This window comes from Xyrauchen texanus, chromosome 40, assembly GCF_025860055.1.
Source record: "Xyrauchen texanus isolate HMW12.3.18 chromosome 40, RBS_HiC_50CHRs, whole genome shotgun sequence".
Classification (NCBI taxonomy): Eukaryota; Metazoa; Chordata; class Actinopteri; order Cypriniformes; family Catostomidae; genus Xyrauchen; species Xyrauchen texanus.
Window position 1 is genome coordinate 21,024,271 of NC_068315.1, and position 65,878 is coordinate 21,090,148.

General features: G+C 40.4%; 2 protein-coding genes across 4 annotated transcripts; both read right to left on the reverse strand.

Moving 5' to 3' along the window:
• Positions 1–5,854: 5,854 nt before the first annotated feature.
• Positions 5,855–28,700, reverse strand: LOC127633527 (monocarboxylate transporter 12-B). Of its 2 annotated transcripts, none has more exons than XM_052112698.1 (7): positions 28,385–28,700; positions 24,837–25,091; positions 21,913–22,016; positions 20,028–20,171; positions 14,609–15,203; positions 10,629–10,888; positions 5,855–6,826 (listed from the first exon to the last, which is right to left on the reverse strand). In XM_052112698.1, exons 2-7 carry the CDS (start codon positions 24,944–24,946, stop codon positions 6,702–6,704), a joined length of 1,338 nt encoding a protein of 445 aa, XP_051968658.1. In that variant the 5' UTR covers positions 24,947–25,091; positions 28,385–28,700; the 3' UTR covers positions 5,855–6,701. The 2 variants fall into 2 exon arrangements, with proteins under 2 accessions (XP_051968658.1, XP_051968657.1); XM_052112697.1 differs by having other exon boundaries at positions 24,837–25,094.
• Positions 28,701–29,345: 645 nt separating this feature from the next.
• On the reverse strand, positions 29,346–43,495 carry LOC127633662 (pantothenate kinase 3-like). 2 transcript variants are annotated; one of them, XM_052112900.1, is made up of 8 exons: positions 43,025–43,495; positions 40,261–40,613; positions 38,822–39,075; positions 36,196–36,372; positions 35,974–36,097; positions 35,340–35,465; positions 34,195–34,293; positions 29,346–30,350 (listed from the first exon to the last, which is right to left on the reverse strand). In XM_052112900.1, the coding sequence occupies exons 1-7, from the start codon at positions 43,293–43,295 to the stop codon at positions 34,234–34,236; spliced, it is 1,365 nt and encodes a 454-aa protein (XP_051968860.1). In that variant the 5' UTR covers positions 43,296–43,495; the 3' UTR covers positions 29,346–30,350; positions 34,195–34,233. The 2 variants fall into 2 exon arrangements, with proteins under 2 accessions (XP_051968860.1, XP_051968859.1); XM_052112899.1 differs by having other exon boundaries at positions 29,346–34,293.
• Between the last annotated feature and the right edge of the window lie 22,383 nt (positions 43,496–65,878).

A 65,878-nucleotide genomic window follows, 5' to 3' on the forward strand; every position in this document is an offset into this window, starting at 1 on the left:
ATTGGTTTGTCGATAGTGAGCGCAAATGCAGGTGATAAGCAAGCGGTTTCTGTAAGCGAGTCATTGAGTCGTTCATTCAAATGATTCGTTCAAACGGCCGATTCATCAAGAATGAGACAGATGTTTGTGAATGGGTCATTGAATCTTTGACTCAACCGATTCGTTCACAACAGTGAATCATTCAAACACGATTGAGTATTGCTGTGAGATGTGCTATGCTAAATAAATAACAATAATATCTCCAAGTTTTGTTTTTCACTGTAAAAATGTCATGATTTGCCAATGCAAAGAGAGTGCCGAGAGTTCAAGCACTGATTATAACACAAACAAATCATCCTCCTGGCGGTTTTTTTTTTTTTTTGTCAAAAGCGACAAATCCAGCGACTTTTACTGGTGTTTTTGGAGACTTTTGTGGTGTTTGGAGACTCGAAAGCACGAATCACTCTGCAGTTAGGCCTACTGTGCTCAACGAACAGCGGGTGCTGCCGTGAGCCCCTCTCCCGTCCAAAAGCACTCACAGGCGGTCAGTCTCTCAGTAGCCTCACGCAGCAGTCAGAGCAGAGAGGAGACACACACCCATCCGCGTCCAGGCTGCAAATGAATCGCGCATGCGCATGCGCATGGCCGCAGCCGTTCCCGCCCTGGCTTACAGAGCGGGGTATAAATGTAAATGTTCACTCACTCTCACACAAAAATAAATCACTGCATTTAAATTGACTCACGATATAGCTTTCCATTCACTCTAGTCTAGTCTCTTGCCAAGTTCGCTTGTGCCAGCTTTCGCTAGTCTTATCAATCTCGATTTACATAGGCCTTTACTACAAAACCCCAACAGTCTTTTTAAAGTCTTTTAAAACCACCATTCTGTTTTAAGATTAGATCAAATCTCAGCCCTAGCCAGTATTTTTTTTAACTGCTAGGCAGTAGCTACACTTAGCTAAAACTACCCACACAACTAAGACACACACACACACACACTGATGAGGACTACAATCGTTAAGTATGCAAAATAATAATTTTGTTTGTTTAATTAAAGATTGTGCCTAAGTCCCGACTGATTAGCCCCTGATACGTCTCTCAACATACACCACACACACAGTTACATATTGCCTAAACTTTATTGAAAACACATCAAAATGGAGAAATGAAGCATACCTGCAATTTGGGTTTACAGTCACGGCTGATCTGACACCTCAGTGTGTCGTGTGTGCCGAGGTGCTGGCAAACGACAGTATGAAGCCCTGCAAATTAAAAAGGCACCTCGAAACAAAGCATGCTGGCATTAAAAATAAACCAGCTGAATATTTTAAAAGAAAGCTTGATGGCCTCCATCAGCAACAGGCAACCATTTCAGTGCACAGCACTGTGTCTAAACAGTGTTTGGAGGCATCGTATGTAGTGGCCAAAAGGATCGGTAAACTGGGTAAACCGCATACAATCGCAGAGACTCTCATTTTGCCGGCAGCGCAAGACATGTGCAGAATAATGATAGTTTGGCTGCTGCGATAGTGCAGCAGCCAAACTCGGTGCAGTACCACTGTCCAATGACACAGTCGCTAGGAGAATAGTAGACATGTCCAATGATATCAGAGAGCAACTGATAGAGTTCGTAAAAAAGAGTCCTTACTACGCGCTGCAGCTGGACGAATCCACTGATATTGCTGGGCAGGCACAGCTCCTCACCTATGTCAGGTATCTGCGGGACAAGGCGATTGAGGAGGATGTCCTGTTTTGCCGGCCTCTTCAGTCGCACACTACAGGAGAAGCCACTTGCAATGTCCTTGATATTTTTATCCGTGAAAATGGTTTGGCTTGGGACCGATGCGTTGGCCTATGCACGGATGGTGCGCAGGCAATGACGGGGCATGAGTGTGGCCTAGCTGCTCGCGTTCAGCAAGTAGCTCCACTTGTGAAATGGACACATTGCATCGTCCATCGCGAAGCACTAGCTGCGAAAAAAATGCCGGTTGTCTTTGACTCCGTGCTGAACCAATCCGTGAAAATAATAAATCTCATCAAATCACGGCCGCTAAACTCTCGCTTGTTTGGGGTCCTCTGCCAGGAGATGGGGTCAGGGCACGAACAGCTGCTTCTGCACACTGAAGTTCGCTGGCTCTCCAGGGGGCAGGTGTTACAGCGGTGGTATGAGCTGCGAGAGGAGGTGAAGTGGTTTTTGACAGAAATCAAATCAGATCTGGCGAAGCATCTGGATGACACTATGTGGCTTATGTCTCTGTCCTATTTGGTCGATATATTTGACCGCTTGAATGGCCTCAACCTGTCTTTGCAAGGCCGCAAAACTCATATTTTGCTCCTTGCAGACAAAGTGCAGGCCTTCACACAAAAACTAGACCTCTGGCATGGCCGCATCAGTCGAGGGAACTGCGACATGTTCCCCAGCCTTGCAGACTTTATCACTGATGCAGGCACGTCACACGATTTCTCCTCCCTATTTCAATCAGCATCTGAGCACCTGTCAGCAATGAGAAAACAATTTGCGACGTACTTTAAAGAGGATTATCGCTCTTTTGCGTGGGTTCGAGATCCGTTTGTGTGCACAGCAAACAAGCTATCAATTGATATGCAGGAACAGCTTATTGAGCTGAAGAGTGACAGTAGACTGAAGGAACTCTTTAGCTCCTGCCCTCTTTCGTCATTCTGGGCAGCATTGATGCAGGAATACCCTGAACTCTGTGACGTCACCTTGAAGATTCTCCTTCCTTTCGCGTCGACATATTTGTGTGAGGCAGGATTCTCAAGAAATACCGCAATCGTGCACAAATCGAGGATGATTTGAGGCTATGTTTATCAAACACTGAGCCAAGAATTGAGGATCTTAGCAAGGCAAAGTAGGCTCAGGTCTCACATTAACATCGCCTACCAGCAAGCTTCTGTAAAAAATGCAGATGATGCCTACTATTAGGCCTAGTAATAATAACAATAATAAAGCATAAATTAATATCAGAGGTCTGGTGTCAATTCCCAATTATAGCAATAGCCTAGTAATGATAATAGGCCTACTGATGATGATAATAATAATTATAATAATAACAACAATAAAGCATGTAACCTCATATAATTATATAGCAATAGCCTAGTAATGATGATAGGCCTACTACTACTCATAATAATAATAATAATAATGCCTGCAAGCTCACATTAGAAGTCTGGTGCTACTGCCAATTATAATAATAATAATAATAATAATAATAATAATAATAACAACAATAAAGCATGGGGCCCAGCTTGCAAAAGGTTGAAAACCCCTGCTTTAGAGGAGGCGACCCCTCTGGTAGAGTGTGCCCTGATACCTACTGGTGAAGTTTGACCACATGGCGAGAGCCAGGGCAATAGCATCCCTCACCTAATGTGACATAGCTTGCTTGGTGGTGGCCGCCCCTTTGTTACGACCCCCATGACAAACAAATAGATGCCCTGATTTATGCCACTGGCTAGTGCGGTGGATATAAGTCTGAAGGGTGTGGACTGGAAACAGTCCGTGAAGTCTTTCCTGCTCCGGCGTTGAGTGACCGGATGTATGGTCCAGAAAGGAACCTTAGGAGGTTGCAATATTGCTTTAGCCATTCCTGGGGCAAAATCTAAGCAGGATGGCAAGACTGACAGAGCCTGTAGATCCCCAATTCTTTTTTGAGAAGTAATTGCCATTAGAAAAACCATCTTGAGAGTCAGAAGTTTATCAGACGCTGACTCTAGAGGTTCAAACGGGGTCTGAACCATACCCTCAAGGACTAATGCTAAGTCCCATGAAGGGATCCTGGTCCTAGCAGGAGGTTTCAAACGCATGGCTCCACGAACGAAGCGAGTGAGCAGGGGATGTTTCCTCAAATGCATCCCGTCAATCAAGGCGTGGCAAGCCGATAGAGGGGCCACATAAACCCTGAGAGTGGCAGGGCATGAGCCTGCTGACAATTTATTCTGCAGAAAATCCAGGACTCAAACAATCTGGCAGTTAACTGGATCTGCATCATGTGCACTGCACCATCTTTTAAAGACGCCCCATTTATTGGTATAACTTCTTCTTGTAGAGGGAGCTCTAGCACTTAGAATGGTCTCGATAACTTCTGGTGAAAGCCCAGTGTCCCTCAGTTGGTACCCTTCAGGGGCCTAACATGAAGGTTCCACAGCTCGGGCCAGGGATGAAATATTTCCCCTGTGCCTGAGACAGAAGGTCCCTCCTGTCCGGAATCGCCCAAGGCAAGCCGTCGTGGAGAGACATTATCTCCAAGAACCATACCCTGTTCAGCCAGCGTGGCCTTATCAGTAAGAGACAGGACCCTTGCTGGCGAACTCTGGCCAAGACTCGCGGGAGCAGAGAAACCGGAGGAAACGCATACAGGCACATTCTGGGCCATGTATGTGCCATCGCGTCCAGACCCAGGTGAGTGGGTGACTCAGAGAGAAGTAGAGGGGACATTGCGCTGTCTGTTGGGAGGCAAAGAGGTCCACTTCTGCTCTGTAAAATCTCAACCAGATTTGTTCCACTACCTCGGGGTGGAGTTTCCACTCCCCCGTCGGTATTTTCTGTCTGGACAGTAAATCTGCTCCCACATTCAGGCATCCAGTGATATAAACTGCTCTGATTGACAGGAGCTTGCCGTGGGCCAGAAGGAGAATCTGCCGTGCCAGTCTGTTTGGCTAGCGTGAACGTAGACCTCATTGATGGTTTATGTAAGAGACTACTGCTGTGTTATCCACCCGCACCAGGACATGGCAGCCTCACAAATACTGGAGGAAGTATTTCAGAGCCAGAAATACCGCCATCAGCTCGAGGAAGTTGATGTGCCAATCGATCTGATGACCCTCCCAATCCCCTTGAGCTGGACGACCACATAAGACCTCTCCCCAGCCCGTCAGGGAGGCGTCTGTCGTTAGCAGCTTGCAATGGCAAAATGCACCTAGAGTGGGACCCAAAGTGAGGAACAGGGATCTGAACCACATAGAAAGGGTACGAAGCGTGCAGCGCGTAACCCTTATCTGCCTTAGGGGACTGGCCCTTGGATGAAATACCCTGGCTTTGAGCCACAACTGAAACAGTCTCATGTGCAGAAGGCCCAAAGGGATCACCGAGGATGCAGATGCCATGAGACCTATTATTCGTTGATACTGACAAACAGTGCAACCTTGGCCTAGCCTGACTTTGCTCAGGGTGTTCTGAATGGACACAATTCGAGCGGGAGACAATTGTACCTGCATCATGATCGAATTCCATACAACCCCCAGTTAGGTAATTTCCTGAGTAGAAGAGCGAACGCTCTTTTTGAAGTTGAGTCTCAGACCCAGAGAAACCAGATGAGATAAGATGATATCCCTGTGCTGAAAAGCCAGTTCTTGTGAGTGTGCTAGTATCAGCCAGTCGTCTATATAAATCAGAATGCGGATGCCCCGGAGTCGCAAAGGAGCCAGTGCTGTATCCATGCATTTCATATGGAAGAACCCGATATTGGAAAGCTTCGCCCCCCGAAAGCGAACCTCAGGAACTTCCTGTGTTGTGGCAGAATTTCATAGAAACACCTGGCAGTAGCTTCCACACTGCCAGGTTCTCTGAGATGGGAATCAATTTTGACACTTCCTGTTGAGGGGATGTTGAGTATTCCACGTCCTGGACTAAGGCAGGAAGCAACAGAACACCCAACATTTTGCTGGAAACCTCTAACTCCCGAAACACTAGAGACGGCAGGAATGGAAAGGTTTCGTGGGGGTATCGGGAAGGTACAGGTGAATGCTTCACATGCGCACTGCCTAAGAATTCTAACTCCTAACAGAGGAAAGTAGAAAGTTCAGACAGTCAAGAAGCACAACACGGAATGATCTGAAGACAAAAGATCTGACGATGCAACTGTGGCGCATCTATTTATTTTACCGGCGCATCCTGATGATGTCACTGGCAGAGGCTATACATTTAGTCAATTTCATTGACGTGTTGCACACATATTCACAGCTGGTCACTCCTAATGACATTACCAAAGCGCTAAATCAGCACAGCAGCAAAGTGTAGCTTTTTGATAGGGAACATAGAGGTTCCTCCTTTTATATTTACAAATAAACTTTTCGACCTGTCAAGATCGTTTTGGAGATACAAAGAACTCTTTTTTTAATTGGTAATGGTACCATTCATGGATATAAGATGCTTATACATACATATGTACATATTATTTTTGAGCAATAATTTCACACAACAAACCATTTACAGAGTAGGGGTGGATTTGCTTTCCTTCCATCCAACCCAGGCTGCTCAGAAGTCTAGGGATCAACACTGCCCTCTCCTGACTTAAAACAGCACCTACTCCAACTGGAGTACAATTCCATAATTCTGTGGTCCACATGAAAACAGACATATTTACAAAAGGAAAACACACTCCTTGTTGACACATGAGGTATGAGAAACATGGAGAAAATAATTAAAACATAAATCTTGATGCAGTGTGCATCAGCTTAGCCTCTCCTTTGTAAAACTTGCCATTGTAGATGAGAATGAAATGCTTTTAACAGAGAAACAGTAAAAAGGCACAAGCATTTTTACACACAAACAGCTTTTGCTGTTAATTAAACAGCAAAACCGCCCCTGCGCAATGCTACAATGTGGCTGGGATAATTATCATCAAGTCTTTATTTTTTGGAGTATAATAATCCACTTGTTTGCCTTTACATGGCTCACTTTTTGGGTCTTTACTCAGCCTGTTCTATTGGTTTCTCTGGCAATAGCGAATGATGGTGACTGAGAACATCAGGAGAGAACTGGCAATCTGGGCAAAGCCACTCAAAAAGAATGTCGCTGTGTATGTCCCTGTGGTGTCTACCAACCAACCTAAGAAACAAAATCAGAGTTGATTACATTTTGTCATTTGAATGCAGTCTTTGTAGTATAGAATATCAGTTCCCCGTCTGTCACTCACTTCGACATTGTGTCGAAGAAGCGACACTAGGGGTCTCTCTTGAGAACCTCGCACATCTCTGAACTTGAGAAAAGGCCAATGAGAAATTGGCAGACAGAATTTGCATGTCCCGCCCCCAGACATACGGGTATAAATGGAGGGAAATGCATCTGTTCATTCAGAAATTTTCTTCGGAGCCGACCGGTTGTGTGAGCAGTGAGCTGCGATTCACAAAACTGTTCACCTCATCTCTAAGAGCGTATGCTGTTGGATCTACGGTGCATATCAGCGGCTGTCTCCTTCTCTGCACGGCAGTGCAGCTTTGCCCCTGGGTGCTTCGACAGCGCTATCTAAAAGAGAATAATGTAAAAGAGTTTGATTCTCTAAAAGAGCAATACACAGCGGCGTTGAACGTCATTTTCAGGACATTCAATGCTCCTGTGTAGTTCCTGGATATGGTCGAGTTCTCTCCGCTCCTGGCAGTCGCAGGCGCTGCCTTGTGTGTCTGGGCCATGATTACACCGAGGCAGTGTTTGTGGATGGTTCATGTTCTCACTGCGAGAACCTTACCATGGCAACGTTGCAGTCCCTTCCTAAAAACTCCTGACGTGTTGCAGGAACTGCGCTCAGAGACTGACCTCGCCCTCAGGGCCACGAAGGTCACAGCGTGGACACTCGGCAGGCGATGACCATGCCCCTGGTTCAGGAATGACATATGTGGCTGAACCTGGACGAGATGCGGGACGTGGACAAAGCACGCTTCCTCAACGCCCCTGTCTCCCAGTTCGGTCTCTTCGGCGACACCGTCGAGGACTTCGCCCAGCAGTTCTCAGCGGTGAAGAAGCAGACGGAGGCCATCTCTCATATCATGCCCCGTCGCGCCACCAGCACGGGCCGTGCTCCGTCTGCACGCTGAGGACATCCTCCTGCGGCTTCCATAAAACATGGAGCTCCGCCTCAACCTGGGCCCAGCTATCAGCCCCAGCATCGAGCACCCCACAGGAAGCATACCCTCCAGGACCCGGAAGGCTCCCAAGCGTTCCTGAGACGGATGACCCAGAGATCAAGACATTTTCTCCGGAGCTGGTAAGCAGACCACTCCGTACCCCGGTGGAGTACTGGGAGGAGAATCCTCAGTTCAGTTTGTTTTCTTTGCCGCAGCCCGAAGTACCCACAAAGGAGCAATTTCCTCTTTCTCTGGGTCATCTGGCCCGCAAATGCTGTTCTCACGGCACCCTCAACAGTACCGGCACATCGGACGCGGACCTCCCGCCTCCAGACCCACGACTGTTTCCCCCCGGCCGGCACCTCCATGGGACTTCCTCCTAAGTCACTATCCTGCCCCCTGCCGGGTGTGCGGATTAAGGTAAGTGCTTCGAGTCTTCCCTCAGCACCAGAGCCTCGGGACGCGCTTTTGCCTCCCGACTCCATATTACCTGCTCCGCCCCACTGTGAAGCCCCGCCGGGTATGTCAAAAATGATTGTCCCCTTAGTGCCCCTAGCACGGAGCTTGGATGTGTGGCTTTCACTTCCCAATCCGTCATGCTGGCTGGCCAGGACCATCCGACTCAGTTATGCAATTCAGTTTGCCAAGCCTCCGCCCCCAAAAGTGCAAGTGGCGAAGACGCCAAGTCCCTGCGTGCGGAAATCGTGACTCTCTTCCTCAAAGACGTGATAGAGCCTGTCCCTCCAGCCGAGATGAAGAAGGGTTTCTAAAGCCCTTCATTGTACCCAAGAAAGGCGGCAGCTTACGACCGATCTTGGACTTGCGAGTTTTCAACCGGGACTTGCACAAAGTCCCATTCAAAATCTCGTGCTCCTCGCGACAGCCCATCCCTGGCGAATTCCCCTGAGGAAGGACCTTCTCTCTCAGGGAAGGTGCACCCTCTGGCATCCATGCCCAGACCCCTGGAACCTCCATGTCTGGCCCCTGGACGGGATGTGGAAGATCTAGCTGGCCTACCACCTGCTGTCATAGACGCGATCAACCAATGGGGCTACGTGCCCAAGGTTCCTCCGACTCCCTTCAGAGACCAGGTAGTGAACCTGCAAGCGCTGCCCCGGGAGGAAGCAGACCCAGCCCATTTGTTGCTGTGTCCGGTATCCGGCTTTGCATATCTATTTGGACCGCACGCAGAGCTTTAGACGTTCTGAGCAGCTCTTTTTCTGCTTTGGTGGACAGCAGAAAGGGAACGCTGTCTCCAAACAGAGGCTTTCCCACTGGGTGGTTGACGCCATAGCATTGGCCTATCACACCCAGGCCGTGCTCATCCCCTTGCAGGTTCGAGCACACTTGATGAAAAGTGTGGCATCCTCGTGGACACTGGCCATAGCAGACATATGCAGTGCAGCGGGTTATATCATGCACTCTTATCCCAGGAGATCCCACTAACTTGGCTCCCTAGATGACTCCTCTCTAGCCCTCTGGTCTGCAAATTCAGCGGAGGAATTCCTTGACCAGACCCACTAGGAGTACTCAAATTACTCTGTACTGGAATAGGTCCTCCACAGGTCGGGCCCAAGTGTGGACTTGTCCCCCTGTGTGTATTTTCCGCGGTACGGTCCCCTTGCGAGCTGACCCGCATCTCCCTTGGGCAGTCCTCCCTCCCAATGAGGTAGGATCTACCACCGTGCCATTCTCCACATGTGACCTAAAATCCCATGTGATGTATTCCACCACTCTTAATCTCACCCAGCCTGGGCAGGTGTGGTCTCTGCAGGGTCTTTCTCCCCTGAAAGAAAAGGAATTGGGAAAGAACGCCTTCCCCGATGCGTGTGATAGCGTTAAGATGGCCCCAGCCGCTTGAACTCTATGCGAGAAACATAGAGAGAGAAAAGGTGCGGCTGGCGCGGCTTGCTCCCATGCTTGGCACGTCGCCTTGTTCCCCCCATAACGGGGTGTAGGGAACCAGAAGGTTATGATGATATTATGTGCGGTTGGGGAACGGTACGTACAGTCTGACACGGCCTGTCGTTTTGGCACGCAACTGCCTGCCCGCACCTGTGTCTTAAAATGCAATCGCGTGATTAAAATTGGACCCCTAGTGTCGCTTCTTCGACACAACGTCGAAGTGAGCGACAGACGGGGAACGTCTAGGTTACTGTTGTAACCTCTGTTCCCTGATGGAGGAAACAAGACATTGTGTCCTCCCAACCACGTCGCTGAATCGAGCCACTGTTCCGGCCGAACCTCATTGTTGGCTCCTCAGGCTTTGCATGTCCCGAGGGCGGGACATGCAAATTCTCTCTGCCAATTTCTCATTGGCCTTTTCTCAAGTTCAGAGATACTCAAGGCTCACAAGAGAGACCCCTAGTGTCGCTTCTTTGACACAACGTCTCGTTCCCTCCATCAGGGAACGGAGATTACAACAGTAACCTAGACATTTTTCAGTGTGGTGAAAAGGTTTGATTGGTTAATGTGTCTCTATATATTAATTGTTAACAACTCTTTCCTGTAAAACCATTTAATGGCCTACTTTTATAATGCACATGTCCTGTAAAAGTGACAACTGTGGCTAATAGTTCTTTATTAAAAGTATAGTCTGGGTTATTCTTAACACAATGTCTATGTACTGCATTTTTAGCATGCCTCGAATTACCATACAGACAATATTTTTGACTCTTATTGTGTATAAATAAACAGCTTTGCACTTGTTATGAAACTAATACATCTATCTACAACTAATTTAAAAAAATTTCTTCACAAAGTTAGTCTCAGAATTGTGTGGTTCTCACCTCCAATGGGTGGACTGACCAGATAGGGAACAGCATGAAGGAAGTAAACAATCCCGAGAGCAGAAGAAAGGTAAGTTGTCCCTACAACATCTGATGTCACCACAGGAATAAGGGCAACATAGGCTCCATCAAAGTACCCGTAGAGCACAGAAAAGGGGACCAGCAAGATAAATGTGTGTAAAAGTGGGGTAAACAGACAACATAGTCCCTCCATTCCCACTGCAAGCATGTAGCATATATTCCTATACTTCTTTAGGCATCTAGAAGAGATACAGAAAGGGTTAGTCAGCATAATCAGAAACACTATCAACATTCTTTGTTTTCTTAATCCTGAATAGTTTTTTTTTTTTAGATTTTTGACCTCTCAATCCTTGGGGGAAAACCATGACAAGTACAAACTTGTAAATTAAAACACACAAAATTTAATGTTTTCTATTCTCATTCTATGCTGACAGCTGTTTATTACAATATTGGAGGTTACATTAAGAAAAAACAATTTTCTTAATCAGTACATTTGTCTTGTTTTACCAGTAACTAAGATACATTTACAAGAAGCGAAAAGACATTAACCCTTGTTTTAGTGAAATTACAAAAAAAAAAATCTGTAATATTCATGCTTAAAACAAGGAAAAACCTATTTGCTCATGAGGATATAAAAATAAACTTATTTTTCCACTGAATTCTTTTTCTTATTCCTAGCCCACCGGCAAATTTTGTTTAAGCAAAAGCATTGTTTATTTCATTTTTTTTTTTTTATTTCTCCGGGATCAATACATTAAGATCAACCAACAGCACTTCTGACATAATTCTGATTACAAAAAAAAAAAAAAAAAATTAATGATCAACCTTTTATTTAAAAAAAGCAAACACTGGGGTTACAGACTAGCCACATTTACATGCAACCAAATAATCTGTTTTGAATCTGATTGAGAGCTCAATTGGATTGAAAAGCTACTTTAACACAAAAAATTATCAGATTGAGCTGGATCTGAATTGAATTTCAATCTGATTGAAGGGGGTGGTGTTGACCTAAAATAATCAGATAAAAAAAAAAAAAAAAAATGCATGTAAACATTTGATTCTGACTACTTTCTCAATTGTATTCTAAGTGTGTATCATGAGTGCTCCAATTGACCTGAGAAACGTTTGCTCTCAGAATATTTCACCAATCATGAAATGTGTCTCTATTTCTGTTGCCTGTATAAAATAACTATCAATGCCCAATTTGCAAATTAATAATTAATTTGAGTTGGTTCTTTTCAGAAAATTGGCTAAACAGGCTTGCAAATATGGTCTATATTTCGTGATTCAGTACAGTTTGTCCAGAGCGCTCACTCACTGAATCATTTGGAGCGTTTCTAACACAGTAAAACAGTATCGGGATATTTACAAATACAGCGCTGGATACAGTGTAATTTTACTTACAGTCAACTAAAACAAAAGACTGACTTTTTGAGATGTATCTTTGAGAAACTTTAGCTAGTGATGTGTCATGTGAACAAGGGGCTGTTCAAACTGGATGTGTTTTGGCGGCAAAAGAAATGCCTTTAGCCAATAGTTACATGAACGCTACTTATACTCGAGAAAAAAAAAAATGCTTCTCTCAAAGTCACCAGAAATTATTGCTTTGGTGTTTTTGCAAAAAAAATCTCCTGGGTTGAGCACACCCCTGGACCCCCCCTAGATATAAGGTTGTATTATGCAGATGTCTGTACGTACCCTCTGTAGTGCCTATGATTATACATGATAGCTACTCCTCGTGGGAACCTAAGTTATACAAAGCAATCACAAAACGCATTATAAAGGATATGCAGACTCGCACTGAATATTCTGCAGGGCACATACTGTATGTTCATGACATAGGCCTATATAAAGCAAAAAAATAACACTGTGTCATTCTTAAGCTGCGTTCACTCTGCCAACTACTTTGTCGCTACATGTTGCCAGTGGCAGGCGGTTAGGTCGCTAGTGGTGTGTATGGAGAGTAGCCCTTCCTCATCTTTCCGTCACTGCAGAAGCTGAGAGAGAGAAGGATCACGTGAGCTCTACCATCTTCTCTCGTACTGGCTGTCGCTCCCGAAAGTAACTCTTCATTTGCATAAACTTAAACATTTCTCAACTTTGTCACGTCGCTGGACACGCCCACATCCGGTCACCAACGGGTCACTGTTGTTGCCAGAAGTCGCCAGCTCTCATTGAAAATGAATGAGATGAGGTCATTTTGTCACTGACAGTGTGAACGCAGCTTTAATATGGACTTTATGCAGCAGGTGCGGTTCCAGCGTTCTGTGTTCCATTACGTGTTCACGACTTCACTCACTTTCTGACATCGAAACCATCATTTCTAAAGCAATTCTTCTTTGCCATAGTGACAGTCGATCATACGTGACAGATTAGGACAGTAAATGTAAGATTATGTTTTACATGAGATTTTGCACAGTTAACATGGTAAATAGCCTAAACATCCTGCTCAAAACTTATGTTAAATTACACACGCAGTTATAGTCTTTGAAAGACAAATAATAATAGGCTTTTTAGGTTTTGACGTAGGCTATTTATTTCATACAAGAGTAAAACTCTTCCTCTGACAGTTATTTAACACTGCAAGCATCCCTTCTCTTGCTTTTTTATATAGCTTACCTTTTTTTTCTTGAATGATTAAATGTTCCGTTCCACCATCATTATTGCTTAGTGATTTTTGCATAGTGTGCCACCCGCAGATGTTGCTTAAAGTCCCTATTATTTTGTTACCATTCCACATCTGTAAACTCCTTTAAGGACAACTCTCATCCACCTGTATTTACTTCATACTCACATCCAGAGATGTCTGCGGTTATATTGGAGGAGGAATTGGCATGAGGCAAATACATGGTTAAGTCAGACAGTGTAAGCTATTAGATGCTGCTTCTATATCTTCATTTGATGAGAAGAGTGAGTAGCATAAGAAGAAAGCTTTTCTGGCATATATATTTCTACAAAGCAAAAACAGCAATTACAGACTTTGGTGCCATTCTCATTTTCTCTGCTTCTTCAGAACGCAATGACTGACGCTCTTCGCATGGGCAGAAGTTTGGTTCGGAACACATGTAATGCACCTGTAAACTAATATTTGTATCGGATTGCAAAGTTTAGGGGATATATAAACATTCGGTACATTCGGAATCTGCAATCAGATTGAATTTATTCAGATTGATGAAAATTAGTGCATGTAAACATAGACACTAACAATGGAAGTGAATGGGACCAATCTTTGGAAGGTGTAAAGGCAGAAACATGAAGCTTATCGTTTTATAGAAGCACTTACAATACTTATTCTGTCAAAACATGTTATTTGAGCTGTAAAGTTGTTTACATTGTCGTTTCTACGATCGCTTTAGGGTTAATGGCATTGCATCAATGCAATGAAGTTGTAATATTGGTTATAACTACACAGAAAAGGTTAGTATTTTTAGGAGGCTAAATCACATTGAAATCATGTTTGCATGCATATTGTTTAAGTCTTGTGGCCGTACTTTTGAAACAATGAGTATGTTTATCAATTGACCCCAATAACTAAAAAGTAAGTGCCTCACTGTAACCCAGATTTTTCCAGGGTTTTTTCTTAAAGAAAAGAAAGGAACAAGCTGAAATGAATGTTGTGTTAATCAATATCATGTCAAAATTGCAGAGTGAGCTTAACTTGAACAAAATCCGGAATATTCCTGTAATATTAAATTTCCGGAATATTCCTGTAATATCTTATGTCTTTGTACTTCACATGTATATGTATCTTGTTTTAAGGATGATTATAGATATTTATATTATATTTTACTGGAATATAAGACAAAAATAATGAATAAGAAAAAAAAAAAACATTGCAGTGTAGAATAATTAGAGTAATAGATTAATAGAGTAATTATCTTTAAAGAGAAGTAGCTCAAAGAGGTTGTTTCTGTTTTTGACTATAATTTTACACTATCACATTGCACAAAACAACATACCTCCTGTCAGTAAGCCAGCCAAATGTGATGTTCCCAACGATGTCAATGACTCCTAATATGGACATTAGGAAAGCAGCATGGTGATGACTGACACCTACATCCAGTGCGTATGGTACTAGATACACAAATGGCAGGCTGCAGCCACTAGCCAGGAGAAAGAAGGAGCCAGCCAGCACCAGAAAGTCAGGCATGAGCAGGAAGCTGTATTCCTGCATGGACTGAAGGCAGCGTTGTTTGGTGTCCACTTTTAATTTGTCGCCAGCAGTCATCACCGTATGGATACCGTTTACCACTGGAAGTTTGACATCATAACCACACTCTGAGTCCACAGGAAGAGGACAGGCCTCCTCTTCCTTTAGAATGATGGGCCGTAACAGAGCTCCACATACACACAGGTTAGACACAAAGCCCCCCAGAATGAGGAGGGCCCCCCGCCATGAGTAGTGCTCAATTAGCAGCTGCACTACAGGGGCTAGGACGAAGGTCCCAATGCCACTGCCAGACATGGCAATGCCATAGGCCAAAGCCTTCCTCTCACAGAAATACACTCCAACCATGGCAATAGCCGGAGTATAACAAAGAGCGAAGCCAAGACCTAAAAAAAGGAGGAAAACTTATTCTGAGGGGTTAAAATAAAACTGTAAACATACCATCCGTTTTTAACACTGAATTTAATTAATATGGTAACATCTAAATTAACTGGTTTTAATATAGTCAAAAATATAATTAATAAGACCAAATAGTAGCAATAGCTCTGTAACGTATTCAATGGAAAGGAGGAGGCGAGAACCGGCTTTACGATATAAATTGTATTTTAATGATAAACTTAAAAGACAACAAACACACATATGACGGACATGTCCGTAAACTATCTCTCTCTCCCGCACAATCCTCTGCAGTCTGCCGTTATCCCTCTCGGAGGCTTGAGTAGCCTGATAAGGGACCGGGTGTGTATGATCACGACCCGCCCCCACCCTCAGCCCTGCCACAAGCTCCTTAGTTCACCAAACATTTTTATTCTGTCATAATTTACTCACCTTAATTTTATTCCAAACCCCTATTACTTTCCTCCATGGAACACAAGATTAAATATTATGCAGAATGTAGAGACTGACAATCTCAGTCACCATTCACTTTCATTGAATTTTACACAATGTTTTGTCAGTCTATCATTGAATATCACTTAAGATTTTAATTGTTTTATCCCTCAATGTTTTAAACACATTTCCGCTTGGTCATTTTCATTAAATGCCCTATTTGCGCACTGCCCAGTTTTCCGTGAGGCAACTAAAGCTAGAAGCTTCCCTCCATGAGGGAAAGGAGGTTACGACAGTAACCAAGATGTACTCTCCTGTCAAGCTCCTACCGTGGGACTCTCAATGGATGAAGGTAGAAGGGTGTGGCATCAGGCAGGCATTTTGTGATGTACTTTTGAAACTTTTAACTGGGAAAAGGGGGTCAACTGGATTGGAAATGATGAATCCTCGGTAGCAGTCTTTGTTGGCTTTTTGTGGTTTTTTGTTTTTGCATTATGTCATAATCAAAAAACAAAAAACCACAAAAAGCCAACAAAGTCCACAAAACTGGTAACAGAGGGATAACAAGATTGGGTAAATATAGGTGTGCTACTGTTACAATTAAAACCATAGAAGGGTAAAATCATGCCAGGCAGACATTGGTATGTTGTAAGCAACACAGCTACAACTAATAAAATTGATAAGGGGTGTGATAGATTTATAGTGTGTGAATAAACAAGCATTGACAATATTCAATCATATTGGCGGCACCAAGGGGCCCCCAAATCTAATTCTGCTTAGGGCCCCATAAAGTCTTGGGCCGGCCCTGCATTATGAGGACGGCCCTGAATACATCTTTGGATGATTTAAATTCCGTTTGCCAATGATGTTATATTTATAAATATAACGGTTCAGTCCAGCTATTAGGGAGAGAAAACTTGACACTGTAGGCCTACTGATACTCTGTACTCGCTGCGTCATAGAAGCTTGCAGCTGGGTATTCAGGACGTTTGCCCCCTCTCTCTCCACCTCTTCCAAGGAATTATTTTTGGCTTAAAGCCAATCGTTAAAAACATTTACTGCCCAAACTCGTGTTTTTCGCCCTCAAGCCTGTCTAGCTGTTTATTGTTGATTGTTTTATGTCGTTTGCTGTTGCCGGCTAACTTGATGTTCTCTTTTGTTTTTAATGTTTTTCATCTGGACTGTCCAATTCAGCTGCCACCCAGTTGTTGAAATTCTCATGCCATAAATATTAAAAGTTATTTCTGGAAAATTTTGTTTGTAGTGATGGGAAGTCTGATTCTTTTCCACGAACCGGTTCTTTCAGATGGTTCGTTTCAATTAACTGGTTAAAAAAAAACAATTCACCAGTTAATTTATGTCATCACGTAATGACGTCACTATATATAATGTTAATGCGCCAGCGTTGTAGAATACACGTACAAACATATTCAATAACGCCATATGTAAGGGTATATTGCTGATTATAACATTTTATTTAATTAAGTTAGAATGAAAAGTGTGTTTATTGTCATCATTGTGTTTCATTCAGTGAATTTACAATACATCCTACATTAAAGTTTTGCATTTAAAGCACTCAATACTGACACTGATATACAAATGTGTATGTTCTACACATGTTTAAAGCATAAAAAGTGATTAAAATAGTCTTAATCATCTCTTTTTTTCAACATTTCTACAGAAACCATGATCCAGCTCATCACAAATTCATGCTCAATGTCAGCAGCTCATCGGTTCTAAGTATGTCGGACACCTCTGAAAGAGGTGATTCTCAGTTCAGTGTACCCAAAGCCGGCCCAAGGCATAAGCGAACTAAGCGGCTGCTTAGGGCCCCATGACCACCAGGGGGCCCCCAAGAGCACATTAAATGACAGCTTGATTTTGTTTTTTGTTTTTGTGGTATACAATGTCAATGGACAATGGTAATTATACAAAAACGCAATATTATGTTAACGGGCTGCTGGATGCAAGCACATTCAGACAGCAAAACAGCAGTGTCATAAAAAAGGACATATCCCTCTGGTGCAGAGAAAAGGAAAAAGAAGAAAACAGAGGAAGAGAAAAACAGCAAGATAAAGGTATGTTGTAGCTAGGCTATGTTACGAGCTAACATTAGCTGGCTAGTTAGTTAACATGGCCTATGTAGCATATCTTCCTTTTTAGTAAAGTTTGAGTAAACATCCATAAATAGCCTTGACATCTTAATATATTATAGTACAACATATTACTTAGCTAGTTTTAGATTAAAGTTTTTGCCTTCTGTGTAAAAATAACTTTCCTGGGTATATATTTTTTGTAATAAAAATAAGCTTCTGTTCCATAAACTTGGTACTGATAACAACTTAACATTATTTACATTAGTCTACCATTTCGGGGTCTTTGCTATCATATCCCAATATCATTATGCCTCAGTTAGCTGTTATAGATTAAGAGATGACTTGCTGCTGTGTATAATAGTTTGTGTTGAGAAAATAACATTCTGTTCTGTCAAATATGTACTCTTATGAAACTTCCCTAGGAGCACTGTTGAAATATTTTGGAGGTGGGGCACAACCAACGCCACCTGCCCCAAGTGCCAGTGCTACAGCTGATAATGATTTTTCAATCCCAGATCAATATATTTATATGGATAAACCATGCCTTTGTTTTTGACAGACAGTTGCATTACCTTCTAATATGACATCTAACATGGCTAGCTTTTATTATTTTATATATCTTTCATCAAGTGCATCCACTGATCCTACTGTTCCTTCCATGTCTGTTTCAACCTCAGCGGATGTGGCAAGTTAATAGCACAGCAGCCTTTGTATTTGCTCAGTTTACTGTAGAATATCCTGAGATTAATATTTCTAATTAAAATTATTAATGTAATTTCCATATAGGTCCTTCTACTTCTGTGGTCATTGGGATCGATGTCACATCTACCCCCTTAGCAACTTCCAGCCTACACCATGGATCAGCAGCTCCTCCAGTTGACCCAGCGGAGTTGTCATCTATCCTGTCCGACTCAGAAAGGACTGATCTGGTAAGCAGAGGGCCACTGCCTGTAAAGGAAAACTTAACATTCCCTGAAAACACCTACAGAAAATAAATTAATAGGGAAATAATGTAAGTGGAGCTGGCTCACTTATTCAAAAAGAAATGATACTGTCTACAGCTTCTGCTGCAAATTGTTCTCTAGGAAGTCCACAAAACTGGTAACAGAGGGATAACAAGATTGGGTAAATATAGGTGTGCTACTGTTACAATTAAAACCATAGAAGGGTAAAATCATGCCAGGCAGACATTGGTATGTTGTAAGCAACACAGCTACAACTAATAAAATTGATAAGGGGTGTGATAGATTTATAGTGTGTGAATAAACAAGCATTGACAATATTCAATCATATTGGCGGCACCAAGGGGCCCCCAAATCTAATTCTGCTTAGGGCCCCATAAAGTCTTGGGCCGGCCCTGAGTGTACCGTTGACTTGAGAACTGTTGTGACCTAAGCATTCAGTCCGATTTGTGAACTAGTTGGAGCTGTTAATTGCAAAAGCAGATATCACTAGGATCATATTACACCTGGTTATCGGCTCATTTTGATTTAGAGTGTCAGGCACATCCGAGAGGCAGGTTAAGATAGAGTAACTTGTGGATCAGTGTTGACCAAGATGCAAATTGTTTCAAACGATTCAGTCCGAATTTGTGAACTGTTCAACTCATTCACTAAAAAGAATTGGTTCAAAATAATGATTCGTTCACAAACTGGACATCACTATTTTTTTTATTTGGTTGATGTTTGATCTTTGTTTGTTGTTTGATCTGTATCCTGTGGTGGACTGTAGGCTAGCCAATAACTTTTTCATTATTTCAGTTAACTTGGCGGAGTGATATGGAACCGTTATGCGGTCAAGATCTGGAACAACTTCATAGATGTGCGCTTACTTGAAAATACACCTAAGAAAGAGCAGAATCAAGCATTCAACACACCCGTGGTCTAAACTGTTTTAACCACTCAATGATGATTTAGAGTATTACATAGATAGAATGAATTATGGTGAATTTTGTGATAAGAATCCACGTAAGATCATCTGAAGAAGCAGTAAGAAGCATATCTTTGTTTGTGTTCTGCCGAAGAAAGTAATATGTGTTTGAGACCAGGTGAGCAAATGATGAGAGATTATCATTTGTGGGTGAAATCTCCTTTCATGTTCTACGGAAGATAGAAAGTCATACGGGCCATGATGGTGAGTGAATTATGACAGAATTTGCTAACAACTGCATATTTTATTTCTTTCTTTCTTTTCTTGTTTTTTTTTTTCAGTGTAGGCCAATTGCTTCCAAACACCAAGTGGAGTAAATGGGTCTGTAGGTCAGTGTTTTATGTTTAGAAGTCTTACCAGTTAACACTCCCAGGGTAAGGTAAAGATATTCCAGACTGGTGGCAAAGGAGCTGAGAACTAGTCCTATGGAGGCCAGGAATCCTCCTAGTATTACAGCTATGCGACATGACAACCGATTCCCGATCAGGGTTCCAAGTGGAGCTGCAAAATAACATGTACATAAACATGCATGTTGAGCAAGTCATACGGAACAGTAATAAAAATAATAATAATAACATCAGAGCTCAATATCAGTCTAAAAGTAGAACAATAATTAGAACATCTATGATGGACAAGGCTGCTCTCTCTCATTGTGTCATGAGATCAACATGAATTGCAACTATGTGCTTCCAAAGACCTCTGCTGATGGCCCCACAAACATTTCAGCCTAGTGATAAAAAGGAACATGTTGTGGGAACTATTGAATGGCTTTATGTAATAACACCTTTTCTTACATCTTTTGTTTACTAGTCAGCCTAAAGATGGCCATTGCTTAGCAATGTCTTATTTTACATTGATTCTACCATCAACAGACAGCACTGGGTACAATGAAAGCAAACAGGCCTGTTGTTTTAGGTCAGGCTTGCGACACTGGTGTGTCCTCTCAAGATGTGCGCTGTATGTTGCTGACTTCAGGAGGAAGTTTTGAGCCTCCCACAGGCTACAGGTCTTCCTAGTGTCTTATGCAACAGTATTGTCTCGGATGGAAAAAAGTTATTCTGCTTCTTAAGTAAAACATGTGTGACCAATGTAGAAAACAGAATTCAGCTAGTAGAGGTGTATTTAGTGTCAAAAAGTATCTACATCTTTTTTTCAAGCAAGAGTCAGTGAATTTAGTGACATTAGGTCAAAATTTTAACTCCTTTAACTCTATAGTGAAAAATGTTTACATAAAATACATACAATGTTAAAGTCCCTGTATACATAGGTCAGACATATTAGGTATCGTTTGAAAGCTTAGAATCAGAATTTTTCAAAGAACATGATCATTTTTGCATTTATGTTACACAAAATAACAAAATAAGGCCTGAAATCTTTTGCATCACAAATTAGTGCCACCTAGATGTAATGGGATACAAAAATTAATATGAATACAAAAGTCTTTCGCATGACAAATCATATATCAAATGAAAGCTCTCATTCTCAAGAATGTGAATGTACCATTTATTTTGTTGCCCTAATACCACAGTTCGAAATTTCTTCAAAAGAATCACAAAATAAAATGCCATAAAGCAGGAAAAGCATGCTGAACATAATATTATTTTAGAACGAAAATGCAACATCTGTGTTGTGCTCACCATATTTTATGTGAATGTGATTACTTCCTGGTTTTCCATGGGACTAGAACCCCTATCTAAGAGATTGCTCACGCAACGTGCTATCAGTTGTACTAGAGGGAAAAGTGATCGCGTATGAATCGACAGCAGCAACATCTGATGTGGATTTGTGCTTGTCAGTAGTTCGGCAGAAGCAATATGTCGATTTCATCATGTTGGTATCATACTATTGTCTGAAGTCATAAAAGATGGCTTTTAAGTTCAACTGTGATTGCATTTACATGTGTAATGTTAAACATGGTTATTATGCTTAATAGCATGTTGGGTCATGTAAATGCATTAAACTGTGTTTTTTTTTTTTTTTATCAGGAAAAGCTCATAAACGGTTTAAACAAAACCTGATTGGCACATCTAGATTTTTGCAGATTAGTCCAAATTTGCTCGCCTTTACCGGCATTCTGGCTGGATCATCTATGTGTGCATATCTGTTTATAATTTGATCTTCCTGAGGAGTGGAGGAAAATCCTACCATTTCAAAATGCAGTGATTTTTGTTAGTTCTCAGTGTTTTGTTGGACATGTAAATGCACTATGCCTTTATGTGAATGCAGTATGATTATTACATACCACAAAGCATGGTTGTGCAGTCCACTAATGAATGAATCCACGCCGTCCCAGTGTAATCTCTTGCAAAGTGCGTTTGAAATTCAATGAAGAATATGGAGATGCATCTGGAAAAGAGAAGAGACATCACAACTCTGACAAAAGATACACTCAAACAGAATGCACAAATTGCATGTGTTTTAAGGAACATAGGAGTGGTGGTGGTGTAGTGGTCTAAATCAGAAGGTTGCTGGTTCGATCCCCACAGCCACCACCATTGTGTCCTTGAGCAAGGCACTTAATTCCAGGTTGCTCCGGGGGGATTGTCCCTGTAATAAGGGCTCTGTAAGTCGCTTTGGATAAAAGCGTCTGCCAAATGCATAAATGTAAATGTAAATGTAAACATACTGTGATAATTCAGAATAACAACATGCTTTAAAGTCCAATGCTGAGGTTGAAGATTTCAAGAGGCACTATGCCCGAGTTCCATTCATAGGCATTAGTAATGTATAGCCATGCAGATCGAGACAGTTTAGATATGAAATGCTGAGACAGGGCAGCCAGGTCACAGCCCTCAATGTGGGCAACCAGTAACTCACACGTCTTCCATCATTGGCCACAGACAGACGTGTCTGGGAGTCAGCCATCAAAGGAAATGTCCTTCATCCAACCATTATACAATCAGTGTGAAAACACTGAATATATTGCTCATGATGGTTTGCCAAGTCTTCAGAGGGGACAATCTCACTCTAGGTCTTATAACATGCAAATGCAAAGTTGTTAAGAACTTTTTAAGGGGTTACAGGGTTAGTTTGCCCCAAAAGTTTTATAATTTAATCAACCTCCAAAGATTTGTTCCAAAGAGTTTTGAAGAATGTTGAAGCAGCTCTTTTTTTTCACACAATGAAAGTGAATGGTGACTGAGGCAGTCAGCAAAATGATCACAAGGGAAATCAACGTGCTGCTTCCGAATGCTCATGTACCATGTATCGATCTCATTCTAATGAATTACTGACAATTACTGACAAGTGGCGTCACCAATCAGACATTTTGTATCAATTCCAATGTGTTCACTTTCCATGCGGTGCTTCTGATAGTTCATTTTTGCTCTAAAATTAATTTTTACTCCACTGATGGTTAGATTTAGGGTTTGGGTTAGGGTGTAGGGTAAATAAAATATGCATTCCTGTTGACAGTATTTTGTCATTTACAACTAAATTGTAATGCAGTTCAATGGGAAGGAGGAGGCTAGAACCAGCTTGGCAATATAAATAATATTTTAATGATAAACCACACACATGACGGACATGCCCGTAAACTATCTCTCTCTCCCGCACCATCGTCCGCAGTCAGCCTTTATCCCTCTCGGACTCTTGATTATCCTGATAAGGGACCGGGTGTGTAGAATCATGACCCGGCCCCGCCCTGCTACATAAATATAAATTCTCTTTTGGTTATACACTGTGGATATTTCACCTCAACAACACTTCCAGTTACGGCCACTGGGGGCAGTGGTTTCAGATTTTGGTGAGTGGAGACAGATTTTAGCATCACAACTTTTGTCCTCCTGTTGCCAAATTCAAAGTATGATCAGCCTGCAGTCAGTAAACATCCACACTAATGTATTTTAATTTGAAAATGCATTAATTTACCTAAGTTTGCCCACTAGAACACCGTTTTCCTTTAGGAAACTGAAAATGGATTAGTGTGGATGTGGTCTCACATTTCCTATTGTGTTCCACAGAAGAAAAAAGTCATTGGGGTTTGGATTGTTGACAGAATTTCCCATTTAGGGGTCATATCCCTTTAAGGAGAGACAAGAGAATATCCTTAAGATAAAGAAGGCCACCTGAATACCACTGGTTGCCCTTTAAGCTCTTTAAGAGGTTTAATCATCTGTTACTCTTCATGTTGATTATTACCACTTATCTCTACAAGACTTAAGAAATGGTCAAAAGAGTCCTTGTTTCAGAGGTGAGAGGCCACATGACAGAGCTGTTGTGTTATCACCAGTCCGCTCGTCTCGTGTGTCAGTCCTCTTGTCTTTTGTATAATACATCAGCAGCAGCTTCGCAGATCTTTTCCACAGGTTCTCACGTTTCACACCTTGCATGACAGGGAATGTGCCCATAAATCTAAATCTCCTTATTACATAATTATAGTGCTTCAATTTGAATGACAAGCCAGTCAGCTTGGGCGAGGGTGGACTTCCTGCTTTATGGTGATGCAACCAACCGCCATATGGTAATATCATCGCACAAGATATTAAATACATAATAACTTACAGTATAAGAAATAATTATTTAATCTATACTAGATACAAATGTAACTATATCATAATAACAAACGACACTTACAATGACAAATATTTATACAACAAACATGTTAACCTCACTGTAAAAAGTGGTGACCTGCAATTGTTACCTTAAGGAACTATTTCTACCTGATATAAACAAATATTCAATGAGTAGTAATAACTAGCCAGTGGTCGTAAAACAACAACGTGTTATCTGCATCCATGATGGCTTCATGGGTAAAGGTCTATTGGTTGTTTACCAGTCAGTCAAATGTAACCTGACCTGAAAGACTGTTGCAGAAACAACAGATAGCTCTTGTCACTTTGTGAACCAATGACTCATTCTAAGTAATTCTGAATGTGGAATGAACTAAATATAGCATTTTGTTGTTCATCATGTATTGTACTTATTTAAAAGAGTATGTACTATATATCAGGTTAAACCTATATGTGGAACAAATCCTAACACTTTAAGGATAGAGTGTATAAGTGATATTATTATTATTAACAAAATATTCTTCAGCTTTTGACTAGTAACCTGTCAAAGGTTTTTCTTCACAGCTGAAAATAAAATCACTAATATATCTTAAATAACATCCTATGCAATTGTCTTCTTGTTTTATACAGGTATATACAGCATGACCTCATTTACCTTGTGACAGCTCGAGTGCAAACAGTGACCACAAAGCAGCCAGCTACGATCATCCATCCCCACCCTCCATCTGGAGGAAGGACCCCTCCTTTCTTCTTTTCCTGAGCCATGGAATATGTCCTTCCCACTGCTAATATCTCCCCTCCAAAACTCCAAAAGCCATGCAGCCAGTCCCAAACACACGTTACTCGTCTCTGGCGCCACTCTCAATGCTCACGGAATTCCTTCTGCAGATGTGAGGCCCAGCCAGTGACTCTGCTGAGCACAAGATCACACACCGCAAAACAACCAGGAATATGTAACAAGCTCAGCTAAAATTATTAACAGGCAGGACGTGTGATGCATGTCTTTTTTAAGTGTCCTCAGAAAATGTGACATCGTCCAGGTTTGATGTTCTAATGTGGGAAGTCCATGAAAACAGTGAGCCTAGCAAATGATTCACAGTGAAATGTTCTTTCAAATGATTGCCAGAGAACCTAAAAAAAAACTTTTTTTTACCTATTTATAAGATTTACACATTTAAATTTAATTGTGTAATGTTTAATGAAATGAAATTTGTAAATAATGCATTTAATATTTTTTTTATTAAAGATGACTCAATTTTGAAACAAAATTGAAATGCATAAATCTTAATATTAATAATAATTTGAGTAAAACAGTTTCACTGAATTGCTGTTTCTAAATATCAGCCAGTTTTCATATTCTACAGTACATATTGACAATCCTGACAATAGTTATTAACAACCATGTTGCTCGACCCTATTTTGGAAGGCTTTAGGAACCCTCGTCTTTCATCTTTATCCCCTTAAAAATCTGTGATTCAATTCTGCGGTCATGTTAATGTGATCTCTTTTTACATTTGCAGAAAACAGCAGCTGCAGTAAGCTGAGGTTACTTCTAAATCACAATCTATTGAAATCAGTGACCAGGGGTGTAAAGTAACGAATTACAAATACTAACATTACTGTATTTAACAAAAGTTTTTTCCCAAGAATTGTACTTTTTTTAAGTAGTTACATTTTTTTTAATACTTTTACTTGAGTACATTTTAAGTGTTGTAACTGTACTTTTACTGAGCTATTTTCCCACCATCTGTGTTCTCTACTTCCCTGTCCTGATTTTATTTTTATCTATCAACATGATTGGCTAGGGAGAGTCTCATGACTCCCTTCAAATAAAATCACATGTAAAAACTTGAACGGCAGCTGCAGATCTGGTGCCAAATTTGGCGAATGCCTCAAGCACAGTTTACAGCTGAACATCACAGCAGCAACTGAAAGGGCTTTTCACAGTTAAAAATGGCCAATTATTTGACTGTGTCATGTGAGTTTATCTTGCTCAAGATACATATAAGCACTAATCCTGCCTCTAATTTGAAGAAACATATCGAGGTAAATTTCATATTTCTGTGTACTAGATTTTGTGTGTTCATAACGTAGCCTGTAATTTAACTACCCATCACTGAGATTATTGGGCTGCTGTGAGAGATTAATGCAATATTATCAATAGGGCCGGGCAATAAAATGATCTAGATGTTTATCTGTCAGGTATGATATGATATGATAGGTGTGGATGAGAAACAGATCAATATTTAAGTCAATTTTTGCTAGAAATTCTTCTCTCTACCCAGTAGGTGGGGATATGCATGAAGAATGTGAATCACCAAAAACACAAGAAGAAAGTGAAAGTGGAGATTGACTGAGCAGGGAGGAGAATTAATAGTAACAAAGTAATTTAATATTGCTCTGTTTCTCACCACATCTATCATATCGCTTCTGAATGGATTAAACCACTTGAGTCACATGGATTAGACTATATTTTATGCTGATTTATGTGATTTGAGGAGCTCCAATATTTTAGCATCTATTCACTTTCACTTTTTCACCAAAAGAGCTGAGATGTTCTTCTAAAAATCTTAATTTGTGTTCTGCAGAAGAAAGTCATACACATTCAGGATGGCATGATGATGATTAAATGATGAGAGAATTTTCATTTTTATGTAAATTATTCTTTTTAAGTGTGATGTAGCCCCTGTACCAAACAATTTTTTCCATGTCTGCTCTACCTCCTCTATTGTGCAGGACATAATGTGCCAAGTGATCCGCTTATTTAGCATTTTTTTTGCATTCCTTACACGGCCTTGCAACATTTGAACATGTTTTATGCACAATAATAATGCTCTGTCAGCATTAAGGGAAATTTAGACCCTACACATAAACTGATTTTAATGTAATTTTTTCCATACATTATGATTTAAAATGGTGATCAGTGTATTGAAAATAACTTTTTAATCTTTGCATATCTATTATCATGTCTCCCTTTTATTTTTTGGAATCAGATTAATGTAGCATTTTTAAAGTTGGCATACATTGTTCATTATAATGGGGCATATGTTTTGCAGCTCGGTACTCAATACTCACTACTCATGAGTACTTTTAAATGAGCTACTCTTTTAATCTACTCACACTACATTTTTGGGAAGTAACAGTACTTCTACTTGAGTATGATTTTTAGTTCTCTTTCCACCCTTGTCAGTGACACTAATGTGGAATAACTAAATCAGTGAGGCACTAATAATAATTAAATTTGGCCATGTGCAATATGCCTGGTACACAATGTACAGGATAAGATGAAGCCAGCTTCCCCCCCTTATTATGCAACTGCAATTGTAGTTTATGAGTCTCTTAGTCTAGATATTGTCTGTGCTGGCACAACTTCTCTGTGGGATTACACATTGCTTTCCTGCAGCATGAAAAATAGACAACAAATTAACAGACTTCTTTCAAATTAATATTTAACAATTGTATAATTGTGCCACCAGTTGATTTCAAAGAATTGTTTTTCTCTACAGCTATTTAAAGTATGCCTTGTCAATGTGTGGTGTCTCAAACCTGATCTTTGACATGCAAGGACTTGCAAGAATTGCTTTATTGAATTGCTGTGGTTCCCTTCAGATATGTAATGTAAAAGAGTGCAAAGACCTCAACCAATAGTCTTGCTGAGTAACGGCCATACGAGGACATTTCTGATGTTTGTTTTCTTAATTCATTCAATAATTTAACTATTACAGTATATATAGCCTGTTATTTAATTTAGCACAAGTGTGTATTAAATATTTTTTTTAATTAATTTGCCTAACAGTCAAATATGTTCTACCCTGTTAAATGTTAAAAAATGTAACAACAGTTTGACTCTTATGTGGCCGTTCAGACCGAACGCTTTCTTGCGCTACAAAAACAAGGCAACGCCACGAACAGAACAGATCGCAGGTGTCCCGAGACGCGTTTTCAAAAGTTGAAGTTCAAAAACTTGATCAGGCGACTAAAAACGCGCCGCGAAAAACACCAAGACGTCCGTCTAGCGCATGTTTACAAAGGAAAACGAGGGAAAAGCGCAGATAGACACTAAAACAAGTTCGGTGTGAACGACACTTAAGGCGACAGTGACTTAGACGGCAGAAATAGTTAATGATAATAAGCTGATAATAATTATAATAAAACAGGGAAAATGTTATGGTGTGCTGTTTCTTTGAATATGAACATATTTACCATTGGAACGCGTACGTTCACTTGTTGATTGCTCACATGTTAAACTTCTGAAAGCGACAAACCCGGCTGACTTAGCCTACCATTTTATAAATCTACAGCAGACATCGTCCAAACATTCTCCATTCAAGTCTATGTTCCGATCCTAGAGACACATGAACAGGTCCAGTTCTGCACATTGAATTAATTCAGTAGATGCGACATGCTCATGATCATCATCATCATCGTGCGGCTTTCTGCAGGGAACAAGTTTGCAGCACTTCAATGTGTTCCAGCGTACGAGCAGAAACGTATCTACCTCTGTCTCCACTCCCCCTGACATGTGAAAAGAATTATGCAAGTAGCCAATGTATTGCAGGGTTTCCTTCTCGTTTTCAGGCTGGGCTGTGGTACTGCTGGGAGTTGGCTCAGCTGAAGTTGTGAAAGAACAACGCCTCTGTTTACAAACGTGCTTTGTAACTACAATGTCTCTGGGCTTTGTTTGAGAAAATATAGCAAACATTGGTGTAAAGTTAGATTTATATAGCTATAGCCTATATACATATACAAGTACATATATATTTTATTTTAGGCGATTTGTTTGGTACAAAAGTTAATAACAAAGAGCTTTCTTAACAGGGTGTTTCTACAACTTAAGACACTTTCATGTCCGATGGATTGATTTTTATTAAAACTAACAGATTTCAACTTTTTTTCTTTTTGCCATATGAAGGTTGCATTAAAACTGTCTTGGATAGGCTATTTCTTACCATGCCTTTACTACTGATTTTTTGTTGTTTTTTGGCATATGCCGCTTTTAAAAAGCCTTTTTATACATTGTTTTATTCGTGTCCCAGACCCAGACTTTCAATATAAATCTATGAAAAACCATGCACTAAAAAAAAAAAAATTATAAAATATTTCTAGAAGTTCACAGTGCCAAGACTGCCAAAGTTGAAGAAACACCAAACAATTAACTGTTTTCATTAACACATTTATTAGGTATTTACAAATCAGTTTATTGACAAATGTAGTTTGCTTTTCACATGAATATAACTTAAAAACTGATATGAAAAAAAAAAATAAAAATCTCTTGTGACATGAATTTCAGAGTCAGTAAAGCAAACATTTTATTAGGAGGCATAAATAAACCAGGGGCCTCTCTGCGATCAACACCAATATAAGAAATGCACTTCCTTAATTGATTGATGATACTGTTTGTGATTCATATGTAAGTTTGCCTGAACACTGAGAATGAAATAAAAATAATTGACTTCTCATCATGGAATTACACTCTCTTTCAGATCATGTACATAACAGACAAACTTGTCAAAAGACTGAGGTCATTAATGTGGATTATTAGCATGGGATTTCACATAAAATTATCAGATTTATAAACAAACAATTTAGCTCTGGAAAAAGCATTTATAGTTTAGAACATGCTTCCTAAAAATAGCTGTAAAATGTACAGTTCAAGACAGACATATAATACAATGTTTTCATGATAAAAAGAGACAGTTTCTGACAGGTTTCGAACAGTTTAACAATTAGCACGAGGAATGAACATGCGCTGACATCCGATTTAGGCATAACGCTGGTTTACATGAACAGAACCTGTTACAAAGGCATTTGGTCTATATTAGATGGAGTGAACCATCTAAGGGCCAAAAGAAAAGACACTTTTTCAATCGCTTACATGCTTTGCATTGGCTCAGTTAAAATACAATTTACCAACACATGCATTCAGTCTGCTGTGGCATGTCTAATCAGAAAAAGAAACAACTCCTCAATATATGGTTAGGATCAATGACATCTGAATGTTACATTTGCAACAACAAAGAGGATACAGAGATAAAGCCTTGTCTCCATCAGTAAAAGTCACTCCGTATCACTTGGAAGTTACTTTTGCGGCTCATAGAGATGTTGGGGTGCCATTGTGCATAATCCAGACACCCAAAGTCAAAATGGCACCCTACTGCATAAGGCAATTCTAAGGATTGAGCAGAGGATGTGAAGCATGAATAAAAAGAGAGACAGCAGAGGAGGGGAGAGGCAAACAGCTTTTAGTACAATTTTTGTTTAATGTAATAGGCATCAAGACATAAAGAGGCAGTGCACGTAACTTGCTGTTACAGATTTTAAAGGGACGGTTGTCAAAATTCTCTATTCTCTTAAAATTGAAAAATTCTGTTATTATTATTTAGTTACCTTAATGTTGTTCCAAACCTGTATGTCTTTTCTGCAGATAACAAAAGAAGATGTTAGGTAGAATTTTAGTCTCAGTCACTATTCACTTGTCTAATATTCCTGTATTCCACAGAAGTCATACAGGTTTGGAACAATATTAGGGGGAGTGAATGATGACAGGTTTCCATTTTTAATGAACTAACCCTTTTAAGAGAAGCTAGTGTGCACACTTAAATGTCAGCACAGGTCTGTTGTTAAATTACAGCTGATCAATACTTTAAAGTTTCAGTACAAACATTACAGTATTAATGTGAATACTTCTGATACAAAATAAGCAAGGTTTCCAAAAAAGTATTCTACATGGAAATAGTACTTTTGGTCTTGCTTGCATTCACAATGAACAAAAAAGTACACTACAAAATCTAAGTGCAGTGCATGAAGCTTGCAAACAACTGCAAACTGAAGAACTGCTTAAAATAAACAATTTAATGTCTTTTAAATTAATAGTATTGGGGCCAAATGTGGATACATGCAATTGCTGAGAGAGAAAGAGAGAGAGAAAAAAGGCAATACATTTATTTCTTGGACGTGCTTTTGTTTTTTGATCTTACATATATAGACAGATTATAGTGACTGGAGTAACTTTTTTGGAATCCCTAATTTCAGCTTTAGAAATACTTGTTTCGAACAAAAAAAATGGAGCCTCAACTTAATGTCACCGTGGTTCATTTTAACCCCCTAGCTGTCCAGTATTAATATAGTGTTTAACAAATGCATTTAGAAATAAAGCAGTTCTCTCATGTTATACGTCACAAAAAGCTCAATATTTTCAGTTAGACAATGCCATGTATAAGCTGAAAATGTTTGAAGGGTGAAGGCATTTGATAGACTAGTTATCAGTCTCGCTTGAAACTTGAGATATCAATGCACGTCATGAATATGGTTCAATAATGGTTTGTGCAAATGTTAAATTAAATGTAAAAAATTATGTACATACAACAGTGTATATAAAAAAGGTTAGGGGAACAGATCAGAGAAATCTCAGCATTGGGGATTGTAAAACCCCAAAATCACAGAGAAAAGCCTAATGTAGTGAACATTAAGAATTCTCTATCTGATGAACCAACCCAGTCTCATGAAAATTCATACACATTTTATGATGTTGGCTATTTCATATGATTTTGTACAAGTTCGTTCAAATAAATTTGTACGATTTCATCACGTGCAAATGCCCGGATATCTAATGCGGAATTAAGCACGAGTTTTGCGCACGAGGCATTAAGGACATGCTTATTAATGTTATGCCCTTATTCAAACCCCTTATCTAAACCTAACCGGTCAGTAGTGTGAAACATGAGAGGAAGCTGATGTGTGACACAAGCAAATAACTGTCACGTATTAGATGGAAACGATGTCCAGCGACGTCATTGTCTGTAGTCGTACGAATTCATATGAGTGCAGTTGTACAGATATTATACGAATTAGCCAAATTTAGAAAAGTCGTATGAATTACGATTTTATCGTTGAGTGTGTAGGATGAACATATATATTTTCCAGTCAACATTGACAATTTGGTCCCAACACAATCAGTGTCAGCTCAGGTGCATAAGTGCTCTGTTCATTAGACAGAACTGTGTGTGGGCGATATACCGGTAGACATGATACACCGGTAGAAATTTGGCAACCGGTATATTTTTTGGATTATCGTCTGTATAACGGTTATGCAGAACAACCACGTGGCAAGAAATGTGCACCTCATTCTATTTAAGAAACACGTACGACACAATTTTTATTTATTATATTAAATGTTAACTATATCGTGATATAAAACTAATGATATCGTGATATAAGATTTTATTAATATCGCCCACCCCTAGACAGACCAGTCAAGAAGTTAAGATGTATTAGAAACTACAGCTACTCTTGTTATCAACATTCAACAAATCAAACAAGGCCCAACAAAGATAAAATAGGTCTACCTGTAATTTCCTTTCTAATTCTGTAAGCTAAACAAAAACAACAACATTTATCTAACTGAGAAACTACTTAAAGCTAATGTGTGTAATTTTTGTAATTCTATGTTAAAGGAATAGTTCACCTAAAAATGTAAATTCTATCATCATTTACTCATCCTCATGCCATCCCAGAGGTGTGCAACCTGGTCTCATAGAATGAACGCTACTCTATATACATTTCTGCAATCTTCCTTGAATGTGCCGCTTCTACATTTCACCGCAGTTTCCTAGTGAAATGAACACTAGAGGCGCTACAACAACAGTGTGGTTTAATCATTGTCACATAAATCATGAGTACAATTGGCGATATTGATGTTATAAAAACTTATTTTTCACTCTATTATTCTCCCCCTGCTTTGTTATGATAACAATACACTTTTACTTTATGCATGATTTGAAAAATTTACAATTTTAACACTTGTTTTACAGACACACCTAAATATACACACTTATTCCAACTCCATTAGCTTGTTTGGTAACTCACTTGATAGTGTTTTGGACTTAATTCTTGACGACCAGTTTGAGACCAGTCAAAGACGCACGAAAGTGAACATGGCATAAAAGCGACACAAATTGACGTGGTTGCTTCAGTTTATGCGTTTTCTTTTTTATTTAGAATTTGCATTTTAAAACACTATCGGTTACGGTTAGGTGTTGGTTTAGGGTAAGCATTTCTGTTTTGTTAAACTCATTTATTTTTTCGGACACTATTGGTTAGGTTTAAGGTTATGGAGGTACGCTTTACTTATTAAAACCTCCATCTAAAATTTACCTGAAAAACCTCATCTGATTACAACCTCATTTCGCTCGGTTTTAGTTTTTTTGGTGATTCGCATTCTTCGTGCATATCGCCACCTATTGGTCAGGGCTGATCAAAGGTGAGATAGTAAAAAAGGACTTAAATATTGATCCGTTTCTCACCCACATATCATATCGCTTCTGAAGGCATGGATTATACCACTGGAGTTTTATGGATTATTTTTATGCTGCCTTAATTTGCTTTTAGGACTTAAAAAAAATTGGTACCTATTCACTTGCATTGTGAGGACCTGCAGAGCTGAAATATTTATGTTTTGCAGAAGAAAGAAAGTCATTCACATCTGGGATTGCATGAGGGCAAGTAAACAATGAGAACATTACAATTTTTGGGTGACATTTTTGGGCCAAACTAATTTGTTTAGGAGGGGAAGGTTGTGGAAATACATACATGCATTTTTTTTATTTTTATACAGCAGACTGTACCGCAAATATACATGAAACTCACCACCAGACCCTTTTCATATATTAAGATTATTTGCATAAAGCTAACAAAAGGACACAGGCATTATAATTAGTATCCTAAATCATCTTCCCCTCAAATCATCAGTACACAGGTCTTGGCAAAGGAGAAGCTATGCTGTATTTACAGCAGCGGTGTGAGGCACAGTTAGCATGAGGTGCGGCTCATCAGACACTGAAAACAGTGCTCTGTTACTGTGGCACCTCCTCTTGGTCACCTGCTCTGGTCAGGAGTATGGAAATAGGTCAGCGCTGGAAGGGTGAGGGTATCAATGATTTCATGGGAAATGAAAACTTGGTCACATTATCAGTGGCTTTTCCTTATTAGGGGATGTGGCTTTCCTGAAATCTTACAGCAGCTTCTGGGTTGAAGGTTAGGATGTCTTCTGCATCTTAGAATTCTTCAGTCATCTTTAGTAGCTCTAGGAAGGCACCAACAGCTCCAAAATAACCCTGCAGTAGAGCAGAATTGCAGCAATTACATGCACAATAATATAATATGACAATTGATAACTATCAACAGTCTGCTCATTTTCAAAACAAGACAATGCAAGAAAACACGACTTTTACACAACATTTGAAATTTTAGTATATATTTTTCTAAAAATCTTTGTTTGTGTTCAACAGAAGAAAGAAAGTCACACACATCTGGGCTAGCTTAAGGGTGAGTAAATGATTTTTGGGTGAACTATTTTTTTAATGTCAAAAAACATTTTCTACTCCATAAAAGTTAATGAGAAATTATTATGCTATTACAATATTACACAGTTTAGTGGTTACTTGCATTTAATTATCTTGCACTCATTTTCCCCATTATCTAGAGATATACAGACAGCATATGAGTTGGACTTTGCTTATTCAATTTCAAACAATATTTCCTCAAATATAGAAAACAGAAATCCACATCTAGGCACTCTTGTGGGGTTTTAAGTTAAAAAGCCTTTATTGTGAGGGCTACATATTATAAAAAAGCACCAACACGTATCGGCCCAAACAGGCCTCCATCAAGGTGTCACAAAATGAAAGACACAGGAAGTGACTTAATAGTCTTCCCATAGTGCTCGAAGCATATCACAATAAAGGCTTTTTAATTTAAAACCCCACAAGAGTGCCTAGATGTGGATTTTTGTTTTCACTACTTGTTTTTTACTTCTTACCCCTAATCTGGAGCACATGTGGAATTGTTTGAGTACCAGATGCACTCGTGGACATTTCTTTCTTCTTCAATATTTCCTCAAAATTGACAATATTTGAAAACAGAAATCCACATTAGCTATTGACAAGTCTGTGATAGACTTTGGAACTGACACAAGGGGGAGCTAACGCTTCTGTTAATCAGCAAAGCGAGTAAGTTTATTAACTGATGCTTGCTGATAAATAGGCCTCAGGTATATGAGAATGCTGTTGAAAACTGGGAACTATTAGATGCCAAACATAAGTGCAAGAGGCTCTAGCATTGATCAGAAACATGAAATGGTAAAAGAAGAAAATAGGCTTACTTCATGTTCTAAGAAAAGGGCTTTCAGTTGTCCGTCAGACCAAAAGTCCATGGCATACGCTAGCAGCTTAGTTGATACGGTGTTGATTCGAAGGAAATTCCCAACAAAAACCACTCTATCAATTTTCTGAAAGTAATTCAATAAAAGCAAACAATCAAAATAAATAGTAATATTGTTGTATTCCAAATTTGTTAAATTAATTATGATTGCTACATTTTTCAAATCATCTGCTTTAATAAAAGTGCAGGAAAACCCCCCACTGAACATATGAATGAAGTTTCTATAATAAGAAAACATGCAAGATTAAACAAGTTTATTAATCAAATTCTGTGACAGAGTCCAAATTGCAGCTGTTCAGTGTGCTTTGATAGCCCTGTACAATGCTGCTTGATCTCCATGCCACAAGGCAACACTGTAAAGAAGCTCAGAGCACACAGAGTTCATCCCCATCATTGTCACCATGGACTTAATGGTCTCGATATTGTTTGTTCAAAAGGGTCGTAGGCACTAAATATAATGTGTGCAAGATTCTATTTAATTTTAAGCTAGTAATGTGGCTAGAAATACAGATTCAAAAACTGCAGCTTGTGATAAATTAGCTTTTTTGTTAAGAGTTATGCAAGAATTGTCAAACCTCATTCACTGCGCACATGCGTGCGATGGAGCCAATGTTGTTTGTGATGGTAACAAGAGTGGCCCTAGCCAGGTCCTCTTTACTTATACTGTCACGTTTCTCCTTGCACATCATGTGACAAAAACTAAAAGATTCAAAATAAAGGAAAAATATCTTTAATTGGTTTTCTCTATCACAAACATTATCATTTTTACACACTAATGCTAGCAAATCTGTCTGTACCTTGATGCAACAGCAGAGCCTTGGAGGCCGAAGCGTTCATAATCTCCACCATAAATGTCTTTCACTAGTTTGTCCACGTTTGTGCTGTCCCCTTTAGCTGCCATCTCTAAGGCCTCCTCAAACGTCTCACAACCAGTCAGCAAACAGCACAGGCCTAGAAACGTACCACCTCCTAGACTGAAGAACAACCGATGGAACAAATCAATGTTCACTGTATAGGCGGATCTTTTGTGACGTCATTGTTTATGTTTGTCGCGTTGCATCATGGGAATCGTGTGGCAGGAAACACCGCTAGATACCTGTAATTTGATTGTTTTGCACGTTTGGAGGAGGATTTAGAGAAGAGGATGGTTCACTCTTGCTGTGTGGTCGATTGTACGGCTCATTGGGGCCCTGATAAAAAGTTTTTTCGAATTCCCTCCGAAAAGGATCGCGAAAACGAAAGAAATGGTTGTGTGCAATTACATTCTGTAGCTGTGCTTTGATAACAGCAAGCCTCACTAGTACATGCAGCATTTGTAAGTCCTATCCTGACAGCTGCTTCTACTTTAAACATTAAAGCTGCTACATGACTGCATGTTTCTCCAAGACTGGATTTGAAAGAAGGAGAAACGTGTAAGCTGTGATATACAATTTTTCACCATAGTACAGACGCCATTGAAAGTCTCACACTGAACACAATTGAATTGGTACAACAGTCACTACATTTTCAATAAATAAATAAGAACACTGATCAATGAAGACTTACCCGGCTTTGCAGTCGCAGTGAGCAGTGATTATTTCGCCGTTCTCTTTGGCGATCACCCACGGGAGATCGCGAATCACGCTGTGACTCTGCTTGGCCAGGTCTAACCTCTGCTTTTAGCACGATCACTGCTTTCTGTTTGGCAGAAAAGATCGGCCTAACTTTTCGAGAAACAAAATAATCATAGGCCTCCAGACTTTTGAAAGCCTTTAATCTTTCATGAGTGAAGGGTCCAGGGGTTTCTATTAAATAAGAATAAATGTCTCCCCAGCAGATTGGTGGCCAAGACACGGGCGAGTCGGACCAACGTTTTTTGTCATCCCAGATCTCATATGGGCTTTGAATAACTTCGATTTTGTCACCAATACAAATTTTGAGCTTCTCTCCAAACCTCCTCCGGTCTTCAGATGTTAAAGTGCTTTTATATTGTGGTCTCTTGAAAGTGCTCGTCGCGTCTTTACAGCCCGCCATACTGTTTGTTTTGTTGCCACACAACCACTCGCGCATGCGTACAAAGATGTCAACAAAGATCCTCCTATTTAAAGTACAGTATTTAAAGGCATTTTGCTCTGTAAGGTGTAAGTGGTTGTCTTTTCATCGGACTGGGAGGGGTTGTGACACCCCTTAGACCCCGGCCATGCAGTGAAATACTGCAGATATTGATGGGTTTCATATGACAAATGACTTATAGTAGTAGCTTTGGATAAAAGTGTCAGTTAAATGAATACATGTTTACCGTTATGTATTAAAAAAATCACTAAAACAGAGTTACCATTTTTTACTTTCATGACTTCACTTTTAAAGGGTCAGTTGAAGATTTACAAAAGATTTAAATTCTCTCATCATTTACTCACCCTTATGCCATCCCAAATGTGAATGAATTTCTTCGATCTGCTGAACACAAATGAAGATTTTTAGAAAAAGGTCCATACAATGCAAGTGAACGGGTGCCAAAATATTGACGCTCCGAAAATTACATAAGTCAGCATTAAAGTAATCCATAAGACTCCAGTGGTTAAATCAATGTCTTCAGAAGCGATATGATAGGTATGAGTGAGAAACAGATCAATATTCAAGTCCTTTGGACTTAAAATTCTCCTCCCTACTCTGTTAATTTCCACTAACTTTCCCTTTCTTCTTCTTGTGTTTTTGGTGATTCACATTGTTTGTGCATATCACCCCCTCCTGGACAGGGAGAAGAATATGTAGCAAAAAACAAAAAACTTAAATATTGATATTTTTCTCATCCACACCTATCATATTACTTCTGAAGCTGACACCTTTATGCGCTTTTTGGAGCATAAAAAATTTGGCACTCATTCATTTGCATTGTATGGACCAACAGAGCTGAAATATTCAAAAAATCTAAATCTTTGTTCTGCAGAAGAAAGTAAGCCATACACATCTGGGATCGCATGAGGGTGAGTAACTGATGAGTGAATTTTCATTTTTGTGTTTTTGCAACTATGAATTTAAAAACGACCTACATTATAAGTTATTAACACTGTTATACAGTTAGCCTACAATTTAGTGCACACGTGTCCCCAAACGTTTTTGATGGATGCGAGCACACAGGCTTGTTTGCTGTCAAATGGGCTTCATTTGCGCATTTACATTCGTGTTTTAGGCCTGTAATAAGCCAAACTCTTGAACAATCCTTTAAGGAAACTACAGCATAGGACTAAAGGCCAAACAACAATGCAGAAATTCAAAAGTGATTTGCGGGCCAGATTTAAAGATATACCTTTCCCATTTACAGATTTAAAGAATTTCACAGGCTGAATTTGGCTCATGGGGTGGTAGTTTGGGAACTCTGGAATAAAGTTAACTGAGGTACTTCTGTTTGTTTAGTTACAATCAAAAGAGGAAGAGGGCATTTACCTGGTGCCCGTGACCCGCTTGTAATCGTCCTTGGAATAGACGGCCAGGATGCTAACCCCCGAGCCAATGTTTACCAGCAACATGGGGAAGGGGTTCTCCAGGCTACATGGGCTCTTGACACAGTTTTCAGGATCAGAGGGGTTTTGGAAAAAATAACAATTAGGGTGGCCATTGAACCCAACTGAGTCAATGTACAGCAGACCTTGAATAAGACAGTCCAATTCATCCAGCTTCTGCAGCTCCAGACCAGCCACCTGGGAGAGGAAGTAAATACACAATCAGAACGGTGAGAGACCGGAGAGTCATATCAAACATTGTCATTATCTAACAGGAATTAGATAAGTGATAGTAAGATAGCGAATCATTATGTCAGCAAAACACTAGCATGCCACGGATCAACAAGTATTTTCATGAAACAATATTTAATCTGTTAAAGGTGGAGTGTCTAATTTTAATCCAATAGACTTTTTGTGAAATTCAGCTAATATATCTTCACGGTCCGCTAGCTGCCCGTTCTTTGAGTGCGCTCAAAAAAGGTCAGGTGATTGTACATAGCCCTGGCTCTGTAAATGGGAAAATAAACAAAGTGGAACGGACCGATCCACACAAAACTGTTGCAATCACACAGCATTGGCAATGTGCATTAATTTATGTGGTGGAGATTCTGAAGGAGCACTGAAGGGAGGGAGGGGTGTGTTTGTTCAGTCTGTTGAGTTCAAATATCAAAAGTCTTTCTAAGGAATTGCTTACTTCACCTTTAACATGAAAACCAGTTGAACCTTAACAATGACAATGTTATCGGACAAGTCGATTCCTCTGCAACGCTTTCTGTCCAGTATGTTTATGTTATAGTGGTCTTGTTTATTATGATGTTAACCGTTATCATCTTTTATTTAGAATGGCCTATTTGTTCATAGGGAATCTGAGAGTGCGAAAGGGCATGATGAGTTTGAGGGTTTTTGGCAAAGGTTGTTTGAAAACATACTTTATTTTTGTAATTCTGTTTAGTGCCACTAGTAGCGCAGAAATGACACACTACACCTTAAAATGGTAAAACCCAATATTCAGGGTTTCCTACAACTTTTGACCAATGAATTTCCATGGCCTTTACAGTCATTTGTGATTACTGGATATGTATTTTAAATCATTTTGATTCAAACCAATTCGTTTAGACCATTTGCTAACCATTTCAACCAAATCATTGAAAAGAATTAAAAAATTAGACATCACTACAGCTTGTGAGCCATTTTTACTCTAAATAAGCTCTAAACAAGAGCAATATATAGCCAAAGAAGTATTTTAGATTACAGCTAAATACAATAAGTATATTAATTTTGGAATTTTAGGACTTCTAATGATCTTATTTATTTCAATGACAATTCCAGGACTAATTAAGAAAACCTAATTATTATGTTCCCATTCCTCAGTTGAGCACGTACCGTTCTGAAATCATCCTCAAACTTGTATGCGCCTCCACCGGTGGCACACAGCGTGGTGTGCAAGCTGGAGAAATTCTTGTCTCGGCCCATTTGAATGAAGCGGTGCATGTCTTGAGTGGGGAAGCGGATGAAATGCAGGTTGCCTTTGCGGTCACACATGGTGAGATTTTTCAACTCCAGGTGCACATCACGGATACCTGTGTTGCCATAGGCCACGTTGGAGGTCAGGTAGCGGCGAATACTCTTCAGGCTCTCGACTTCCTCCTGTTCTTCTTCGGCTGTGATGTCCTTGGGTTCAAAATAAACCAGCTTTACCAGGGTTCCTCCGATATCCATCCCAAACCACGGAAAGGCTGCAAAACACATACATTTTTAGAAACAGAAATATGTTCTATTCTTACATAACCTGTCTTTCTTTACTGTATCAATGAATGTGAGTGACATAACTCTTTACAAAACTAAACTAAATAATGCAGGTGGTGTTGCAATCTTTATAAATGCAATCCCTAAATGGCATTTTTTTTTTTTTACAAGACATCACCTGATATTGAGGGTAACAAATATATTAATGAATACTTGTCTGATTACAAATGACTATGATTGCTGTGGTAGAGGAGAAAATGTCAGAGCATTTTGGTCTTTTCACAGCAGCTTGTGAGGCATTTTGTTGCTATGGTAACAGTGGTTTTGAAGAGAATGCATGGAGATTCAGAGAAACAGCCGGTCTTCCGAATAGAAGTGAAACATCAATTGCACACAAAACGTCTAGCAAAAATACCTCTAAATACAAATATGTCTTACAAAAGTCTAACCTTAATCACAAAAGTGTTTTTCTCATAGAAATCTTAGATCAGGGAATAGCTTTGCAGTGTATGAGAGAAAACAGTTTCCAAGGCTATTGATTAGTTAAGAGAGCATGTGTTTGGGGGCCTGGGTAGCTCAGCGAATATTGATGCTGACTACCACCCCTGGAGTCGCAAGTGCTGAGTGACTCCAGCCAGGTCTGCTAAGCAACCAAATTGGCCTGGTTGCTAGTGAGGGTGGAGTCAAACGGGATAGCCTCCTTGTGGTCGCGACAAGTGGTTCTCGCTCTCAATGGGGCACGTGGTAAGCCGTGTGTGGATTGCGGAGAGTATCATGAGCCTCCACATGCTGTGAGTCTCAGCGGTATCATGCACAATGAGCCACGTGATAAGATGCGCAGACTGGCGGTCTCAGAAGCGGAGGCAACTGAGACTTGTCCTCCACCACCCGGATTGAGGTGAGAAACTGCGCCACTACGAAGACCTACTAAGTAGTGGGAATTGGGCATTCCAAATTGGGGAGAAAAGGGGATAAATAACAAAAACAAAAAAACATGTGCATCAACCAATGATGATAATGTAGCTGACAGTAGTGCACGTAGGTGAAAGGTGTGTGTATTCCTTGATATGAGGCTCAGCCACCATGAACAGAGTGACAATAAAGCAGTTGATGGACAAAAAGTAAAGTCACACCAGTTTATATCTAAATAAAGAAACTCCACAAGTATTAAAGCAATGCAATATAAATTATTTTATTGCTAAAAACAATATTGATCATCAACCTGTAACTTTCTTAGCTGTTTTACATTCCAGTTAGAAATACAAGAATCACACTGAAATGTGCAATTACTGATACTGCAAATACTTGATGAGAGGGTGGATAAAAGCAACAGTTGTAGAGCAATTAGCAATAATACAGAAAACTCAAAAACCCGAATCACAAATATGTGTACATCTTAAAATGAATAGTTTACTATCCTGAAAAAGAAGTTAACTGACTTTTTCCACAATTAGCTTCATACTTTCAGGTAAGACAGGCAGGAAGTGAAACCGAGCCAGGCGATATAACAAAACGTCTCATTCAAATCTTAAGTTTAGTGTGTGCCTCCGTCAGAAGAATACATGCGTTTATGCCACTTGGGTGGTGTTGACTTTTTAGGTTTATTCTATGTTGATTCTACAAGAACTGTACAGTATGTTCGTTCATAATGAGCGATTTTGCCACCCCTTTGTGTGCTTCATCCCGCTCATTGGTTGAGCAAGCTTGTCCATCATATCTGGCGTGCTTTGGCCACCCCCTTAAGTCAGATCTGGCCAATGAAATCCTCACAACAAACAGCACATTGATTTCACGACACCAAACAGCCCCGTTTTTCAAATCAAATTAACCTCTTAATACAGGCAATTTTGAAACGTGAGCATAGACTTGATGCGTTTGACCGTCTTCTTTCCTAAAGAGCCATACTTATTTTTTCTTAAAATTGTGAAGAGTGGTTAAATAAAACTAAAAAGTAGTACAAAATTTGGGGGGGGGTTCGCTACTTCCGGGACGTGACACTAAAAATCTCACATTTGTCGTTCTTGGTAGAAATATGAAAAATGAATTAATTCGGGGAAAAAGGTTCTTGACTCGCAATAAACACTTATTCAGAACAGTCATATTAAATTAAAATGGACATTTAACGTAAAGCCGGATAACCTTTAATATATGATGTCGAATGCGTCCATTTTTATATATCCGGCTATGGTTGTTCTTCAGTGTTCCCCCAAGATATGAACGACTGTTACAGAAAAAAAAAAAAAAGCGAAAGATTTATGCTCTGGAATCTATTATCTACCTAAATTATGGTTCTTTTAAATAAACAACACGTCGAACAATTTCACGCAATAGTGTGTTAATTGTATTTGTTCTTTAAAGTTACAATTAAAGACATTAATTAAACGATGAAAGCTCGACTTACGCGGTCTGTTCTTCTTTCCCGAATCCACGCGTCTTCTGAGTCTGCAGCGCTTCGCAGGCGACCCATTGTTGTGTACATGATCCTGATGAAGATGGTGGAAATTTTCAATACCATTATGGCCACCGCTACTGTTACAGCCGCTGTCAGTACCACCCAGACCACCTCCAGAAATACAGTCCCCGTTACCGGACGGTGGACTGCAAAATCCGTTTACTAAACCATTAGTATAATGCGTCGTTCCGTTTTCATCGGATGTTTCAACATTTTCCATTATTTACGCAGTGCTAAATATGAGCGCAAAAGAAAGAATGGTGCGTTTACGACTCTGTTTTCCTATCGACGTCTCGAAGGCGCTAATAAAATATACAATCGTCGTTTTGCCTAATTCTACATCAATGCTGATGGGCTGTGTCGAGATGAAGACAACGAGTCTTATCCGAGGTCACTGTCGGTCATTTCTTCTTTACACGCTCTGGCTGTTTCCGAGTCAAACAGCCGGTATAATGCGACGTCATTAAGGAAAATGCCTCCGCTTACTTTGCTGAAACGTCATGTTTCAGAGCCGCCTGCTTCAGCGCTGCACTACTCACTATTAGGCCTACTGCATCCTACAGGTCTGCAAATATCACAGAGTGGTTGCTTTACATTAAGAAGCTTAATTAAGTTGCCTTAATTAATGTTACACCATATGCCAAGATAATCTTGTTTAAATGTCCCTGGTCTGAGACATGCCTACCATTTGTTCCTAGGAGTTCTTTAATGGTATGGCTATATATATGTACCTGGATTAACAAACAGGCATAATAAGACATGGAAAGAGATAGAAATGTATTCTTTGCTGATTTGAAATAATCTAATCGTCCAGGTCACGAGCAAGATAAAATATCCATACACAAAATTGCATGAAGACAGCACAGTAAAAGGCTACAACACCACACACAGCTTTCAAATTAATGTAATAATTCTGTAAGCATTTAAATCAGGGCTGTAACCACAATATACTTTGAGGGGGACAAATCCCCCACAATAATTTATATCCTTGTTGCTGTTCTGCTGTAGTCCATTTTGCACCACTGTCTAATTGTCACTAACTTGTTGCATGAATAACATAATGGTTTAAAAAAGTAAAATTTGTACCATGCTCAGCAGTCTAAAACCACTTGTCAATGTCATTTGAGATCAAATCGATGAAGGCAGGACTTAAATTTAAGAAGCTAAGCAGGGACCTCCTTGATTATTTTGAATTGAAAATATGTCATGTACAGTACGTGATTCAGATGTCATTCATAACTGTGAATTTGAAAACATTAACGGAGCAGTTTTCAGTGAATAAGGCTTAAGACAAAGAGCACATTTGTGTATATTGTAAAGGAATTGAATGAATGTAGTAATTTGGCAAGCTTTTGAAGGAGCTTTTTAGAAAATTCACTTGACATTGTCTAAGAAAATTATATAAATTATATAAATTAAATATCCATTCCTGTTTTTAAATCACGCCTGAAGACGTATCTGTATTCCTTGGCTTTTACATGAATGTTTATCGTAGACTATATGGGTAATTTCTTGTTTTGTGTTATTTTTCAAATTAGTCTTTTATTCCTCTGTGCCCTGGTATTGTTTCATTTGCATATGTAAAGCACTTTGGTATACACTAGTCTTCTTAAATGTGCTATATAAATAAATTGACCTTCACCTTGACCTATCAATAAAAAAACTAAGTAGAGTGTTATCACAGTCAGATCAGAAATAGAACAAGGTAAGACTTTTGAATTGTGACTTCTATTGTGCTTTTAGATTTTGGCAAGGACAGTGTAATATCTTAATGCAAATATTATTAGGTAATCATTTAAAATCAATTTAAGATTTTCTAAATAATTTCTTTATGTCTTTAATTAATTCTGAATTTTGTGCAGCATCTCCTAAGGGCCCTCTTTTAAAAGAGACCATGTTATTTTGAGTACATCCTTGTCAGGTCTGTGCTCAAAAAATAGCACTATTAAAGGTTCAGTTCAGTATAAAGACATCATAACAGTAGTCCATATGTCAAGTACACTTTATTCCAAGCTTTCTGGGGCCAGACAACAGCTATCTGTTGTATGGACTAATTTTATGGCATTTTTATAATATTTTTTTTCTCTTTTGACTTTGACAGCAGTGATAAATATGAAGTGTTTTGTATGTAAAAGATCAGTGTTAGGATTCTTGAAGACAATATTGTGTTAAGATTCTACTGGGGGTAATAAAACACAATGAGGGACAACTTGAGGGCAGTAAATCATTTTGTGTATTTTCTTTTTACTAGCCAGCTGACACAGTCATGTCATTTTACAGATACATCACTGTATTATGTAAATTAGTATATTATACTCTGTACAAGATATTCACTTTTCTTTGAGACAGCACAAAAAAGAAAGAAAAGATGACTGAAACAGGTAAATTGCTAGCAATGCAGACAGTGTTTATACCGAAAATACTAGAAAAGGTAGTGTCCTCCCAACTATGTTTATTTCTACAGAGAAATAGTCTACGTATATGAACAATTTCAGTCAGGATTTAGGCCCCATCACAGTACAGAGGCTGCACTTATCAGAGGTACAAATAACTTGCTCTTATCATCTGATCACGGCTGCATTTCTCTTCTAGTGCTTTTAGATCGTAAGCTGCCTTCGACACGATAGATCACAACATTTTCTTGAATAGGCTTGAGAATTATGTAGGCATTAGTGGACTTGCATTAGCACAGTTTAGGTAATATTTATCAGACCGCTACCATTTTTTCTATGTAAATGAGGAATTGTCAAACCAAACAAAAGTTATGTATGGAGTGCAACAGGGATCAGTTTTAGGGCCTCTGCTTTTCTCCATGTATACGCTTCCCCTGGGAGATATTATCAGGAATCGTGGAATAAGTTTCCACTGTTATGCTGACGATTCACAACTTTATATTTCTTCAAATTCTTGACAAAATTTCACAATTCTCCAAATTAGCAGAGTATATCAATGAAATAAAAGATTGGATGGCCAGAAATTTCCTTCTACTCAATTCCGACAAAACACCTCTAAAAATAAGCCACTACAATATAATTTGACTCACGATGGACTTTTACATCATCTTCAACAGCAAAGAACTTAGGTGTCATATTTGTACCGATCAGTCCTTTGAAAATCAAATTACAAATGTTTGTAGAACAGCATTCTTCCACCTAAGAAATATTGCTAAATTACAGTACATGCTTTCTGTTGCAGATGTTGAGAAACTAATTCATGCATTCATGACCTCAAGACTAGATTATTGTAATGCATTACTGGGAGGATGTCCAGCAAGATCAGTAACTAAACTTCAGTTGGTTCAAAATGCAGCAGCCAGAGTGCTAACAACAACCAAGAAATATGATCATATTAGCCCCATTTTGTCATCATTACATTGACTTCCTGTTAAATTTCACATTCATTTTAAAATAATGTTAACTACGTACAAAGCTTTGAATGGTCTAACTCCGCAGTACTTAAGTGACGTTCTAACACACTATATTCCATCACGTTCATTACGATCACAAAATTCTGGCCTGTTAATTATTCCTAAAATATCAAAATCCACAAAAGGAGGTAGATCCTTTTCATATTTGGCTCCTAAACTATGAAATAGTCTCCCTAACACTGTTCGAGATGCAGACACACTCACTCAGTTTAAGTCTAGACTACAGAGTCATCTATTTATCCAGGCATACACCTCATTTATCCTCCAACCCACAATTAGGCTGCTTTAGTTAGGTCTGCCGGAGCCAGAAACATTGATCGTGATCTATAACTCTGGAATAAATTGAATGGCAACTATATTAATATTTATTTTATTTGTTTCCCTGTCTCAACCTCGGGACTCCTGTCCTGAGGTCACCAGAACCGGCTGGATCCAGCACCATTCCAGCTTCGTGTTGGACTCCACTGCAACGTGTCGCTGTGTGATGATGACTAATAGCATTCGGTGCCAGCCAAACATCACTTCAGTCTATTACGATGGACTTCAGAGGATGAGCTAATGCCAACTCCATCCATAAGACATGGGATACTTCATATGCCATTGCCTGATCATTTGACCTAGGACAGACCCCACCACAAATACTGTCCAGGTTGAACTGCGATGCACCTCACTGATCTCTGCCTGCATTTGATGGACTATTGATGGACTATTCACTACACTATTATAATGAAATACATAAACCATCAATTAATTGGCAACAAAACCCTTCATCAGCCATCTAACAAAAGACAATTGCATCTATGTGAACTTCTGCAGTTAATCCAGGATGAACTTCAAAGACATTAGTCATTAATCTTACAGTTCATACAAAATCTTCGTACACTGACATAGTGAAATAATTTTAAACCATGACTTGCACTATACATAAGTAATATTAGCATTACATTCATGATGTTATCAGAGGGGACTGGCCCCCACAGTGAGTCTGGTTTCTCCCAAGAGTATTTGTCTCCATTAATCAACATCTTATGGAGTTTTGTGTTCCTTGCCACAGTCGCGTTCAGCTTGCTCTCTGGGGTTCTAAATACAATTATTATTTAATTACATATTTTTAAACACGATTCACAATCATATTTTATCAAACTTCATAATTATGACTCTTAAGACCTTATAGATATTACAGTTTCATTTTCAGTTAATGCATAATTTTCTGTAAAGCTGCTTTGAAACTATGTGTGTTGTGAAAAGTGCTATACAAATACACATTTTTGACTTGACTTGAGTGCTTGTCTTTGTACTGTACTTGTACTTTAAAAATACATGTATCTTTTAAAACTAAAACTGTATGCCTTTTTATATGCTATGGGGAACTCTAGCTTTTAGTTTCCTTTTCTCATAACATGAGTTGTTAAACTAAAACTATTAATGCTAGCAAATCTTCCTCTGCATGTTGTGCTGTAAGCTCCAAAAGCCAGTACAATTGAACTTCACTGACATTAGAAAAAGTTAAAGGGATAGTTCACCCAAAATGACAGTTCTTCTAAAAATCTTTGTGTTCTGCAGAAGAAAGAAAGTCATACACATCTGGGATGGCATGAGGGTGAGTAAATGATGAGAGTTTTTTTTTGCTTTTTGGGTGAACTAATACTTTAAGAATATTGAATTGAGTTTACTAACTTAATTCTCCACAATTTCAACATAAGAAGACAGGACAGCAGAGTTTATTTCAATATTATCAGTAGGAGAAGTTAACTTGTTGTGTCTACTTATTATTATTAATATTAGATATTGATTGTGAAAGAAGAGGTCTGAGAGAAAAACAACTCATATTATATTTACCATGGCAGAGGAGGTCATTGGGTCTTATCAAAAACAATATATTGGAGGCTGTAAAGGCATAATTGGGTTCTATAGTTTTACATTTAAAATATGTTAGAAAATGCTATGTAATAATGTACGGTAATATAAAAAGGAATCAATACACCATGTACTATGACAAATGTGATCACAATAACTGCCTCAAGGGGGTGCTATGAGCACGATAGAAGATATTCAGTGACCTTAAAATACTTTTAAACAAGTGAATCAATATTAGCCTTCTGTTTCTTCATTCTTCTTTTAAATTCTACCTTGTACAGAAAATATTAAAAATGCTACACATGAAGCTACAGTATGTGCATAATGGTGTAAAATACAATGTTATTAAATGATTTTAAAAATGGGATGAACAAATTACAGTATAATCATAATAATTATTTAATGGCCTAATATTGAATGTATACAGACATATTTAGCTACAGGGAGTTCAAGGGGTTTCTGATACACACTCCATTATGAGCTATACAAAGCATGATTAAAGATTTCAGAACTTTAGCCATATGAAAGTGGTTTCACAGCATTTCAGATTTTTCTATTGAGAAAAAGACCTCACTAATCTCACATCTCTCTTTCAGAGTTTCAGAGGATATACCAACAATGTCACAAACGGCAAGTGCTCAAAATTGACAAGATACCAAAATTTGAAATCCAATATTTCAATCCACATTTTTAAACAAGTGTCTCATCTGTGTCCATTTTATATCTCTTAAGAATTATAGAAGAAACTTCTCAGGCAAAACCGACCCTTAAATGATACATGACTATGAGCTATGAAAGAGTAAACTTGGTGCAATACACTTTTCCTCTGTATTAAAAAGAGCGATGGTGTCTGTCCTAAGTGCCAGATTTCATATTGATACAATTCTAGAAAGGTGTTTGTCAGATGTACTTTTTGCAGCCATTGTCTCTGCCTCTCTCTTTTTTCTCTTTGGGGACAATCTCATGGAGATAAAAAAAAGACCAAATTTTTTAAAAGAAGTCTAGATTGGACAGCTTAAAGAAGGGCATGAACTAGAGTGTGGGTATGCAAGTGTTTCACAGAACTGAGTAACAGATACAGTAACAGTCTGTTAATTGTATGCATACTGTCATACTTTTCAACACGTTTCCATTTTGTTGCTTTAAATGTAATATACTGTATATTTTTGCTGTTTTTTATGTCTGCCATCCTCAGGCTCTTGTTGGGCCTCTCCTTTTTCTCTAAAACAGACTCACTTTGAGTTCTCATGAGGCCTCAAATGCTTTAGAGGACAATATAAGAGGACAAAAGAGATTGTTTGTGTTCTGTCCATCCTTTTTCACTTTGTTGCTGGACTGTTGGAAAGGTTAACAATAGATCAGAACAACAGTAAAAACATAGAGTATAGTCTATAAATCCATGTAATGCCTTTGTACACTGTTATTTATTTTGGTGTGTCTCGTACTATGCAGCTTGATAGTACTTCAATAATGCTTGACAACTTTAATTATGCATTCTCACATTTCTTTGCACAACTTTTTGAAAGTTGCAAGTAAATGTGTACATTGTTTTCAATCTTCATCTCCCTTCAACAGTCTATCTTACAATGAATAAACTGGTCATAATGTACATGTAAGGTATTTAAATGCATACGCAAACAAATGTGCGTACAATTTGTGCGTACAACAAATATGTTTTTCAGCACTTTGAAGTCTTTCAAATATCAAGTTTGTCAAAAGATCAAGTCAACAATAAGAGGACTATTAGTTTTCTCAGCACCTGGAGGATATGAAGCATTCGAAATCCCTAAAACAAGGCAGGCAATATAAAGCAAGATCAAGTTAAACAAGACTCTCAACTTCCTGTGAATGGAACAATAGAAAATGGCATTTTCCATTGCTACATTCTTTTTCATGATGATCATCTTTTAAAAATAGTTTGCATCACATTGTGTCAATTTTGTATTTTTCTGATTCTTCTGCTTATTCAGGTATCCAAACACTTCCTTCAAATCTGCACATTTTGGATGTCTTATATATCAAGTGATCCGCAACCCTAAACTGGGTGTGTGAATTAGGGAGAAATCTAAAATGTGCAGTGTTGATGCGTCTCTGCTCTAGGACTGCACACAATGTATAAGAAATCTTCTTATGCAAAAATAAATAAATAAAAATAAAATAAATATAAAAAATAAATAAATGAATAATAATGTAATTATTACTATAATAAATAAAATAATAATAATAATAGTAAAATTAATCATTTAATTCTTGGCAAACAGCAGACTTTTCTCTCTAAAGTTTTCCATGTAACGTGAAATGAAAGGAAAACTGGTTCAGAGATCTAGCCTGGACTACCTGTATATGAATCTATATAGGGCGGTATTCAGATGATGAATGCATCACTGCATTCTGCTGAATCCTGAAGAGAGAGGCTCCCTGGGGTAGCTAATGCAGTAATATTTTATCTCAGGTGAAGTAAACAAATTAATCACTTTTACCATATATCATTATATTCTAATAGATACAAAATTATCCTGTGCAAATTTTGTAGGAATATTTGATTCTTGCACTTATAGATATGTGGGTTATGTAACTTGTTAAAACTGCAAAATGGTTGCAAATTGTATTTATTTAAATGTGTAAAGCAATAAACAAACAGCAACAGTATAAAGCAACAAAAATTATATGATTCAGTTTTTGTAACAGAAAGTTTAATCTATCAAACTGAAATAGGATTTAAATACAGTAAATGAAAAAAAATATTTTTAACTTTATCATTGAATATCATAGTTTTCAGAAGTAATTTCTCATTGAAAAGAATATTACTGCACACCCCTGTTTTGATAATTCTTTATTTAATTTTATTTATGTTATGTGGAATTGCTCCAACATGATTTAAAATTAACCATAGAATGTCCATCGTCATGGATATCAGTTCTTAGAAAGATTTCAATTTTCTTTTTCAGATAATTTCGAAAATCTCCAGGTGCAATTTGACACAATGGGGTTTCTAATATCATTGTTTGTGGTGCTACTACTGATGAATAATGGTGAGGTTTTGGTTGCAACATTTCAAAAATTCCAGCTTCAATTCATAATTATTTTAATATGAAATAAATTAATAGATGAGAACAATTTTATTTTACAATTGTAATAAACAAATGACTTACCTGATAGGACTGTACAAATGCCAAATTAGCACACTCAGTTTACAATCATATGCAGCACTGCATAATGACTGAAGGTTTGAATGCATAACATAGACAGGTGTGACTACTATTGTGTTTAGACATATGAGTATTCAAATTGTAGAGAATCCTAAAATGGTCTAGTGACACCCAGATTATGTTAGCATATTATTAATCAACAGTTTTGTTTTTGCTTGCAATTCTACTCCTTTATTTTAGGATTTTTTCCCTTGATTCTAATTTAGTTACAAGATATTGTTGAAGTACAACTCTGCAATGACAACAACCCAATACTGATGTCACAAACATAATTTCTATTCCCAGCAGAGCAATTTACTAATGCTAACTCAAAACAGTTACTGTTGATCTCCAAGATCAATATACTGCTTTTAAATATTAACTAATTACTGCTTAAGTGTGGCTTACTATATATTGCCTCTGCAGGATAATTCTTCTTTGCCAGGTGTTTTGTTGTCTGAAATGTTTCCAAATGTATTAAAATAGACTAAATGATTTTTGAGCACTGGGGGGAAAACATACTTGGGTAGCCCTCAGGGCCAGCTGTGCATGTCTGTACCGAGGGGAACTCCCGTCAGGTCATACCAGAGAGGGCATTCGGAGGATTCCAGGGAGGAAAACAGGTTTAACTGTGCCTGGCCGAATCAACTCCAAATCAGCTGGATGTTCACAGAACTTCCAGGGAAAGAGGTGAGGTCTAGAAGGGTTCACCCTCCTGGCGCCTCTCAGGAACCTGGTAACCAGGTCTTGCTTACAGAGCGACTTACCTTGGATGTCATCGTGATACGCTGCTATGGCAGCTACATAAACATTGAGAGTGGAGGGGGACAGCTGCTCGTTCAGTCTCTCTTGCAGGAAGGAAAGCATTGACCCGACTATGCAACTCTGAGGGTCTTCGCCACGGGAAGAACAACACCTTGCGAAGATACGCCACTTCAGGGAGTAGAGGTGCCTTGTAGAAGGAACTCTAGCCTGAGTGATCGTGTTGACCACAGCGGGCGGCAGACCTGTTAGGTCCGCCGCGTCCCATCCAGGGACTAGACATGGAGATTTCAGAGGTCTGGGCATGGGTGCCAGAGGGTGCCCCATCCCTGAGAAAGAAGGTCTTTCCTCAGGGGAATTCGCTAGGGAGGATCTGTTGCGAGGAGTTTGAGGTCCGAAAACCAGGTCTGAGTGGGCCACGAGGGTGACCTGCTCCTCGTCCTCCCTGATTTGCACAGAAACTGTTCCCCCTGAGGAATATTAAAATCCAGTCCAACACTCGCAGCAGCCCACGAAAGCAAGGCAGTCAGCTCCTCAGCATCTGACATCACCAAAGACACCCTCCGATGCAGCGATCGACATCTCATCTGGCTAGCGAGCGCAAGCCTGCGTCATCCCAGTGCTAGACAGAAGCAAATTAGCTTATCGGGGAGTGGGCAGTCTGTGGGGATTTACACGCAGTGAGAACATGATCCATCCATGAGCGCTTCCTCATCGTGCTTACTGCCCAGGCACGTGAGGCAGAGATCGTGACTGTCAGAGGCAGAGAGGTAACGACCGCTTCCAGGAACGGCACAGAGACGGAAAGGCATCTTTAAAAAGATGCGTCTTTAAAAAGACGTCCAACGACACTGTGCCTTGCTCAAACACACTCTTTTAGAGAAAAGCTCTTTTAGAAGCACTGTCGAAGCACCCAGGGGTGTAATCTGCAGCAGAGTGAAGAGTGTAGAGAGAGCTGCTGGAATGCGGCGTCTGACTGAATCCGCATTCCGATCTCCCTTTTATACTCGTATGTCGGGGGGAGTGGCATGCAAATTTATCTCGCCAATTTCTCATTGACCTTTTCTCAAAGATCTGAAGGTGGATCGGGCTCCCAAGAGTGACCCTTAGTGTCACTACATCGACACAATGTCCAGTGAGTGACAGAAGGGGAACCACTTTTATCAGTTTATTGTGAATGCAAAGCTGTTCAGTATGTGTATGATGTGCATTAACTTGCATAACATTTTGTTTAATTTTGTGTTCACAGACGTTTATACCACTACTACACCATCAAACATCGACAGTTTTACAGAATTGAAAACCAGCATAACAACTGGTGTGTGACCACTTAGAGTGGAACTATGAAAATTAATTTACAATTTATAACAACACACAAAACATATAGGCCTATATATATTTTTATATTAATAGTGTATAGTTGTTATTTTAGTTATTTTATTTATTATTGATTCTCCCAAACAGTAACTGACCCATGCTATGACTATAATATATTGGATGAGTACTGGAGAGACATACGTCAATATGCCAATTATGGATATGATGACACCCTTGTTGAGTGGTATGGATGGTATCGACTCTATCTGATCGGAGAACCTGCTCAATTGTCGGAATGGTGTGTGAGTTACATCACATGTGGTGGTGATACTGCACTATGTCTTAATGGTTCTCATCCACGACTTGAAGATGGAGTGGTGACACGTGATGTCTCGGGATCTTCCTCCTATGACTGCAGCAGCTACAGGTCCACCCCCATCCAGATCAAAGCCTGTCCTGGAGATTATTATGTCTATAAACTCATCAAACCAGATGAGTCAATCTACATGCCTTCATACTGTGCAGGTACAGCTCCAACTCTCATTCTCTGATTTTGCCAGATTTGTTTGTGAATTGCAATCTTTTTAATTAATGTATTTGTTAGAGCCATAATTTAAATAATTTTAACAAGAAAGATATTACAAAAACAGATTAAAAAAAAAAAAATTAAATACACAATATGTTTAGATGTGTTGAAATCAGGGCTGGACTGGTAATCTGGCATACCGAGCATTTTCCCGGTGGGCCGAAGCACTTTGGGGGCGATCAGGTGCGGACTGGCCTTCGGGAGAACCAAGCGGGCCGGTGGGTCGGTCGCGAAACGTGCTGAATGGGCCGTGATTTCTCTTCCCAGTCCAGCCCTGGTTGAAATGTAACACTGTTTGTGCATGTTTGTTCAAACATCCCCCTTCTCTTCTGTAATTGGTGTGCTTCTTTTTCAAGTTGTAGAGTTAGGCTGAGCAACACGGTTTTCACAAGGGTTTAACTAAGATAAACAAAGATTTATAGCTGTGAATTTGCTGTTTTGTAATTTTGTAAGAATTTGTTTTCTGAAAACAGATTAACCTTGATGAAGACCCGATTAAATGCTTTATCTGAAATAAGAAATATAATTTTGCTTACACATTACAGTATTATTGAATGAATGCTTTTAATATTGTGTCTGTTCCAAAACCTAATAAGCTGCCTCAACAAGCAGCATTTTAAGGTATCATAGGTAGGGTGACCAGATTCCAGCTTGTAGAAACGGGACAGCCCCCTCAAAGCAAAAATTAAAATGACGTATCTTTATCTAGGTGCAAATCAATGCGAAGTAGAAGGTGCATCTGCATCTGTAACTGTTGTCACCTTGTACTTTTCACTGGCAGCAATTTTATTTCAAGAGTTTATTGTAAAATGCAGAGCAGTCCAGTCTATAATTAAGATGTACAATAAGTATTGTCTTCATGACTGTTACACTGAGTCAAGATTTATCGTTGGAGTCGGTGTCCAAGCTGCATTCATTCATGAGAACATGCTCCACATTTGCAGATGTCCCAGGCAGTCATAAAATAATCTCCACAACCTTGGCTGAGACTACAGAGTTGATGGTCTTGCTCTCCAGCTCACAAAAAACATCTGTCCATCTCTCAGACAAGGCCATCTTGTTCATGTTCCACTCAGTGATGAGATGAGAAACAATATTTTCACACAAGCCCACTCATCAAAGTGTGTGGTTTCATCAATCAAAGGGAGACCGGGGATTCTGGAGTAGAAGTGTTTGAGGCTGCTCTGAATGTCTTTCCACTCTGGGATGTCTCTCAGTAGGGCCCACTCAAGTTTTTCTTTGTTCGCCAATGAGCAGCTCCAGTTTTGGAGGTAATCTACCACAGTATTCAGCAACTTGCAGTAACTGCAGTAACTTCTGATAGTCCAGCTGCGTAAAAGTTGCATATTAATTTCGCAGTGCAGTCAGCCGACCGAAAACTATGGCCGTGCACAACAGAACGATAAGCAAAATGTCCTTCAGTTGCCTGCACTTTGTCAGATTCTGTATTTTGCTTTACACAAAAAATTACTAACACTCAGTGTGGCACACTTACTTTTAGCAGCATCCACATGCTTTTTTGTATGAACATGCTGTGTGATGTCGGTGCGCCTCCAAGGGTGATGGAAAAGACAGCTCTAATGTCAAATAAATATAAATGGAATGTAAATATGAATGAATAGCTGAATATGCACATGATATTATTGCCACAATGGAGAGTTTCACCTGTTCATAAGGTAAATGACCTGAGGGAAGAAACTGTTCTCATGTCTGACTGTTCTTGTGCTCAGTGCTCTGTAGTGCCAGCCAGAAGGCAACAGTTCAAAAAGGTAGTGGGCTGGAAGAATGGGGTCAAAAATGATTTGTCTAGCCCCTTTCCTCACTCTGGAGGCGTACAGTTCTTGGAGGGTAGAAAGATGAGAACCAGTAATCCGTTCAGCATTCTGGACTATCATTTGAAGTCTTCTGATGTCTGACTTGGTGGCTGAACCAAATCAGAGAGTTATAGAAGTGCAGTGGACAGACTCATTGACTGCTGAGTAGAACTGGATCAGCAGCACATGTGGCAGGTTGAACTTCCTCAGCTGGAGAAGGAAGTACAACCTCTGCTGGGCCTTTTTCACAATGGAGTCAATGTGGGTCTCCCACTTCATGTCTTGTGAGATGATAGTGCCCAGGAACCTGAATAACTCCACTTCTGCCACAGTGCTGTTTAGAATAGTGAGCCGGGTCGATGCTGAAGTGTTTCTCCTAAAGTCCATTATCATCTCAACTGTTTTGAGCATGTTCAGCTCCAAGTTGTTTTGACTGCACCAGTGAGCCAGCCGTTCAACCTCCTTTCTGTAAGCAGACTCATCCTCATCTTGGAAGAGGCCGATGACTGTAGTGTCATCTGCAAACTTTAGGTGTTTGTCAGAGGGGTCCTTGGGAGTGCAGTCGTTTGTGTACAGGGAGAAGAGTAGTGGGGAGAGCACACATCTTTGAGGGGCATCAGTGCTAATTGTACATGTGCTGGAAGTGAATTTTCCCAGTCTCACCAACTGCTGCCCATCTGTCAGAAAGCTTGTGGTCCACTGACAGACTGAGCCGGGAACATAGAGCTGGGTTAATTTAGTCCATGGTGTTAAAAGCAAAACTACAGTCAACAAATAGTATCCTTGCATATGTCCCTGGTCTGTCTAGACGTTGCAGTATGTAATGCAGTCCCAAATTGTCTGCATCATCCACCAACCTGTTAGCTTGATAGACAAACTGCAGGGGATCCAGAAAGGGCCCAGTGATGTCATTCAGCTGGGCCAACACCAGTCTCAACAGGCTACTTCATGACCACAGACATCAGGGCGACAGTTCTGTAGTCATTAAGTCTGACATTCTTTGGGACAGGGATGATGGTATAGTGTTTGAAGCTGGTGGGTGAAACACTGAGCCTGTGCTTTCCTTGACTCCCGGCACACATCTTCTTCACAGACCTTAAGTGCAGGTTGAGTAGCAGGAGGGGGGAGGATGGAGGCTGCAGGAGGTGCTGGTGTTTGTAAAATAGAGGGGGTTTAGGTTTAAGCACTAATTTGGATGAATTTGAAACGTTGCTGACAGTCGGTCAGAACTGTGTGTGATGAGACTTATTTGAAGAGAATCACCAGGCAGTTTCCAAGTTCTTTCAATGAGTTTATGAATATCACTTGATTGGGCATACGTGTGTGGTTCTGAAAATAATTAAGACATTAAATAAACTTAGTAACATATTCTTATAAGTATTTCACAACATAAATACCCAATTGAATATATAAATAGTATTTTTTTATGTCTACATTGACTACTAGAACAAAGGTATGAAATAAAACATTTATATGACACTGTTGGGTGGTTATTCTTCATAAGCCCACAAAGTGGCACCAATAAACCATGAATAGCACTTATCTGAATACCAGGAGACATGAACATTATGCAACTGACTGACCATTGTGAAGTAATACAATAATCTTAAACACAGCACCTTGGATTTCATGTAATCAATAATAAATAATATTGTGCAATACAGATTCAAAAGTACAATGAAGCACAATCTTCAGACACTCATAAACATTTTAGATTGAATATTAATGAAGGTAGAATGTAGCTATTAACATTAACATTTATGCATTTGGCAGACACTTTTATCCAAAGCAACTTACAGTGCACTTATTACAGGGACAATCCCCCCGGAGCAACCTGGAGTTAAGTGCCTTGCTCAAGGACACAATGGTGGTGGCCGTGGGGATCGAACCACCAATCTTCTGATTAATAGTTATGTGCTTTAGCCCACTACACTGCCACTCCATATGCTATGATACTGATACTATGATACTGCAGATCAAGCAACTGCTCTTCATTAAGAACAGAAAGTCCACTTGCACTTAATTTACATGCATGCACGCCATATCCCAAGGGTACACTCAAAAGTACTGCCAAAAGAACAGTTATTAAACTAACTACACTAGAGTGAACTGTTCACTCTCACTTGAAATGTTGAATCTGCTCAACGCTCACATTCTGTTTCTGCTTCAGGCATGTGAGGCTGCAGTAAAATCAAGCACACTGATTTGTGAGAATTATCTATCACATCTGAGAATACCTGGGCCAAGTAGGAATGCACATGTCCTCACAGAATATATATATTGGTTCACTCTTTACAGTCTTAACTACAGGTTTAGCTGATTTTAGTTTCTGCCTGTATGTTGAAAGAACATGAACCAGACAGTGATCAGAGAGTCCCAAAGTTGCTCTAGGGACAGAGCGATATGGATCCTTTAATGTTGTGTAACAGTGAGACAATATATTTCTCTGGTTGGGCATGTAATGTGCTGTCTGTATTTGGGCAGTTCATATGTGAGGTTTTCTTTGTTAAAATCCCCAAGAATAATAATAAGTGAGTCCGGGTGTTGTTGCTCCATGTCTGTGATGTGATCAGCCAGCTGTTGTAGCACTGCATTTATGCACGCTTTTGGAACAATGTCAACATTCACCAGAATAAACGAGGAAATCTCCCGTGGCGAGTAGAAAGGCTTAAAGTTGAGGAAGAGCACTTCTAAATTAGGGCAGCACATCTTATTCAGAACTGTAACATCAGTACATCAACTTGTAATAATGTAAAAGCATGTTCCACCATTTTCCCCGATAACGCCATGATGAGATCCGCTCTGAATAGCTGAAAGCCCGGCAGATGTAACGCGCTGTCTGGAATGGTTTCACTCAGCCAGGTTTCCATTAAGCACAGTGCAGCAGAGTTAGCAAAGTCCTTATTTGTATGAGTTAGAAAAAGTAGTTCATCCGTTTTGTTAGGAAGAGAGCAGAGATTCACAAAATTTATGCTCGGCAGCACAGTTCAAAAGTCATGTTGATACAGTTTAACCAGCGCACCGGCTCGCTTCCCTCATTTGCGTCTTTTAGTAGCATGCTTGTACGGCAACGCAGCTCCTCCGACTAAAATGTCCAACAAAACTTCCGAATAGTCAAATACTGGTAAAAAATTCTGGTTGCTGACGAACATTTAATAGTTCCTCTCTAGAGAAGCTGATCAAAAAGACAAAAGAACTGGAGAGCTCCACACGAGGCGGCCAACCGTGGTGCAATAAGTATCATAGATAACTGTAAGGTAACTATCCTAGTAGGGAAAGTCTTGCAAGAGTTTCATATGACACTGTGTTAACTTAACGTCTAGGTTACGTAAGTAATCTACGTTCCCTGATGGAGGGAATGAGACGTTGTGTCGAAGAAGGGACACTAGGGGTCTCTCTTGAGCGCCAAATATACATCTTTTATCTATGAAAAAGGCCAATGAGAAGTTGGCGGACAGAATTTGCATGTCCCGCCCCCGGAAATATGGGTAAAATGAGCCGGAAATGGTCCGGCCACAACAAGGGCTCGACTCAGCGACTTGGCCGGGAGGACACAACTTCTCATTCCCTCCATCAGGGAACAGAGGTTACATATGTAACCTAGACATTCCCAGTCTGTCGCTCACTTTGACGTTGTGTCGAAGAAGTGACACTAGGTGTCCAATTTAAATCACGCCATGCACTGAGCCGTGTACGTGTACTGCTGACACAGGAGCAGGCAGGTACTTGACGTGCCAAAACGACCAGCTGTATCAGACTGCACGTACCCTTCCCCAATACCCCATAAAGTCGTCGGAATACTTATAGTTACCCTAGGTAGCCTAGCCAGGCCTCTTTTCTCTCTATGTTTCTCGCATAGAGCACACATCATGGGAAGGGGATCTTACCCAGTTTCCTATTTCAGGGGGAAAAGACCCTGCGGAGACCACACCTTCCCAGAGAGGGGGAGGTAAAAGTGGCGATATACACCACATGGGCATTTAGGTCATATGTGGGAAGTGGCACGGTGGTAGATCCCGCCTCTTTGGAGGGAGGAGTTGCTACAGACACGGCGACCAGGGGGCAGTGGGAACTGCCCAAGGGGGACACGGGTCCGCTCGTGAGGGGACCGTACCGCAGAAAATACACACAGGGGGGGAAGTCCAAGTAGGAGCCCTGACCTGTGGAGCACCTATTCCAGTATAGGGTAGATTGAGTACCCACAGTGGATTGGGTCGGCGAATTGTCATCCAGGGAGCCGAGTGAGTGGGATCTCCTGGGAGAAAAAGCGCACTGTTTTACCTCAACTGATGGAAAGGGTGCTAGGTGCAAGCGATCCACCTGGAGCGATCCATCAGTCCGTCAGCGTGTTACCGAGTTCTACCACCTCGGACCTGAGAAAACACGGGACGAAATTGACTCTACCCTGAGATTGTAAAATCTTGCAAAGTTATTAGGTGTTGCCCAACCCGCTGCTCTGCATATGTCTGCCAGGGAGGTGCCCATGAGGATGCAACACTCCTTGTTGAGTGTGCTCAGACCCGCAAGGGTGTGATGGGCAAATTAAATGCCGTCCACCACCCAGCGGGAGAGCCTGGCATAGTAGGAACCTTGGGTTTGTAGCCTGGCCACGATCTTAGGATCACATGTGTGTCTGCCGGACCGAACTCCAGGCACGTGTCGCTGACAGAGAACTATTGCAGGTCCCCGACCCTCTTGATGGAGGCGAGCGCGATCAGCAGGGCCATCTTTAAGGAGAGGGCCCTGAGTCCAACTGATTCTAGCGGCTTGAAGCGGGGTCTCTGAAGGCCCGAGGGGACCACTGAGAGATCCCAGGAGGGGAACAGGCTTGGCCGGGAGGGATTAAACCTCCGGGCACCTCTTAGGAACCTGATAATCAAGTCGTGCTTATCCAAAGACTTGCCATGTATTGCGTCAAGCTGGGCTGCGATAGCAGCTACACACACCTTCAAGGTGGACGGGGACAGCCTCCCCTCCAACCTCTTAGTAATGAGAGCACTGACCTGACTGTGCACCTTTGTGGGTCTTCGGCCCGAGAAGAACACCAATTCTTGAACAAGCACCACTTTAGGACATAAAGTTGCCTGGTAGAAAGGGCTCTGGCTTGGTTGATCATGTCTACGACAGCAGGTCATAGATCAGCTAGATCTTCTGCATCCCGTCCAGGGGCCAGACGTGGAGGTTCCAGAGGTCTGGGTGCGGATGCCAGAGCATGCCCCGTCCCTGAGAAAGAAGGTCTCGAGGAGTATGAGGTCCGAGAACCAAGCCTGGGTGGGCCAATAGGGAGCCACTAGAGTGACTTGTTCCTCATCCTCCCTGAACTTGCACTGCACCTGTGCAAGAAGGCTCACTGGGGGAAATGCATACTTGCGAGCCCCGTGGGCCAGCTGTGTGCCAGTGTGTCTGCCCAAAGGGGAGCCTCTGTTCAGGCATACCAGAGCGGGCAGTGGGAGGTCTCTCGGGAGGCGAACAGGTCTACCTGAGCCTTGCCGAACCGTTCCCAAATCAACTGGACCGACTGGGTGGCCGCGCAGGTCCCAGGAACCAATCATCCTGCCGCGACAGCTGTGGGGAGGAAGGAGGGTTCCAGTCCAGCCCCACACTGGTGGGTGCCCGGGCAAGCATTTCGGACATCTGGGCATTAGCCTCAGCCTGGGCGTGCTGGCCCGAAGGTGGCAGCCCAGAAGAGTCATCCGCGTCAGATTCCAGATCCTCCGATGCAGCGGCGAGCTCATCCAGCTCGGGGGGCTCCAGAGGATAGGCAGGCTGGCTGTGAGGCGAGCCGCTGGTGCCTCGAGCCCGGACGGAAGTCAACGAGCATGCCAGGGGTGGCGGGAGGTTCGCGGGGAAGTACCCGGTGAAACCGAGCCCGCTGCCATCCCCGGCTCGCTGGAGTGGAGTTTCCTTCGTTTGAAGGAAAGCCGCGACCGCAACGTTGCCATGGTCATGTTCTCGCAGTGAGAACATGAACCATCCACAAACGCTGCCTCGGTGTGATTGCAGCCCAGACACACGAGACAGCGCCTGTGACCTGTGAAGCGGAGAGCACTCTACCGCATCCAGGAACACAGGGGCAGAAAGGCATCTTTATAAAGACGCGTCCTGAAAAGGACGTTCAACGCTGCTGTGTATTGCTCTTTTAGAGGGAATTACTCTTTTAGAGAAAATCACTCTTTTATAAACTCTTTTAAGTTTTGCGCTGTCAAAGCGCCAAGGGGCACACTGCACTGCCATGCAGAGAGGGAGAAAGCCGTTGAAGTGCGCTGTAGATCCAACAGCAGTATCGCTCAGAAGTAGAGGAACAGGTGTGTGACTCGCAGCTTGCTGCATACACGACCATCGGCTCCGAAGAAAATTTCTGAATGAAACAGATGCATTTCCCCGCCTTTATACCCGTATGTCCGGGGGCGGGACATGCAAGTTCTGTCCGCCAACTTCTCATTGGCCTTTTTTCATAGATCAGAGGTATATTCGGCGCTCAAGAGAGACCCCTATTGTCGCTTCTTCGACACAAAGTTGAAATGAGCAACAGACGGGGAATTGTGTTTATTTACAGTCCCAAAGAAACCCTACCCGTTCCCGAAAACTTAACCCTAACCTTTAACCTACCCCTAAATCTAACTCTAACCCTAACATTAATTACAGTAAATAAGACCTTCAGAGAAATGTAACCTTTTAGACACAGCCATGTTTCCACGAACAGACAATCCCACAATACACTGTGTCAAGCATGAACAGTGAAAAATAAATCCAAGATGGAGGACGAAGTTATATATATATATATATATATATACACACCTTTTATTTATATTGCACCTTTCCAGTGCTCAAGAACACTTTACAATCAATCAAATTAATGCAGGAAAAAAGGCAGTACAAATTATAGAATAGTATGAACTCAAGAATAATATCAGAAAAAAATATGAAATAAAAAATAACAGACAGAGAGAGAGAGCGTGAATATGGTGTCAAAATCAGCTATCAGAGGAGTAGTACCAAGAGAAAATGTGAGTTTTGATTGTAGAGAGCGAGGCGACGTCACGAAAAGACTGTGTGAGTAAATTCCATAGTTTGAGAGCCATGACAGCAAAAAATCTACCACCAATGGAAACGGGATATAGTGAGTACGGCAGAGTCAGCAGACCTGAGAGTGCAGACTAGGGTGAAGGATGAATCAGCTCTGAAAGGTGGGGGTGCCATGCAAAAGCCATGAAGAGATTAAAAGGTCACAAGGAAGATTTTTATAATAAAAATGGGATGAGATTGGAAGCCTATACATTAGGGATTATATAATGTTGGTGAAATATGGAGCACTGTGAAGAGTGTGTGAGAGCGTTTATGGCCTTATATGGTCTGTAAAGTTGAGGGAGGGGTCAAATGCAACACCTTGGTTATGGATGATCTTAGTGGCTTTAACAAGGACTCCATCAATGTTCAAGGAGAAAGCAGAGTACCTAGAAATTAGGGTTTGAGATCCAATAAGCATTGTTTCTGTTTTGGTAAGGCTTAGTTTTGTGCTTCTAGTGAGCGAAATGTCAGGGATGTGAGAGAACGGGTGCTTAGATAAATCTGTATGTATATCATCAGCATAACAGTGATAACAGAGATCACGACAGCAAATTATGTGGCCAAGAGAAAACAGATAGATGATGAAGAGAAGAGGACCAAGGACTGAACTCTGAGGGACACTTTGTGAGAGGGAGGCAGAGGAGGATTTATGCTAACTAATGGATAAATAGTACTGCCTGTTACACAGACAAGGTTTACCAATATATGAAAGTCTGGAGAGAAGTCCATGGGTTTATCTATCCATCCATACAATCTCCCCAGGATTCAAGCCCCAAAGCACACACACACAAATATAGGTGGATATATCTCTTAAACTGTAGATGGTGGTTTTAAATTAACAACACAGGATCCAAAAATATATTTTTTGTATTTTATTCTGACGGCTGTTGAAAAATGTCTCATTACACATATTTACTTAATAAGAAAAAGCTCTGGGATATAAATTATTAAATAAGATATGATTCATTTGAAATGTACAAACCCAGTCCTTGCATGAGGACCAAAATGTGGTCAAACTCCACACATGCAGTCCATATGCATCCATTAAAAGATTATCCATAAAACACCCAATTTTAACATAAACATTTAATGCAATTTAACAACATTTTGTGTAGAATTTTATATTTACTCAAAGAATTCTCAACCCATGAACAAAACTGGGAGCTCTCTTGCACAATACATTTTCTCATGTTCTAACCAGCAAATGTGTGTTACAAGTGAGAGTGTCGGAATGCGGGTGATGTAAAACTCCAGTTATTAAAGGGGCCACATCCAATTTATGACAAGCGATTACATTAAATTTCTCCTCTTGGCATTTGCGAGTTGAGTCTCCTGTGAGCAGTTTGTATGACTTGCAGAGTTGCTGCCTATTTGGAATCAGAGACTATTTAGCCTGTAACGGAGCATTCAAGAAATCAGAACACCCAACATGGCTGATTTATAAAAGGAAGTCCCCACTACAGGTAAAAAACCCAATCAACTTTCAAACATTCCCTGCCAGTCAACTCGAGGACACGCATGCGCATTAGCAGGACCAGCCAGAAAAATAGTGTTTTTTTTAGCATGATCTGAGCTAAAGAAGCGCAATTTACGATTCCATTGTTGTCAGATTTTACAGCTGATTTGAAATATGTATGTATGTAATCTTGACCAACCATTTTGGAGATACTGGTCTTTCCTCATTCAAGTAGATGAGAGCTTGTAACGAACACAAGTTGAGACAGTCACAACGTTGGATGAAAACCGCTTTATTAAATAAAAAGCAGTCCAGACAAACGTACACACAAGGGGCAAATCCAATGAAGAATAGTCGGGGTAGCGTAGGGTCAAAAGCCGGGGAATCAAAGATAAACAGGATGAATAACAAGAGGGGACTAGAGGGAGCAAAACACAGGGGAACAAGAAGAGTTGGCAAGCTAAGAGGAAGACAAGAGGAGTTCAGAACTAGGCGAGACTAGCGGGGGCAAAGCACGGAAACTAAATACACACAATAACCAACACCCGTGAAACGGAAGTGCTGGGTATTTATAGGGGAAGGTGCAGGTGTGAACAATGAAGGTGACGAGACGAGTGCAGGTGAATCTAATGTGTGGGGATAGGAAGCGCGTGAGTGCAAGTGGTCATAATGTTCAGGCTGAAGAGCCGAGTGCGCCAGAGGGGAGATCGCTTACTGGCGAGAGCTCGTAAAAGCAAAACTGGGCGTGGAAGCCCGATGGAGGAAAACGAGCGTTCAGGCTCAGGGGGCGGAGCGAGGGAGCGGAAGCGAGTGCCTGTGTGCTAGACGGGAGACAGTGTGCGTGTGTGAGGAAGCTGAGATGGGGCAGAGGAAAGGGGTTCGTGACAGTACTCCCCCCTCTGAAAAGGACGGCTCCTGACAGCCACGCTGGGCTGCGAGGAGCGCAAGGGGACAGAACGAGCGTGTGAGCTCGAGGGGACAGAATGAGCGTGTGATCTCGCGGGGAGCAGAACGAGAGTGTGAGCTCGCGGGGGGCAGAACGAGCGTGTGAGCTCGCGGGGGGCAGAAGGCACAAAAGGGAAATGAAACAGTCCATGGGGGTCAATGGGCAGTTCAAGACAAGGTCAGGGGGAACATAGTGGACAGGCGGGTGGTCGGGAGGTCTAGGGGGCAGCCATAGGGCAGAGACTGGGTCAGGAGGTCTGGAAGGCGACTGGAGGACAGGGACTGGGTCCGGGGGTCTGGAAGGTGACCACCGGACAGGAATAGGGTCCGGAGGCCAGGGAAGAGGCCACAGGACAGGTAGAGGGTCAGGAAGTCCGGGCTGA

What these genes read in the sequence shown, in the direction of transcription:
- LOC127633527 (XM_052112698.1), bottom strand. Translation starts at nt 24,946, where the DNA reads ATGGCTCAGGAAAAGAAGAAAGGAGGGGTCCTTCCTCCAGATGGAGGG. An exon ending in TACCCTGGGAGTGTTAACTG is followed by an intron (nt 15,204 to 20,027) that starts GTAAGACTTCTA and finishes TCCTTTTTTTAG; the next exon opens with GTCTTGGCTTCGCTCTTTGT. An exon ending in GGCTGGCTTACTGACAGGAG is followed by an intron (nt 10,889 to 14,608) that starts GTATGTTGTTTT and finishes TATCTCTTCTAG; the next exon opens with ATGCCTAAAGAAGTATAGGA.
- LOC127633662 (XM_052112900.1), bottom strand. Translation starts at nt 43,295, where the DNA reads ATGGAAAATGTTGAAACATCCGATGAAAACGGAACGACGCATTATACT. An exon ending in TTGAGGATGATTTCAGAACG is followed by an intron (nt 39,076 to 40,260) that starts GTACGTGCTCAA and finishes TTCCTCTCCCAG; the next exon opens with GTGGCTGGTCTGGAGCTGCA. An exon ending in GCATGTGCGCAGTGAATGAG is followed by an intron (nt 35,466 to 35,973) that starts GTTTGACAATTC and finishes AATTACTTTCAG; the next exon opens with AAAATTGATAGAGTGGTTTT.